General features: G+C 48.7%; 2 protein-coding genes and 2 long non-coding RNA genes across 7 annotated transcripts in view; 3 read left to right on the top strand and 1 right to left on the bottom strand.

Annotated features, from left to right (window-relative positions):
- The first annotated feature begins 8,503 nt into the window (after nucleotides 1-8,503).
- On the top strand, nucleotides 8,504-19,866 carry GATA5 (GATA binding protein 5). Of its 2 annotated transcripts, XM_052683848.1 has the most exons (8): nucleotides 8,535-8,615; nucleotides 8,760-8,808; nucleotides 9,542-10,147; nucleotides 12,111-12,277; nucleotides 16,928-17,053; nucleotides 17,658-17,745; nucleotides 18,379-18,503; nucleotides 19,098-19,866. In XM_052683848.1, the coding sequence occupies exons 3-8, from the start codon at nucleotides 9,628-9,630 to the stop codon at nucleotides 19,245-19,247; spliced, it is 1,176 nt and encodes a 391-aa protein (XP_052539808.1). In that variant the 5' UTR covers nucleotides 8,535-8,615; nucleotides 8,760-8,808; nucleotides 9,542-9,627; the 3' UTR covers nucleotides 19,248-19,866. The 2 variants fall into 2 exon arrangements, with proteins under 2 accessions (XP_052539807.1, XP_052539808.1); XM_052683847.1 differs by having other exon boundaries at nucleotides 8,504-8,808.
- Nucleotides 19,867-22,833: 2,967 nt separating this feature from the next.
- Nucleotides 22,834-31,026, top strand: LOC128080932 (uncharacterized). Of its 2 annotated transcripts, none has more exons than XR_008206927.1 (4): nucleotides 22,834-22,934; nucleotides 23,248-23,413; nucleotides 27,506-27,698; nucleotides 30,518-31,026. It is a non-coding gene; the product is annotated as an uncharacterized LOC128080932 (long non-coding RNA). The 2 variants fall into 2 exon arrangements; XR_008206928.1 differs by lacking the exon at nucleotides 30,518-31,026 and adding an exon at nucleotides 29,077-29,141.
- A 20,273-nt stretch (nucleotides 31,027-51,299) lies between these two features.
- On the bottom strand, nucleotides 51,300-55,183 carry LOC128081116 (uncharacterized). Its single transcript, XR_008207005.1, has 2 exons — nucleotides 54,964-55,183; nucleotides 51,300-53,156 (listed from the first exon to the last, which is right to left on the bottom strand). It is a non-coding gene; the product is annotated as an uncharacterized LOC128081116 (long non-coding RNA).
- Nucleotides 55,184-67,739: 12,556 nt separating this feature from the next.
- RBBP8NL (RBBP8 N-terminal like) overlaps nucleotides 67,740-70,008 on the top strand; it is an 11,960-nt gene continuing 9,691 nt past the window's right edge. The window contains exons 1-5 of one of the 2 annotated variants that reach the window (XM_052684064.1): nucleotides 67,740-67,872; nucleotides 68,772-68,814; nucleotides 69,104-69,199; nucleotides 69,335-69,447; nucleotides 69,742-69,814. In XM_052684064.1, coding sequence (XP_052540024.1) covers nucleotides 67,806-67,872; nucleotides 68,772-68,814; nucleotides 69,104-69,199; nucleotides 69,335-69,447; nucleotides 69,742-69,814 — 392 coding nt within the window. In that variant the 5' untranslated portion in view covers nucleotides 67,740-67,805. Of the gene's footprint in view, nucleotides 67,873-68,485; nucleotides 68,641-68,771; nucleotides 68,815-69,103; nucleotides 69,200-69,334; nucleotides 69,448-69,741; nucleotides 69,815-70,008 lie in introns of those variants that run through there. The other variant, XM_052684062.1, reaches the window with a different exon arrangement.

The raw sequence follows: 70,008 nt of genomic DNA on the forward strand, positions 1-70,008 counted from the left end.
TGCACAAACAGGGGATCTTGAGAGTTCACCCAGCATCTTCGTACACAAGAACTCAGCTGCAGACATGAGTTCTGATATCACAAAGTTTAAAGGGCTGGTAAGATTTAAGACACAGTGGCAAATTTGGTTTTGCAGGACTGGAAATGTGTGATGCTTCGGTCACGTGGAAGTTCAGCACATGAGCAGAAGGGAATCCCTGATGGGGTCCAACCGCGTGCCACAAAACCTGGCATAGAATCACAGAATCATGGAATCACAGAATCATGAAGGATGGAAAAGACCTCTATGATCCCCAAATCCAACCCTACCCCACCATGGCCACTGACCACATCCCTCAGTGCCACATCTACCCTTTCCTTGAAAAAGTCTAACGTTCAGAATTCTGAGGGGACATTTGGGATGACTTGTTGCTCCCTTTCCAGCAGGCTCAGCCTTCAGGGTGAGTGTTGCCTCCATCTGAACATGGAGAGGAGTTACATCCACCTCGGTAACAACGTTGGTTACAAGAAGTGGTGATGGTATGAACACTGTTTTCCTTCTCTGCTTTCCAGCCAATGCTGCTCAGTCCCGAGGTCAGCCCCAGTGCAGGCTGTGTTTATAAGAGAGTGCATTTCCCATTTCCAAGCACTTGCCGTCTCCTCTAATGAATCCTCCTGCTGACGTCTCCAGGATCCATATTCTTAGCCTGTGGGACTTTCAGAGATAATCCTGACTAATGTGTATACATATTCAGAGAGGTTTATTGTAGAGAACTGTACGGTTGGGATAAGGGAAAGGGCATCCTATATCAGTTCACCTCTCCAATTTTATATCCATTAAAGAGCATTTTAAATCACTGCATCTGCTATTATTTCTCCCGGAAGTTCCCAAACCTTTGGTTATTTGCATGAAGACTTCAAATGGTCCAGGAGCTGTGACCCTGAAGACTTTGTAAAAAAAAAAACAGCCAGAGGAGGTCTCTCAGGATTAAATTTTAACTGTTGTTGGGGTCTCAGGTAAATATCTTGCTCTGAAAACACACCTGGACTGTAAATCATTGCAGCATCACTTTTGTCAGCCTTGTCAATAACTGTCCCGGTCTGCAAATTCTGTTTGATCAAACAGCCCTTGGAAACACACGCGTTCAGTGGTGACCTTAGCTTCAACCCACGGTGCCCATTGTATGCAGATCAGCTACAACCCTGGAGAGAGGACCCAGTTCTGGCTGTGGAAAAGGCCCAGCTGACCGGCTGTGGAGCTGGAGGTTTGGAAACACTGGGCAATGGCTAAACTCTGTCTAGAGATTGGCCTGCGTGCAGGCAGATTAGATATATGTACTCATCATTTTCTGTCTACAGGGAACCAAATAAAGTCTTGCCAGGACTTCTGCTTCTGCATATCTCAGCTTGCTTCAAGTCATTCCAGTGGCTCCTCGTAACACATGGCTTTGCTCAGTGTGTTTCTGTGCAATCTCAGGAGTGAGCAGGAGATTGCAAGTGGCCCAGTGCCGAGTACTCCCCCGTGCACTACTATGAACACAGGACCACAGGGTTTCCACTGTGCAAGGAGAAAGCAGTTGGGCAGCACCAGCTATGGCCCAGATTCTGCCTTGACTTTATATTTGCAAGTCTGGAGAGGTAAGAAAAACCTCTATCTTCCTCCTCACCAAGTCCAGAGCATTAAAGCACGGAAGCAGTTGTCCAGATACTGCAAGAGGTGCTTTGCTTCTGCTCTGTCTGTAATGGTCACCTCTTCCTCTCCACACCACCTTCCCAACTAATTGGAGCCATGTTTCCATGCCAAAGTGAATGAAAAATGCAGGCAGTGAGGGCTGAGAGGTTGCTCAGAGGGTGAAAAATGAGGGTAGGGGAGGTCAGGGATGCAGCCAGAGAGGCGGAGAGAAGTGGCAAGGGGATTTGAGGGAGGTGGAGAAGGGTTGCTGGCCAAAACCACAGCAGGTCAGATGTGGTAGAGAAGTTGTGAAAAGAAAGAGCAGCCTGCAAACATAGTGAATGAAGGCAGAAAAAACACTGGATGTGGGGGTATTAAAATTAAGCATGGCAAAGCAATGCAGCGAACATTAAGTTTAGTTCTACTGGATAGGAAAGGCTGAACTGTTCATTCGTCACATCCTTTCAGTGCCTTGCTTATGAGAATCCACTGTGCCATTTCTTCCTCAAGGAAGATTATTTTGAAGCACATAAAATAGACAAAGAGAAAGGTGCAAAAAGAAAATTAGCCCCAAATGCAAACAGTGCTCCAAATTCATCGCTGGGGCATCTTCATTAACTTCAGTGGAAGATTTCTACAGACATGAATTCAGATCTGCATTTATAAGTGCACATCTGTTCTATGCCAGTGTTCTGAGTCAACAACTTCACACCAAAACTGCAGTGGAAAAAAATAAATGCTTCTGCTTACAGATACAACATTAAGTGGACAATGAGCATTAATATTGCAGTTGACTTTGGACTGCAAAGCAACATAAAACTCATAAGCAGAATAAGGAGGAAGCATGCTTTAGGACCCAGGTGCCTTCTGGTCCTTCAGAATCCAATTTGTACAGAATTCTGACTAAAAAAAGACATTTGCATCTCATTTGCCCTGGAAGAGGGCAGCACCTTCTGTACAGCCAGGCTCTCAAGCGGCTGGATTACCCAAAGACTTCATAAATTGTCATTTATTTTTAAAGTTCAAAACTCATTATTTCCATCCACTCTGTACACATCTACAAAGGTATAACACTGGAGATCTGGAGTCAGAGTGGTTCTAAAAGCCCAAGTGGTTTCTTGCACTGAGGTGTAGCTTCCTCCTGGCCTGAAGCTGTGTGCAGAAGCAGACCCACTACCCCCTCCGAAGCCTTCCCTGTGTCCCTGTGAACAAACAAGCTGTGAGCAAAGGACCAGAGATGATCTCCAGATGCTGAAGAGGACCACAGAAGCCATGAGGATGGCAACACCAGCACAGCGCTGCTGCTGGGAGACTCTCTGAGGCTGTGTCTGCTCTGGAAGCTGTGGAAGAGATGTGTCCAAAAAAGAGCCATGCTCAGGAGCCATAGTCTATCCAAAAGCTGTAAACCAAATACTGGGGTGAGTGAGTGCTCTCTTGTTTTCCAAATATGACTTTTAATTTAATACTGAAAAGGTATTCAACCTTTTTCAAGGTTCAAGGCTGTTGGGGCAGTATCTGACTGGTGAGCAAAGCACCATGTCACACAACTCCTTGGTCTCCACTTTTCTCCTGTGTAGACAAAACTACATTCTACTCCTACACAGCCCGAAGTTCCCAAACTCAGTAGCACCTTCTAAAAATCATGGCACTCCCAAACAATAATGAATCTGGATTTGCTGTTTCAGTTTTCTTTTTTAATCCTTGAGATCTCCCTTTTGTCCCATCTCCTTGGCACCCCACAAAGCCAGACACTTTGCTTATGAGGACACTGGTACTTGCATTAAAATCTGAAGTTTCAGGAAAAAACAACTGGCATCATGGGATTTGAGGTGAAAAAGTGAGCTCATATCCCAGAGTGTCCCACTGGGAGAGACCACTCATCTGTGGGAACACGCTAAAAAAATCTCCTGTAGGCGTGGGCACCAGCATCCTATTTCCCAACATTTAGCAGTCAATAGCAGTCCCAATCTCCCTGCACAGCACAGGAAGACCCACTGCAGTCTCTCCCAACCACGCCACACCAACCAGGTTACATCACGACTTTGGTCGCCGAAGCTCCTCGTTCCCTTCCCTCCCCCACCCCAGGAACAATGGCTAACTGTTCTTTTTCCATCTATAAATTTGTCTGAGTTAACAGTTCCCAAGATCTGGCAGCAAGCTGGAGCTGGGAGTGAGCTGAGAGATAGGAGAGTGACAGTCTGAAATGAAACACAGAGCCGCTGGGCCTGCAGCCGTCAGACAGGAGCCTGGCTCCCTCCCTTAAAGATTAGCGAGACTCCTTCGCCGGAGCCCTCCGCATTCCCCAAAATCCTAGCAACAAAGTGCTGTCTCTCAGCCGCCAATGAATCATGTGAATTTAACCTTTCACCTGGCCACAGGGAGGTTAATATACCAAAATAGCCCTTTTTTTTTCCTTCTTCTTTTTTTCCCTTCTTTTTTTTTCCCCCTTTCCCCATTTAGTGCCTGGGAAGTGGGGAGCGCAGTGCAAACCCCACATGGCTGGGTGGGCTCTGGAGTTGGTTTCGTGTTGGAGATTTTGCTCGCTGCTCCTCTGCTAGTTGCCATCACCAGTTTGTTCAGAGAAACTCTTTCCATTTTCACAGTATGAAAAACATCATGCAGTACGGATCCAGGTTGGTTGGATCCTCACCTCCACCACGGTGCTGAGCCCCTGCTGGGAACTATGCTGAATGTCCTTGTGCCATGGGGCTGGGGTAAGGTGGAAGCCCACAGAGACCCCTGCCTCTGATAACCCCGGGATGCTCCATTTGCCCATCTGCAAACAAGGAGGTGGTGTGAGCCCTCTTGGGCCGCTCACAGCAGTGGCTTTGCAGCCCCAGCCCACACCTCTGCCCTCATCAGCTGTGGGATCCCAACACTTTATGTTAAATGAAAATAAGGGAAAATGCATTTTAAATAATTGAGGCCAAAATCACACAAGCAAAGGCCACAAGCTCATGCCTAGGTACTTTAGAGGGCACAAATTGTTGTTTGTGTTTGGTTTGCTTTAAATACCAAAGGAAGTGATTTTTGTGACTGCTGTTGACTTGAGAGTGGCTGGAGGAACAGCTGAGACTGCAGCATCCCCGTGTTCAGGGCTGTTAGAGGACAGCAGCCGACATCAGCTCTGTGGAACTGTTTTTATTTTTCATGCCAGTTAAACTCTTATGGGCTAAGGAACAAAACAGGATTGAAGCTGAGAGTAAGAGGGGGAAAGATTCAAAATACTTTCCCTCTCCACTAATGCCCCTCTACCTGAGAACCACTGCCACATGCATATAGTAGGAGATAAATATTTTTTGGCAGAGCCTACTGTTTGTTTAACCCCTTTGAGCTTCAGCCCTCTGGCCTCCCTCACTCCTACAGGCACAAACCCCCTGTCCCTGCTTGCCTGGCCTGGAGCAGCTCACCCTTTGCCCACAGCCCCTCACTAGCCTTGGAGACAGGATAGGAAGGGGCTCAGGATACAGTGGGCAGGAGGGATGTGGAGCAGGGGATGGGGACCACAGATGCTGATCCAGGGTAGCATAGACCCTACCGGTCCCTTCGCATAGGTCCCTCATTTTCTTAGCTCACCTGAGCCGGGGGAAGCAGCCTCTGGGAAGTTCGTCCTCCCCCTAGAGCCATTCATTTGGCAGATGGGTGCGGAACTAGAAAGCTCAGCGCTGCCCATGGGGGCTGCGGGGGCCAAACACTCGATGGGTTCCCCTTCACAGCAGGGCGGAGGGCCGCGAGCCGCCTCTGAGCCCCGGGGGAGGATGCTGCGGCCCGGGAGAGGCGGGGGGAGGAGGGGAGCGTATTTAATTAATTGCCACCCTCTCGATGGAACGAGAGGGACTCGGAATTCCCCGCTCAGGGTGCGCCTTGCCTCTTGCATGCCAGGAGCAGCAGGACTGGGTACGTTCCTACCCTCCCCTCTCCACTTTCCGTTTCTTTTTTTTTTTTTTTTTTTTTTTCCCTTTTTTCTTCTTTTGTTGTTGGAGGGGGCTAAGGGCCCCCCTCGGGACCTCGCAGCGCGCTCCCGTGCGTCCGCCCCCGCGTAGGGCTCACAAATCAGCCGGAGCGGGATTAGGGCCGAGGGGCCGGGGCGCCGGGCAGTCTGTCCCGGGCCGGGGGAGCCTCACCTGGAGGGGTCAGGCCTCCCCCGGGAGCCGTGCCGAGAAGCACCGGCCCTCCTCGGACCCAGTCTGGACGGGGGGCACCGTCTCTGCCTCTTGCAGAACGCTGGCCTGGAAAAGCAGGGACGGGTCCGACTCAGCCTATCTAACGGCCGCGGTGGCAGAGATCTGTCCTAGGGATGAACTCCGGGTGGGGATGGAGGAGAGGGATTTGGTCTCTCCAGGAGTCCGAGGAACACTTGCCCCGGCGTTTGTGTCTGGGTTTCTTGTGCACGTCTAAACTTCTTTAGGATCTGGGGGATATGCAGAGAGCTCTGGCACTTCATGCTCGGCTCTGCGCCCACGTAGGGTCCCTCTCGAGTCCCACACAGCGCCGGCACCGTGTCCTGCCCGGCATTTGGAGGGGGGGGGAGGGGGGTGAAGGGGCTACCTCGGCGGTGCAGGGAGCGTCAGGGAGACCCCGCCCGTTCCTCATCCCACGTCCCGGCCGAGTGAGGGCTGCGGGCGGCACACCGACACGGCCGCGCCGTCCCCTCCATCTCGGCTGCCCTGAAGCATCATCCGCGGCCGGTTCGAAGGAGGACCTAGGGCCGATTCGTGCACTGAGAGCAACTCGAATTTTTCCAAACCCATCCAAATAGCAAAGAAAGGCAGGCTCATTCCGAGCGCCGGGTGCGGCCCCCTATCCCGTGGTCACCCCGAACTCACCGTCTCCCCATCTTCACTATCGGCTGCGCGACTAACACCCAGGCTGCAGTCACGCGTGGACGGGGTGGCAGCACCCCGGGCTTTGCCCAGCTCGTCCCGCAACACGCAGCCGGTCCAACCGCGGAAAGTTGCGGTAAACTGCTGGGGTTCGTGCTGGAAAGCCCCGGTGCGGGATCACCTGCCCGCAGCCCTGCGTGTCCCCGCGGTTCTGCCCGGGGCGACTGCGGGAGGAGCCACCTCGGAACCCGCCGCTCCGGTTGGCAGCACCGCAGGGCAGAGCTGATGCCACGGCGAGGAAAAATTGGGTTGGAAAAGTGCTAAATCGGAGGGGGCTGAATACACGCACAGGCAACGCGTCTGCGGGCAGGTTTTCGTGAGGCTAGCGAAAATGCCCCCGGATTTCAGCATAGCCTCGTTTCTTTCAGTGTTCCTATTTTTATTTGAACACCACAAGCGATAGGAACGGGCGGTTCGCACGTTTTTTATTATTATTATTATTATTATTTATTTTTGATCTTTTCAAGACTAAATCACCATTAAATGGCGCTTTGTAATTGCGACGCCTGGGAACTCACGCATTCGCGGGCAACGGCCGAGCCCGACGGCTTCACCCGCTCCCAACCACAGAACCGAAACGAACGGAGCTCCGGCGGTGCTTCAGCCGCGGCTGCCGCGGGTTTGGAGCTGTTTTAACGCGTGAGACGTTTCTTCCCGTTGTTATTTTCTTTCTCTAGCGCACCTTTTTAATATACGTATAACAATTATTTTGTTTCGAGGGACGGTAGTAAACGGCCGCTTTCTCCTGAACGTAGCAAGGAAATAAATACAGATCCCCAGCCTGTTGCCTCGCATTATTCGGAGGGAAATAGCTGGCATTCCTGCCCCGGTTTATTTTGGAGCCGAAATTTCCCACCCTTCCCGCAGCGGTGGTCCCCGCGGAGCCGGGCCGCACTCCCCCGACCGCTCGGAGCTCGGCTGCCGGGAGGGCTCGGGGCCGGATCCCGACAGCCGCTCCCGAAAGCAAATCCTAAGAATGACGAAATTATTTCTTCCCTCCAAAGGAAGGGACTGTGCCGGCGGCCGGTGGGGACCGGTCCCGTTGCCCTGTCTCAGAGAAGAGTTAAATCGACCAAATTACCGGGTCAGGAGGACGCGGGGATTTAAGTGCGCCTTCTCCTCCTGCCGCCCCTTCCTGGGGACGAACAGACGGGGAAAATTGGAGAAAAGGCTTCTGCTGTTTCCCGGCCCGCTGCGGGTCCCTGCTGCGCGGTCAGCTGCAAGGGAGGAGGCCGCGCTTCTCCGGGGAACAGCAGAGCCCCGGGAATGAGGCAGAGCAGAGGGAATGGGGACAGCAGGGCCCCGATGGGGCGGCGAGGGGTCGGAGCCGCCCTGAGATCTGGACACGACTGCGAGCATCGCCCCGGCGTCGGGATCACGCGCCGCTGGGGTTGTGCACGGAGAGGTGGGGGCCCTGCTGGTGAGACTCCCGTCCCCAGTATTCTGGGTTTTGTCGCAAACGAGTGCGGGAGCTCTCGCTCGAAGCAGAAAAGCGCTTCGCCACATCCTTTGCAACCCGACAGCCCTGTCGGAAAGGTCTCGGTGTGTTCCCCTCTGGTTCCTGCGAGAAACCAGGATCCGGGGGGGGGCATCGCCTCCCGCTGGGACAGCGGAGAAACCCAGAAAAAATAAAGCCGGGAGCCACCCCCAGCCCGGGGGCGGGCGGACACCTCCATCCCTGCGGCTAGAGGTGGGAGGGGGGGTCAACAGGAAAGGGGGGACGCGGGTCGTCCTCGAGGGCCGCATTCTGCCCCCGTCCTCCCGGCGCCCACGGCCCCGCTCCAGGGGAGAACCGAAGGGCGAGTCCCCCCCGCCGGGAGAGGAGCCGGCGGGACGTATCCCAACCCCCAACACCCCCGCCGGGAGGAGCCCAATCCTCGCCGGGACCGGGGCTACCCCGGCGGCCGTCACGTGGGCCGGGCCGCACCGGGGCCCCCGCCGTAAAGAGCCGGAGCCGCCGCCGCCGCCGCCACTTCCCCGCCGGGCGCAGCCGGGGACGCACCCACGGGAGACGGCGGCGAAGGAAGGGAGGGAGGAACGGGGGAGGGAGCGCCGGCCCCGCACGGCCTGGGCACAGTGGTGGTAGTTTTCATTTTTGTTTGGTGTTGTTTTTTTGTTTTGGTTTGTTTTTTTTTTTCCTATAAACTTTATTCTATTATTATTATTATTATTATTATTATTATTATTCTGATTTTCCTGGGATTTCCCTGCATGGTCTGAGCGCAGCTTCATGCCCACCCGGCCATGCCCGGCTCCGCTCTCGGCCCGCTGCCATGTGAGTACCGATATGGGATGAGGCACCCGGGGGTGGGATGCTCTTCTGGGGAGTGAGGTCCCCCTGTAACTGCGATGGCTCCATCAGCACGGGGAGGCCACGATAGCGTTATTTCTCTTTTCAACAAGAAAACGGCAGCGTTGGCCGCTGGGGGACATCGGGGCCGCCCCTGGGCCGGGGCCGCTGCCCAAAGCTCCCGGCCCCAGCGCCCCGGGGACCCCGGCACAGCCCGCATCTCCCTTCCACCAGCTCTTCCACCAGGCCCCGGTGCCTGATCCAGGCCCGGAGCTCAAAAAAAAAAAAAAAAAAAAAAAAAAAAAAAAAAAAAAAAAAAAGACGGGAAAGGAAATACTTTTGTTAAAAAAAAAAAAATCTGTTTTTTTCGGATCCTTGGAAATGCCCGAGCAGCTGGGACGGGGCCGGGTGGGACGGAGCCGCGGGCGCTGCTGTTCGTTCAGTGGATTTCTTTGGTCGACCCTATGGGACGGAGCGGATCAGAGGAAAGCTTAAAGGAAAGAGAAATCTCTGCATATACATAAAGCGAAAGCTCCTGCTTTAAGGAAAGCGGCGCTTTCACGAGGGGAAGCAAGAAGGGCCTCGGACCGGGGTCCGCGGGGTCTCCTACAGACGGAGCCTGGAGCGGGGCGTGGGTCGGGGGCCGGGGGCCGGGGGCCGGGAGAGGTGCGGGGTGCTCCGGCCTCGCTCAGCCACGACTCTCGGCTCTGCCCCTCAGGTGCCTCTGAGTGAGCGCTTCGGCAACGTCGGGGCGCAGCCGGCCGGGCCCTGAGCAGCCGCCGCCGCCGCCGCCGAGGACGGAACATGTATCAGGGCCTGGCCCTCGCCCCCAACCATGGCCAGTCGGCTTATTCCCACGATTCCGGCAATTTCCTGCACTCGTCGACCGGCTCGCCCGTCTACGTGCCCACCACCCGGGTGCCCTCCGTGCTGCAGACGCTCCCCTACCTGCAAAGCTGCGAGCCGCACCAAAGCCACCTCGGCAACCCTCCGGGCTGGGCTCAGAGCAGCGGCGAAACCACCGCCTTCAACGCCGGCAGTCCGCACCCGCCGTCGGGTTTCTCGTATCCCCACAGCCCCCCGGGCAGCAGCCCCCCGGGGCGCGACGGTGCCTACCAGGGGCCCCTGCTGCTGGGCGGCGGGGGCCGGGAGCAGTACGGCAACGCTTTGGTGCGCTCGGTTAACGGGTCCTACTCCAGCCCCTACCCTGCCTACGTGACCCCTGAGCTACCGCCTTCGTGGACGGCCGGACACTTTGAGAGCAGCGTGCTGCACAGCCTGCAGACAAGGCAGGCGGCCCTGCCCGGCCGCAGGTCAACCTTCGGTAGGTCGCCCTCACCGCCGCCTCTGGGCGTTGAGATTCTCTCGGTTCGAGTCGGAGCATCTCCGTGCGCGGTGCTTTGGTGGGGATGAACCGCGCCGCGGGTTTTGTTTCCCGTCGGGAAGATTTTACCCAGGGATGGAAGGATGGTTCGGGTAGAGGGAACGGCGGGCTGACCCTATACGGAGCGTTCTGTGCGTGCGTGTGTATGTTTGTGTTACACGGAGGGCAAAGAACGCGTTTCAAAGGAGAGGACAGAGGAGCAGAGGCCGTCCAGCACCCCTCACCCCCCCGCGAATATCTCCTCTCCACAATATCGACTTTGTGCCTGTACTTCAATACTTACCCTTGTGTTTAAATTAGCGGGGCAGATTTATAGCTCCCACCCTTTTAAGTAATTTATTGTGGTAAATGAGTTTATATTCGGACAGACTCTCGGTCTCCTCATTCGCCTTCACCCAAACAGGTCCGCAGCTGCATCGCCCCGCGGCCTTTGGAGAGGTTCATGCATTGACCCGTGAGCCCCGCACTGCTCCCCCGCACCCATACCGCAGGCTCTCTTTAAAGCACGACCCAAACAGACGCAATTTTCAGGTCTCGCTGTAGCAATGCTCCCCGGGGTTGTTCCCGCATCCTCGTCCGGCGGCGGCTCGCAAAGCCCTTTCAAAGCCGCTTCAAGACCTCAGCCGCGTTATCATCTTGACTGCGGTGATCCAAATTATCTTATCTTTGCCCCAAGAACAAAGCAAAGCGGGGACGCAGCCCCCTCCCCGCTGGCGTTACCTCCCACCCGGGGATGCTCGGGAGCGCTTCGCTTCCAGGATTTTCTCTTTGTCTCGGAAAATCCGTTGCGTTGTGCGGGGTCGGATCGCCCCGCTCCTACCGAGGGAGGAAATGTCTCCTGCACTTCGAGTTTGCTGCTTTGGGACCCGGAGGAAAGACCGCCGTCCTCTGTGCCGTTTATTTTTGCTCTTGAATAGTGTAAACCGCTCTTAAGTAGCGTAAACTATACATTTTTTTCAGTTAATGAATTATGGCTTGCTTTTTAAATTCTTTTTTAACTTTTTTTTTTCAGTATCTCTTTTTTATTTTCTTATTTCCTTCCCTCCCATCTACACTTTTTTTTTTTTTAATTTTTTTATTTTGATTTTTTGCTTTGCCTTTTTTTTGTTTTTTTTCTTGCAGCCGGATCTTTTTTAAGGCGACCGAAAATGAAGGAGGTGCGGGGGAGAGAGGGGGGAAAGAGTATTTTTCTTTGGAAGAAAACAATTTTCACGTCGAAGGAAACTTTTTCTAAAAGAGAAAGGGGAAAGAAAAAAAAAAAAAAAGAGGAGAAAGTGGGAAAATCCTGCTCTCAAATCGGAGGCTCGCTCCGTTCTCTCCGGGCTGTGGGGTAAACAGCAGTGCTGGAGCCGGGCGGCTCCGGGGGCCATCGGGAGAGGAGAAATGCCCGGAGGAGCCCCAGTGAGGGGATATTTGGGGCCCTTTGTGGCTGCTGAGCATTGCGTGGGGCCGGCAGTGCTGAACCTCCACGCAGACCCCGCACAGCACCGAGCCCCCGGTGAGCACCGCGCAGTGATGGAAGTCGGGAAAAGCGCCCTGTTTAACCCTGGCTTCATCATTACCGTGGTGATAGTTAGGAATATCTTTACAGCCCGAGGAGGGATAACACCGTGCATGGACTCTGTTTGTTCCCATCCTGAAGGCAGCCACAGCCCTTTTGCGATTTTTGGGGTGTGGGTAGATGAAAATCCCCCTTGCCTTAGAGCAAAATATTGAAAGATGAAGTCGTGGGGGGAGAATAAAGGATTTATTTTTTTTCTCATGCTCTGCAGGATGGAGGCCAGCTCCTGGTTATCCCTTGCATGGCAGCAGTGGGGCACGGGGGATTAGAGCCCTGCAGTGCCCCATACACGGGTGGCACGTTGCGATGGGGCCGGCTCCTGACCTCGGCTCTCTCTTCCAGAGTATTTGGAGGAGTTTCCTGGGGATGGTCGGGAGTGTGTGAACTGTGGGGCCATGTCCACACCGCTCTGGAGGAAGGATGGCACCGGGCACTACCTGTGCAACGCCTGCGGGCTCTACCACAAAATGAACGGCATCAACCGGCCGCTCAAACCCCAGAAGAGGCTGGTAAGAAGGGGACACTGCTGGACTGCCTGGGGGTGGCGTGGGGGGCAGGCTTTGGAGGCTGCTGCTGGTGCACGTTCTGTTGGCATCTCTGTGTTAGGGCCTGCTGGATTCTCAGTCTAATTGTGAATAGATAATGTTGATGTCAGCCAGAGTGGTTCAGAAGGAGCAAAGCTGCGAAATTACTGCTCCCAAAAGGTTGGAGCTCAGCACCAAGAAGGGGGAGAGGCGAATGGAGGGGTCCCTGCAGTATGGAAACGTATGGGATTTTATAGGCTGCTCACAACTCTGTTCCCAGCTTGTTCTCAGCGTAGGCTTGTTGCTTTTTTCCTATTACAGTAGTGATGGTGCGCTGGTTTTTCATAAGGACGTGCAGGCAGAGCAGTTGGAAAAGGCAGGGCTGATCCCAGGCAGGTTGCGATGGGAGCGGGATGGGGGAACAGTTACCACACTTGGAACCTCCTAAGGGAAAATTTGGGGTTTGGTAGTTCCTTGTTTGTCGGCAGCGTAAAGCATTAATTCCCCACATCATGGTGTTGGGCTTCCTCCAATTGGGATCCCATGGTGAGAGAGGAAAGGAGCCTCCTTTTTTTGTGTGCGGTCACTTTGGGATGTTTAAATTTGGTGGTAACAGTTTTGGTTTCAGAGCTTGTCATCAGAAGCAGTCATTACAAACAGGATGTTTGTCTGAGCCGTGCTGGGGAACAGCTGGGAGTTCCTTTTGCTGTTGCTCGGGTGTATTCCCGCAGTTATTTTGTGTGTTGCAAAACAAACTGTTAGCAGTAACCCAACAGTGACAAGTTTCTGTGCAAAGAAACGATAAGAAACAAATCTAGGATTGCATAAAATGCTTCATTTCGCTTTTGATCGTGGAAATGTGGTTCTATTTGCAAAACGAAACAAGCAGAGGCTCTCTGGAAGATCACTCCGTAATGACAACTCACCAAAATCAGTGCGTTCCTGCGATACATGTTATGTTATCCGGTAGGATTTGCCCATCTCACCAAAATGTAATTATGTTACATACAAAACCCAGCACCAGGCTCCAGCCTCTGCTGAGCTGCAAATCTCAGAGTAATGCGGGTGATTTCTTTGGAGCAAACACAATCTGTGTATTGAAAGTCGAACTCAAACCCTGCGTTTCAGAGCCTGCCATCAAAACACAACACTGGCTGAATTTCCAGGGCTCTTTGAGCAGCTTTTCCACCCAGGCATTGGGACAGGTCTTGCCATTACCCAATATTTTGTCCATTGCTATTGGCACGGGGCAGTCAGTAGCACTCGTGAGGCTTTTTTTTAGTAACACTGACATAACATTTCAGCAAAGTTTTCTGATTTAAGATTGTTTCGGAGGGACGAGAAGGGAATTATCACAGCATTTCCAGCCGTTTTGTTATGTTGGCTATCAATGCAGTGATAAAGCCCGAGTGAACGAGCTGATACTCTTATCCAGGGGAAACACTTCAGTGAGGCTGAAATACCTGATGGCGTTTTATTGCATGGAAAAGGAAAGAGGCCGTGATTTTGACTTCCCATTCTGACTCGGGAATGACAGACTTCAAAACCGTGGCTGCTCCACCATTTTGCAGTTCCATTTTGCAACAAGGCAGAGGACAGGAGGACCCACTGATGATGGACAAGAGGGTCCTGGGTGTGCTCTGCAAAGCCACCACCCCAGCTGCTCCCTGCTTTCTGGGCTCGGGGTCATATAATTTCACAGCCTCTCTGCAGCACCCATGGGGGACGGCTGCCTGCGGTGAAACGCGCTGCTGGAGGAGCAATGAGGAACAACAAAATATAGGCACAGAGAGGAAAAAGGGTTTCTTTTGCCCTTTACGTTATGACCTTTGTTCTGTAAGCAGGCGCTGTGCTGCGGTTATTCCAACTTGTGTTTTCACAGAGCAAGGCCCCAGCAAGCACAACGTGGCACATAGAGCACACAGTGCAGATGGTGCCTGCAGCTCATGCAGTCATCCTGTCATTTGCAGTCCATTTTTTCTTTTTTTCTGTGATGATGGCAGCAGGGACAGCTGCTTTTCTTCTGTCTGTATCTGGACGCACAGCTTGGTGGCTTTCAGCAGGAAGGATATTTCTGAGAGGAGGAGGGAAGCATCACTTTATTTTAGGCGGGATCTTCCTAGCCAAAGTTTATTGATACGTTTCAAAGATGATACCTCACACTCAGCCCTAAAAGCCAGACCACCTTCACCACACAGGAGCAGCTCCTGGCGCTGGGTGCCTCTGCCCATGAGCATTTCCCAGTGCAGGAGCAGCACTGGCGACAGACCCAGTCTTGTGCCCGGCAGCTCCCACACCATCCTGACTTAGAATCATAGAATCATTAAGGATAGAAAAGAGCGTTAAGATCATCAAGTCCAACCATCAACCCGTGACCACCGTGCCCACTGACCATGTCCCTCAGGGACTTGGAGTCTTCGCTAGTTCCGTGTATCATGTGTGCTGCAGACACTTTCACATTGCCATCAGCTGCCCTCTATCATGCCGTACTTCTGAAAAGCAAGCAAAGCAAAGTCTCCTACAGCTTTGGGCCTCCCTTTGGAGGGACCTGCCCTGCTGGATCCGAATTTTTCAAGCTGTCCAAGCAGCACTTGCGCACAGTTAATGTGATAGGCACCAGCTCATGGTTCCTCGAGCTTATCAGCAGCACTTGGCTGTCAAGCCGGGTCCGTGAAGAGTTTTTGTTTGAGTGTACGGTGCATTTGTATAAATAAACACTGGAGCACAATGTTGAAGTCAACAACTTCCTAGACAAGGTCAGAGTGGTACAAAGGCAGTGGGGTGGAGGCAGGCAGCAATGTGCTTTCTTTTAGGGGAACTGCTGGGAACCAGCAATAATGTATTGTACCGTCGTCCTTCAGAGAGCAAAAGCAGCCTTGACTGTCTTTTTTCTTGCTACACGGGCAAGCTGTGGGGTAGGGACAGATTCTCACAGGGTTTCTGGGTTTTCTGTGTAACTTGTGGCCATGGAGGATGGTGTCTGCTGTGCAGGCGATGCAAACACAGGCAGGCACTGATGCCTCAGCAGATAGCCCAACACCGTGTGACACCAGGACAGTGTGTTCCTCCCTCCCAGGGACCTGCCCAGAAATTTCGGGGCTTTCCAAAGCGCTTTGCATTGGCCTTTGTCCATCCGCAGGTGATGATAGATCTCAGTAGCCCATGCCAGGCTCCAAATTCCCCCTCACTCCTGTGGCAGGAGCTGCACCTCAGGGCCTTGCCCTTATGGGAGCAGTGTGGGGTGCTGAGCACCCTTGGATGGCAGGGGGCCCTCCTGCTTGCAGAGGTGAATGGCACAGCCTTGGTGGCTCTAAGGCTTTAAGAAAGCTCTAAAACAGGTCCAGGATCATGCTGTGACACCATGCCCCATATTACAGACAAAAATAGCTGTTGAGACCTCTTCTGTGCCCAGCTTGTCAGCTCACACCTCAGCGTATTATTATTTTTGCCCAGTTATTTCTTGAAAGGCAAACCATTTTCTGAGCAATACCATTATTTGCAAATAGTTGCTGAGAACACTTTGCAATCACTGATTCAAAGCGTGGGCCCATCACTGGTGTCTCTTGAAACTCAATGCTGATCTCTCTTTGACTGCTAACCTTGTGAAAACATTTCATTTTTATTCCTGCTCACCCCACCTCATTTGTCATATTGATTACTTACGATTGCACGGTATAATGGAAAAATAAACAAACAGGGAATTCTTTATTGCCTGCATTGCCTATCGTGTGCCTTTGAGAGGAATCAGAGTAATTCTTCTCAGGGCTGAGTAATGTATTCACACACCTGAATGCAGAGAGGCCGTGATGTTACTGAGATCACTGGGATACTTACTGTTATTAAAATAGTTCCCATGTGAGGTGCTAAGAGACGTTGAAATGAAACACCTATTAAGCTGACACGTCTGTATATAGAGACCTGTGGATTTTCCAGTGGCTCGGAGTACGGTTGTTAGAAATGATTTTGCTGCTTCTGCCAGAATATTTCCCTTCTTCGTTTGGAAATATTAACGTTGCAGAGCCAGCAATCACAGCACTCACAAAATATGTAATTAGTTAATGTTTGCGTGGTGTTTCTGCAGCCTGTGAGGGAACAGATTATCTGTGAGACATGCAGAAAATAACTCTGCTGGTCCACTCATGGGCCAGTTCAGCTCAGCTCTGCTCAGCTCAGCCAATTGATTCCAGTTGTCTTAAACAAGAGATTAATTGGGGTGTTGCTAACTTTAGTGGTAGTTGTGAGTGCAGAGAAACAGAAGTGGAGTTCACTTAAAGCAACAGCAGTTTTTGGCTGTTTGTGAACTGAAAGCCTGCTAGGTATCTTCCTTCTGTCTCCGTCTGAGATATGTGCACTGTGCTCTGGATCCTGATCACTCCCAGCACTCGTTGGAGGTTTGTGAAATGGACTGGGAGGATTCTGCCAGGATTATTGAGCTTAAGCAAAAAGCGCTTGCAAATTGGAGTGATCTCATTTGAATGCAATTTCTTTCATCTGAATTTTGCTATCTTCACATTGCGTGTTCCGTGTTTTCCAGGAAATCATTGTAGACGGAGATTTTGTTTTTGTATGAGAGGAAACTTCCCCAGTTTGCCTTTTCTATGTGTGCATTCACGCGTTTGTTTGCTTGCTTTCAAGTCCTCATCGAGACGTGCTGGCCTATGTTGCACTAACTGCCACACAACCAACACCACTCTCTGGAGAAGGAACGCCGAAGGGGAGCCCGTCTGCAACGCCTGCGGCTTGTACATGAAGCTCCATGGGGTGAGGGCAGGGGTGTGCTGGGTTATGGGATCCCTCCTGCTGGGTCTGGGACACCGGTCTGCAGGGAACAGAGCCTGAAGAGCCATAGCTCAGTGCTATGAGACCTCTACCGAGGTTACCCAGAATGAGGTGAAGGGGTAAATGGGAGGTACATGGGAGGTACACTGATAATACTCGTTTGCAGAGGATGGAAACTTTTAGTACCATGTCTGTCAGCCAAGAGAAGTCTTCATTCCTCCATGCAGATCTCTTCAAGCTTCTGCCATGGAGGTTCGAGTCTCTTTATCCCATGACTGCTCCCTCCGGGTCGTGTAGGCCCCGGCCATCAGTTTAATTTAGTGGTGCACTCTCATAAGGGTCACCAATAAATCAGGAAAAGGAAAATAGGAAATAAAGGAAAAAATAAATTGTGGGAAAGCCTTAGCTGTTAGCCTTATACATCTTCCAGCCAAGGCCTGTTGCAGAGAAAAATAGCATGTAGTGAAGGACAAGGACTTTAGGTGCATTGCATGAGCTGCAGCGTGTAAATAGGAAAGCAATGCATGTGCGGGAAGGAGCTAAGTAAAACACAATATTAATCATTCCAAACCTTACGAATGTCAAGGTACCAAGACCTCTGGCCATGAAAAAGGAAAGCATCCAGACGAGGAAAAGGAAGCCAAAAAACATTACCAAAGGCAAAACCTCAACAGGTACAGTGCTGCTCCCACCCATCCCAGGGGTTTGGGGCACAGTTCATCTCAGCAGGAAGTTATGCAAAGTAGAAAATCATACTGTGATTTTTCTCGCTGATGATTGCTTTTGCTTTAGGATCTTCATTTAGGCATAGTCCTCGAGTGAGAGGAGGATATGGGGTAGAAAACCTTGTTGGTATCATGGATCCTGGAGGGATTCCTGCTCTGTGAGCACCAGGTTCCAGCCCTACAGTACTGTGTTCAAGCAGATCTGAGCTACAATGGGCAACAGGAAAAAAACTGGGGCTTGGGGTGGTGTGTTTGGGAGTCCAGAAGGGACTGGGACACATTCAGCATCTGCCCTTCTGGGCCATAGAAGGAGTGGCATGACTGGGCTGTGAATGGGTTCTCCTTCCTTCCTCACAAGCATAGAATCATAGAATGGCTTAGGTTGGAGGGGACCTTAAAGGTCTTCTAGTTCCAACCCTTAAGCATTGCTAGTCAAATACGGAGCATTGCCCTGATGGTGGAGAAAGAGAGCAGTGGCGTTGTGCCACGCAGTGCAGAGCTAGCTATTGAAATACAGATCTCCTTAGGAATAAACCTGTGTCTGTCATGTGCCTTCATTGCCCTGTGCTCCTTTTCTTGCAGGATCCACCACTTCGGCCACGAACTCCCCTTCCTCCATTACGAACTCAGACAGCACGGTCACTTTAAAGTCGGAGCCCAGCACAACCTCGCAGTACCCCGGGCCGGGCATTGTGTCGGTGTCCCAGGTAAGGCACAGGAGCTGTGCCCCACGCGCTTCCTTGTGGCTGACCTGGGTGCCCTGATAAGGCCAAGCAATTTGCTCATTGCATTGAGAGGCCACCCAGTGACCCAGTGGGATCAACCCTGGGTGGAAAGCTCTATAGCTCCCAAGAAAAGGCCGTATGTTATCTGTGCTTTAGACCCTAAGGATTTGTTTGGTGGGAGAGGTGTTTCATCTTTCTGGAGGAAAAAGTGGCTCAGAGTTAACCTGCAGATGGGCATTTGGTGCCCTGTCCTGACTTGGTGCAGGGTCTTAGCCCTCTCAAGCTGGACATGCATGCAGGTGAGATTTTTTTGTCCAAAACAGATAAATCAGATCTGTGTTACACTCTTGAAAAATAGACATGTGCCCAGAGATGTCTAAAGCATGCATGTTGCCAATAAATAAGTGCAGACAGGTGCTGGGATGCTTTCTCCATGCTTGCTGGCCTGGTCACCTCTAATTAGCACGATGGATAACATACTGTGCCCATGATCTATCGGAGCCCTGCTACGACATTAGGATAAGCACGATAACGACTTGCTGTCTGACTACACCTTTCCCTTCCCTCTTGGGGCAGGCGCAGAGCCAGTCAGACGAGGCGCTGGCCGGCGGCGAGTTCAAATTTGAGCCGGAGGACTACCCCTTCTCTCCCAGCAGCATGGCCCCGCAGCCAGGGCTGAGCGTGCCGCTGCGGCAGGACTCGTGGTGCGCCCTGGCGCTCGCATAGAACCCCTCGTGCCCGCAGCCTGGCTCACCGCGGGACGGGCTTCTCTTGGAGGATGTGGGAGGAAGACGCCGGCTGGATGGGGTGCCCAGAAAGCTCCTCCCCATCCGAGGAGACCCAGGGTGGCCTCCCTGAGGCTGTCTTTTTTTCCTCCCGGAAAGCTGTCCTCCTTTGAGATGCAACCAGCAAATAAACGCATCCCAGAATCTATGTTTATTCGCAGTGATTTCTCCCTCCTATGACTCCTCTGTGTGCAATTTATTCCACTTTCCAATAAAGACTGTAATAACGTGGCACCGAATAACTTAATTTTATTAAAATGTAAACTGTGTGGCCTCCCTTCTGTTTTATTGGCCACAACAGGGAGAAGAAAAGAGGAAAAAGAAAAGCAACGGTTGTTTTAAACATTTACTGTTTTATATTAAAAACGAACATCTCTATAGAGTGTTAGCTTCTGAAGCATTCAGTGTACCAACACCGAGCTGATGAGTCAGACATGAAATAAACACACCGCTCATCCTTTCCCAGCTCCAAACAAGAATTTTTTTTATTATTATTTTAGGCAAACCACATGACAAGAATGGTTAAAACCACCCAAACAATAAAAGAGTTCCAAAATGCTGTTTTTCTTTTGTATTTCCTTCATGGTTTTCAACTCCAAGAATTAGAAAATCAGAAATGAGTCTTCCAGAAGTTCAGAGGAAGGCTTGAGGAATGGAAAAACAGAGGCTGTGCTGGAGGTACTTGCAGCAGCTTTGGGCATGTTTCAGTGAAGAACTTTCAGCTTTCAGCCCTCTAGGTTAGAGGTTCCTTTTTACCCCTTTTTTTTTTATGGAAAGCCAAGCAGGAATTAATTTCCTGGGGTTGTGCTGCAGCAGAAGATGGCCAGTGATACAAAACCTATGTGCGTTTCCACAAGTTGGCACCGGCGCGTGCCTGCAGTGCTGCTGGGGACACTGGGATCACTTCACTCCTCTGGGTTCCTTTATGAGCGATTATTTGGGATTACATCAGAGCAACCATGGGCTCAGAGTGGGTTTTGGGGCTGGAATCCAAGCGGGGCAATGAGAAGATACAGGGCTTGGAGCTGCAACACGGAGGTGGGCAATGGGGAGAGATGCTTTGCTAGGGGTGCTGGGGTGAGGATGGGACTGTGCTGCATGGAGATGGGTGGGAAATGAAGGGGGAGTGAGGTCATGAAGTTATGTCTAAGGCCTTCTTTATTTGTTATTGCTAAATAAAACCTCCAGCCTGCCTGGACAGCTATTTATGGCCAGGAAACTGTCAAGCAATAGCTCCTTAATATAGAAATTGACCTGTCTAGGGCTTCCTGGAGCAACTCTTCCTCTTGTCAGGAGAGATGGATCGCTTGACTTTTATTATAAACAACAGCTAAAGATGATCAGGGAGAGTGAAATCTGGCATCATGTCGTGACTCATCTGAGATGGAGGAGAGCAGATGCTCTGGGCACTGAGGAGATTGCTCCTTCTGACACCTCCGTATTTCAGCAGTGAGCCCACAGCCAGTCCCTCAATGTGAGAGCATGGGGGGAGTTTCAGCCCATTCTTTTAGCAAAGCCCATTGATGAGAGCTATCTTTGGAGGTTTTCTTCTTGCACCTCCAGAGTTTCATTAGTATCTTCGTAGAGTCATAGAGCCATTGAAGTTGGAAAAGACCACTAAGATCCCCAAGCGCAACCCCAGCCCACTCCACCATGCCCTCTGACCATGTTCCTCAGTGCCACATCTGCACGGTTCTTGAACACCCCTAGAGACCAGAGCACCAACCTCTTCCCTGGGTTCACTGCTACCTTTCCTACCTCTGCAGTGAGAGCTTTGGGCATGTTTCACTCTGAATGTAACCCTCGGGGTTTTCAATGCAGAGCTGAGTCTCTACAAGGTGTGTGACACTAGTCCCAAATCCAGCTCAAACAGTACGCATGAGAGTTGGGAAGATAGTGACATCCTTGTTCATTGCAAGGGAATTGGAACAGATGACCTTTAATGGTCCCTTCCAACTCAATCGATGCTACAGTTCTATGTCCCAGGCTCAAGGGAATGTAGGGTCCCAGCTTGACATGCTGGGACACAGGAAGGAGGAGCCCCGGGTGCAGCATGAGCAATGCTCCTGGGCACCCTCCCAGATCCCACATTCGCCAGCAGCACAATGCAAGCTGCAACAGAATGATTTCTGCGGGCGAAGGCAAGGGGTCCTCAGTTTCTCATCTATGTGACCCTGAGGGGCAGAGTTATTTTAAAGGCAAACAAGAAGACCCAAACAATGCCAAGATGTTGACACCAGTGGCTCCAGCGGTTTTATTTATTGCCTGTTGGTAACCGTTGGCGGGCCGTTGGGATACTCTGGGGCCTGGTGGCTGACAAAATGGGGCAGGGTGACAAGAAGTGAAACAATTGGGATGTATGTAATTTTTCCTTCCTGCACTCACTGGACGGCATCATCCATGAGGCCGGTTTCATGTTTCTCCACGGTCTCTTCCAAAATCTTTTGCTCTCATCCCTCAGGCAGGAGCAGTTTTCTGCCCCTAACAGAAAGTCAGCCCTGCCTGTACAGCCCCGTGGGACAGAAAGAACAAAAAACACATGGGAAACTTGGGGTCTTCTCAGCTCACGCTGTGTGCCCAGACCTGCTCCCACTACCCTGCTCAGCCTCTCTAGGAGTTTGAACATTCAGGATGAGCAGACTGGCCCCAAAACCAAGGGCTGAGAGAACAGGACCTGCAGCTGACCTGGTGGTGTTGGGATACCCATGGGACCCCCTGCAAGGAAGCTGCCCTCTTCTCCCCACCAGGCTGCCACTGCCACGTGTTGTGACCCACCTCATCCCTGCCCACAAAGCTCCAAACAAGGCTGATTAGTAGATTAGTCTGGAGATTGACTTTTATTTCTCCTCCACGAACCTTTCTCCCTCCTGCTGGTGCTCACTCATTCGCAGGCACGTGTGTATTTGCTCTTCTACAGGTTTGGTGGCTTGTGGACAATAATTATCTTTACTGTTGTTGTACAGCTGCCTCGGAGCTATCAATTGCTTTTGTTCAAAGGTCACCTGCCCAGATGATTTTACAACCTGACTACAATGATCTGTTCCATTTTGCACTTTATACCAATGCCACAGTGATTTTTACCAAGTCAGCAAGTGAGTAATGAAGCACTTGAGCCTATGAACACTCCATTCCTGTTTATGATCATATTAATAGCACAATAAAATCAGCACTCACCCAAGCAGTTGCTTTCAAGAAAAAAAAATATTTTTTTATTTCTGCATGGAGAATTGAAAGTTGTGGTTTAATTTCTAAGGGGAACCCCAAAGCTGTGGACTCTCTGATAAAGCACCACTTCTGTATTGAAGAGAAACATCACTTTTTGGGCAAAGAAGTTTTCAGCACAACTTGTGTGGTTCTGTCTGAATAACAAACACTGCTCAGCTGCAGGGAGGTGAGCTCTGGCTGCTCCTCTGCACAACCTGAAGGGCACACCTGAGCCCAGGTGCAGACGTGCACCCATCCATGATTAGGCTGATCTACACCAGCTGAGGTGTGAGCCCATTAAGGTTATAAGGATGAAGGCACACCTTTTCCCTTTGTGCTGTTGATATTTGGCTGTTTTGTGGTGAGCTGTGTGACTCCAAGAGTGTTTTCCTGGGAAGAAGGTGGAAGCAAGGCTGTGAGCCAGGTACAGCAATGCCTATTGGTGTTGAAGGGGGTTTGGTGTCCTGTGGGTGTTGAGTGCTCTGGGAGCTCTTTGTGGCACAGGGAGATGAATTACTGATGCTTCTCAGTCTTTCTCCCTGTTTTTCTCCCATTCTTTTTATTGCAAAGTTGTGGTGTATAACTCAGGAAAACAGCCTGTGTTGCTCTCCTGGTCCATGTGCTGCAGTAATCAACTATCTGTGCTTCTTACATCTATTGCAGTTAACACAGAGCTGAATATTCAATCTCACTATTGTATGCACAATCAAACAGCTCTTCTCCTTTCATCCCCTCAGGTGGTCCTTCTCAGATACGGCTTTGTGGCTGGGGGTGCCAGGAGGCGGTGTTCCCAAAAACCTCTCTTTTTCAGTATGAATTTACACCGAATAACCCAAAAGCCACTTAATGAGGAACAGTGACATCTTCAAAGTGCTTCCAGGAAGCTCCTCTAGGGGAAACTTGGTGAGAAGCACCACATACCAGAAAGGCTTTTGTTACAGGGAGCATATCCCCATAGCCTGATGTCCTCATACATTGCTGTTTTTTCCAAAACCTCAGCTTTCCAGTAGTAAAACTTCTATCCAACAGTACCACCAGAGTTAATGTGCCATGGAAGTGAACTGTGTTGAGAAGAAAGGAGGGGACCAGTGGTCAACTGTTTCTATGGTCAAAACTGGAGGGAAAAAAAAAAAAAGGCCCAAGCAGCTCAACCCCCAGTGCCCTAATGATGCTGGGAATATAGGCATTAACCAGCCATTTTCCTGCTCTTGCAGGCTGTCTTTACTATTATTGGGAAATGCATTGTTATTGGAATTCAAAGAAACTTTTACTGTGAACAGTTCCACTGCATCATTAAATGTGGCTGAGAGAAGACTGACTACTGTGTTTGATAGTATCAGGGCTTGAACTGCCTTCAGGGCCATCTCCTTTGCTGGCATTGAATCTTTGTCCCACCTCCATCTCTTACCTTGTTATCAGGTTGCTGTTTGCATTTCCTGGTAACTCTGATCCCCCATTCCACCTCTGCTTGCATTTTCCTTAATGTGGGACTGCCTAGAGTCTGAACGAGAGGTGGGCACAGATGGATGCAGTATGGGGCCCTAATGTTGCTATTACTTCAGGTGTTGGTATTATCCTTCCCATCTGTTCACTCTTTGCTTGTAATAAAGGAGAATAGCTCTGACTTGTGGAATGAATGGAAATGATGGGCATTTAGCTGCAGGAGCCTACAGTTAACATCTGGCTGCAGTGCAGCGCTCAGGCTCCTCTTAGTGCTATGGCCCCTGTGAGCAGGGCAGGGAATTGTGTTGGGGAAACCATCCCTGTGTGCTGGAGCAGGACTAAGGGGAGCGGCGAGGTGAAGCTGGCTGTGTTAATCATTTACTTTGAGAGCAATGGAGGCTAGAGTAGAAGTTCTGTGTATATAAAGATCTGCAGGGATAAATGCGAAGCAGGGAAGCTGCTGCTCAAAGGGCACAGTGAAGTGGCCTTTTGGGGAGGGAGTTTACTCAGATTCACCTTTGTTTGCTCTGTGGGAGTGCTCTGTCACCACTATGGGATGGTATGGACTGGGACTGCTGGGTGACTGCCAGTTCTGAGCCTGACCTTGACAGCTTTGACCCAATTAATGATCAGCATTAAGCATGAGTGGAAAGATAATGAGGGTGATGGCTAATGGTGGGTGTTTGGGGATAATAATAGTGTTTATGCGCCCTTCTCTCTCTGTATAAATTCACCAGGAGGGTCAAGATATTCTTTTCTGTGTTTTATGTTGTTTAAAACATACTGTGTCCTCAGAAAAATACATACATACATCATTATGATATCTGTATTGTTACATAAAATACATCTGATAAGGCAGGAGCTTCAGGTCCACTTGGGATTCACTTGGTATTCAGGTATAGCTGAACACATTGGCATTGCCTTCTACTGTTACAAGGGAAAAATACAGGCTGCCACTCCTCCATCAGCAAGTCAGTGTCAGCCAATAGCAACTGACATTTCACCACTTTCATTTGGGGTTACTGGTGCTCCAAAGTTAGGGCTTTCTGCAGGAGCAAATCCTTCCTGTGTGCTAAGATGCAGAATCCCATGATAAAAAGAGAAGAGGAAACTGTTCTTGAATCTATTTCTCTTGGTGCATCCCAAAGATTGCTCCAAATCCAGTCCTGTGTCCACGTGACAGGTTTGGTGAGCTAAGCCTCACTTGCCAGCTTCGCTCTGTGCTCTACATTCAGAGAAAAGGTACCTTTGGTGTTAAAGACAGCTCTGCAGCATAGAAAAGTCATATGATATATTGGAGAAAGATGAGGTCCCAGGAAAGCTGCTCCCTAATTCTCCATCCCTGCAGAAACTTGGTCTCATCAGTATTCCTGTGGTGGGTTTTGCTCCATTGCTCCACGCCCAGGAGTGATTGACATTGTCTTGAGCTTTGCTTTTAAATCATGTGGCTATGCCTCATATTAAAATATGATTAGAAAGAATTTATCAACTTGAAATATTAATAATGGATAACTCATTTCCAAGCAGCAAGCTGTAATAGCAGGATGCTGCCTTGGACGGGCTCTGCTCTGAGGCTACTGACTTTGACATTGCTCTTGCCCTTATCTTTAGATGCAAATGCAGCTCTTGTCCCCAGCTTGTTTTCTTTCTCTGGACACCTTTTTTTTTTCTTTTTTTTTTGGAGTTGGTGTCTCTCCAGCAGGGTGAATGGCCATGAGCTCAGGGAGAGAAGAGCTGCCTCTGTTCCATCACCTTGAGGTCCTGTGGTTGGGAAAGCGCAAGCAGCACTTGGGTGCTGACGGAGGCAGTGCTTGACGTGTTTTGCCTCCTTCCATGGAGGCTTTACTGCATCTGGATCATAAAGGGGAAAGCATTGCGTTTCTGGTTTTGGGCATGGCACCCAGGAAGGCTGGAGGCATCCCTAACTGCTTTGAGATGTCCTCAGCACCTCCAGGTTTTGGAAAGTTTCCTTGCTTGCCTGGAGTGTTCTATCTTGATTTTTCTTTTTGAAGTGAGTAGTTGCTTTAAAATGAAGAGACTTCCTGGTTTTTCCCTTTCTGGTTTGCTTTTCCCTTCTGGCTTGGTTTGTGCATCACCAATCATTTGTAGTGTCAATAGGCCTTGTAACATAACCACAAAATCAGTTACATCTGGAGTGTGCTGAGCGAGGTCACTGGGGACAGAGTTTCTTTTTTAAAGGCAGCCTGAATAAATGGCAATCGAGCCCTACTGCATTTCAGGAGGCAAAAGCCAAAACCATAATAGCATTTGTGTTTTCCAATTAAAATAACTGTTCGTCTACTCTTGCACTGAAATTCAGTTTTTATTTTTTTTATTATTTTTTTTTTTCAGAGGAAAACAAGCTGGGGATTGACCCATGCTTTGTAGGAAATTGGTTTGGAATTTGCTTATCTCTTCATCAGAAACCAAATCTAAACAAAACCAGAATCTGATTTGAGGCTTATAAGCTTTTTAGCGGAGTATGTGAATGCTTGAATTTCCCACTGGATCCAGTAGTGGATTTATAATTTTTTTAATAAAAAAGCCATACCTGATAATTCCATAGTGCTGCTTAACCAGGAAACCTGGGGACTTCCTTGGGAGGTTTCTCGGAAGACTGACACGCTTTTATATCAACCACCAATGCCTGTTTTTGAGGTGTACAATGGACTGTAGAAAACACCATGAACATTTAGGTTATTTTTCTATGCTGGGTCAGGCTGCCTAAATGTGTTGATTCATTAAGCATGCTGCGTTCCTGCTAATTGCCAGCTTGGGTTTAGGCTTCGGGCAGTTCTGAGCATGTCCTCGAAGCGGAGCCTTATCTCGAAGCTTCCTGAGTCTGTGGAATTGAATGAAAGTCTCACCAGGAAAAGTGGTTTGTTTTGCTTTTGGTTTGTTTTGTAAGAAAGCAGAGAGTTTCCCTTCCCAGCCAAGTCTGAGTGACCACAGAAGCTCACACGTTTCAGCGCTTCAATCTTTCAGGCTCTCCAGACTCCTGAAGTTCTAAATTAAAAATAAATAGAAATAAAAAGATTCCAGCCAGACACTTTCAGTCCTCCATTGAGATCAGGTGTTAATTCAGATGTGATTTGAATAGAGGCTGTGAATGCACAGCCCTTCTCCCAGATCACATTCTTCCCTTCCCTAGGGAAACTTTGTCCAAAATGAGGCACAACGTCAGCATTAAAAATATTTTTTAAAATATAATTTTTAATATTTAAAAAATCAACCATCTGGGCAGATCTGGCAGTGGGATGGTTTCATCACACACAGCTGTAAGATAGTTTGGCTATTTGGTATACCTGGAACCAGGTTCAAAAGTCCCATTTGGGGATTTCTTGCAGAGGAAAAGGTCAAATGATAAACATTTTGGGATGAAGTCATCAGCATTGCAGCTGGAAGTTTCTGTGTTAGGACTTAGGGTTTCATTGTCATATACATAGTGCTGCTGAGTATAAATGCAGAATGACCCAGAAATCCAAAGAAAATAAGGCTGTTTGGCAAGTCTGTGCTATGAAACTGGTAAAATGTTTAATTTCTGACTTCCAGGCTTGGTTCCCTGAGCCTGTGGTGATCTGGATGCTTTTTGGTATAATCCTGATGTGGATGGTCATCTGTCATGTGTGTGTTTTGCTGGTGATGGAGCTGAGCTGCAGTGAGGCAACAGGACATGCCAAAGATTGAATGAGAGGTCAGTGGCAGCAGTGGCCCCAGCTCTTGGTCTCTGGATTTTGTCATGGAGGTAAAGCTTGGCTTGTGTTTCAGAATTGCAACTGGCTGGTGGGGTTGGCCAGCAGGCACAGAATCATAGAACAGAATAGCTCAGGGTGGAAAAGATCTTAAGGATCATTGAGTCCGACTGGAAGGGACATCAGCACGGGGTAGTCATGCTGATAGAAACCAATCTGCAAACCTGCCCTGCCCCTTCTGTGCTCCCAAAGCAATGGGAACTTCACTTGCTACATAAGGGCCTGGAGGGTACTGATATCAGGATGGTGGTGCCCAATATCTAAAACCTAATCTACATACACATCTGCCTCCATGGGATATTTCTTTTTTTGCACGTAAAACTATTCCCTAACAAGTGGGAATCCAATCCTCTGTACAGTAGTCTTTCTCTCTAAAAGAAGTAATTTAACGAAGGTCCTCCATCTCAGTACAGGATTTAGTTGGGGAGGAAAATAAACTAAATTTGGAAAACAATTAGTAACAATGTTGCCTTAATTTAACAACAGCTTTTATTAGATTGCACTTGTCCAGTGAGATTAATGGGCATTTTCCTTTGAAACTCTGGGAGTCTTTCCTAGACACTGGGAATAAGTAGGCTCCTTCAAATGTTCTGCTTCCTACAGGATTTACTGGTGAAAGATTTAATACAATTCAGCACAAACATTTTAACCTTTCCATCTAAAACGCTGAATTCAACCGTTTCCTGAATGTGTATAATTTAAAGGCTTGTGTTTTCCTGTGTCATGCTCTCTGAAGCATTTTATGTCGCCTTGCTCCTATTGACTCTTTTAAGAAAACACTGCGTAAGTATACAGTCACTTTCAGATAACTCAGATGTTTACTTTATGAATGAAGGAGGAAATTGAATACTCAAATAAAGTTATGCATCTAAGTGCCAGAAGCTAACTGCCCTCTTAAATTTGCTTGTCTTCTTGAAAGAGCCTTTAAATACAATTTATGGTGTAAAGAGCTTTTCCGCACTCAGCGCTGAGGAGGAGCTCCACTGACACAGTTATAAATGGATGCTCTCAGCAGGGATCTCCCATACAGGGATGCTTATAGGGCAGGGACTAATGCTCCTTTAGGAACATGTGTGCATCCTATTGATCTGGTATGGGGCTCATGTCAGGGTGCCTGCAGAATTTGGCTACAGCTCTCCTGCAGGCATGTGGCTTGTTCATAAGCTCATCACTTGGCACAGGATTCTTCAGGTCCATGTCTGAGCACAACCTTTTGACAGGTATTGTTTTATTTATGGAAAGAGAAAAGATCGTGGAGTCCCTTTGGGTCTGTCATGTTGCAAGGATTTGGTTGCAAGGTGAGCAAATAGGGCTTACTTTCGTATTCAGTGAGACTCAATGAAGGCTTCTGTCCTTTGGCTCCATGTTCAGGTACCAAAACTCACTCCTGGCTGGAGGAGAGTGGCTATGAAAAGCCTACTGCTGCTTTCTGATGTCTGTGTTCAGAAGCAGGGTCTTGGGCCAGGTTCTATGTTAGCCAATGACCTTTGAGCCAAGGACTATGGTTATCTGCAGCCTGGGTGGAGGATGGAGGCATTACCCATGGAGGAGTTATGCCCAATCCACTCTGATTTGTTCAACTTTGCTGGATTCTCATAAATTCTTATTGGCCTTGGAATATTTGATTTTATTTTTTTTCTTGGAGATCCAGCTTCTAGTTTTGTTATTGTCTAAACCTGTGCTTCAAAAAGGAATCAGTTGTCTCCATGGCTAAGAGCTTGGATCATGCTTGCCCAGCAACATGAGATGGAGCACCAGGTGACTGCACTGCTGGCTCAGTGTCTTGGATAAAGGCTATGGGTTTGGAGGGGTGAATCCAGCCATGAATCCAGATGTACTAAAGCAGGATGAGCTCTGAGGTGTGCCTGCAGGGAGAGTTACTGGGCTTGCTGCTCCTTGTTCTGCACCCAAAGAGGAGAGCAGTGAGAGTGCCCTGTTCTCCCAGAGACACTACTTTGTGCCATGTGGAAGCTGGGATTGGCAGAATAAACTGCAAATAATGGTTATTACAGGATATATGGAAGTACTGAACTAAAAATATGAGGTCCCTGAAAACTCAAGCAGGCGTGAGAGCAGAAACCCAGATGTGAGTGTGCCGGAAGAGAGGAATGGAACTGAAGAGTGGATGCGTGGAAGAAGAGGTGGCCTTCCTGTTATAAGGAAGACTTTAGGGTATTGAGGAGCCCCAGAGAGCCTCTTCTGAGCACTTTCCACAAGGCAGAGGACAGAGGAGGAGTCCTGGACTCCTCTCAAAATCCCAAATACCTGTGTTGGAGCAGAGGTGTGCTTGGGCCACACAGCAGGTAGAGGCAGCCCTGTGAGCCAGGCAGAGGTCACCCCCAAGGTCCCATCTGTCCCCCGGCACTGCCAGTGGGATCCCTATCGCACGCTAATATTGGATTATGATCGCGAGCCTCCACAATGTCACACTGATAACAACAAGGTTTTTCCCCAGTACGAGCCTGTTTCATTTTGACACGTAGGTATGTCAAGTGAAGGGAATATTTTCCCTTCTGCATCAGACTCCAACTTCACTGAGGTCAGTCACAGGAGCGTGTGTGCAAATGTCAAGGCTGGCAAGGATTGCGGGTGAGGGTAGAGGGCATTTGTGAGGCTGTGGGGAAGGGAAGGTGGTCCTCAGTGTGAGTCAGATAGTGGTGAAGGCAAGGCTGGTATTGAGACCTGCCTGGCTCTGTATTTCAGAAGTTACTGCGAGGGCAGCTAAAGCCCAAAGAGTTCCCAGCTTTCCTAGCTTTAGCTACGCAACGCTCCTGGACCAGTCTGGAAGAACAACCTCCCTCTACATTCTTAGGTTCTTCTGACATGACGAAGAGTTTGACATTAGAGGATGTCATGTCTCCATTTACTGTGTCCATCAGTGGCCAACGTGAAGAGTTCCAAAGGCAGAACTGAACCAAGAGGTCATGGTGAAAGCAGTTCGCTTAGTTGGATGGATGAGAAGGCTCTGCCACAATTCTGTACAAGAGCTTCCATCAGAAATTGATGTTGTCTGACCAGAAGTATCCTAGGGACTGGGACTCTGCTTCCACTTGAATGTTACCTGTGTGCATCCAAATCAAGTCTCCTCTGAGGAAGGAGAAAAGTGGCAGTCAACTGAAGGAGAAAACACAGTGATAAGAAAAAAGCAGCTTTGTGTTGGGACCTCTGCTATCCAGAGCTGGTTCCCATGCAAACATTATAATTACCTTCTTGCTTCCTCTGAGCCCAAGGGTACCTGGGGGAGAACACAGTGAAGACAGTGGGATCCTGAGGAAGTGCAGCAGCATCCCTTGGGCTCTAATTCATGCACTGAAATGCACAAATGCAATCACAACTTGTTTTTCAGCAGGAAATGACCAAGCAACACCTTTCCAAGCCTCCGCAAGATCTATGTATATATGTATGTGTGTGTATGTATACACACATACATATATATGGTATATGTATATCCAAGTCAAGTCAGTACTGCCCACTGAAATGTCAGTGGACGATAGTAACTAAAAATAGGCAAAACCAGGAATTTGTCTGTAATATTTTTAAAATGGGAGGATGGCAAAGCTATATATGTAATCTCAGAATCTGTAAGGGTTGGGGGGAAAAAAAATGGGCCTAGTTTTTTTCAATGAGGAGAAGAAAGCGCTGTCACTTAGCAATGTATGGGCTTGATGCAGGCATCGTTCCAGTGCCCTCCTAGGGTGCTGCATGTTCTGGGGCCACTGTGTAATAGGAGCAAATGCTGTATTATAATGGCACTGACTGCAAGTGGGGATTTTAGACCTTCTCCAGTTTGTTGTTTCACTTAGAAGTGGATGGTGTGGAGGATAAAGCTGTGATCAGCGTCACATAGGAAATATCTCGGGCACCAGCTGCTGCTTGGCTTTCTGGTTCACGGCATCACGCAAGTCCTGCCTTTGCCTTCAGCCCTCCAGTTTATGCCTGGCTGGTCTGGAAGCCTCTCCTCAGGCTGCTCCTTAGAGGGCGAAGGAGACTTGAGGCTGCTGCTCCCTCTGCTGACTCTGCCGTGAGTGCTGTGCGCCCGGCAGGACGAGGGCAGCGGCCCCGGTACCGACGCTGCTGCTTCGGTCGGCGCTCCGAAGGGTGGTTTGCATTACAGCAGCAGGGAGATAAAAAGCAAATAGGAGGTTGAGCGTTTCTTCTTTCTTTATGCGTTTCTGTGACAAAGCATGATTTTTATCCAATAATGTAATAATTTTTAAAAAAACTCAGTGAGGATCCATTCTTGCACCAATGCAAACTTTGCCTTTGAATTTAACAGGAACATGCTGCAATCTGCAACTAGAGCCCTTTGCTTTTTCTCCTGTAGATCTCCTTAATCCTTTAGCAACTATGTGCGTTTTCCAAAGAGGTTTTCTATATATCCCAGGGGAACAAAATCACAATGGGAAAGAAGTTCTCCTTATAAACTGTGACCGACTGCAGTCTCCCTCCAGCCCTGCTGGTAACGCCCTGTGGATATTTGCTTCTCAGAGATTAGAGGAACAAAGCGAGAAGAGAGCAGCGTTCCATTATGGTAGAGTATATAATATTGTGATTATTAATCATACCCCTCCAAATAATTAATCATTTTTGGTGTGTTATTTGAAGACAAACAGGGCCTTTAGTTCATTATCGCTTATACATACATAGAACTGGAGTCACATCGGTGCTGTCAGACGTGGTTAATCCCTGCCTGGGTTTTGTACATGTCTGGGTATCTGAATCATGTACATGGCAAATGATCTACTAATATGTTTGCTCCACCAGTTTGTTCATATAGAGCCAAATATATGAAAGCATTCAAGCTCCGGAAAGGGCAGATATGGTCCTAATGGAGTTGACAAAGGCATCTAATGTTAAGGTTGTGGAAAAAAAAGGGCTTGCTGATGAAATTCTGCTTTATTATTTGACATGGAGGGACACGGTTAGTGGGTGTGGTGGGGGTGGGTCGGTGATTGGGTTTGGTGATCTTAGTGGTCTTTTCCAGACTTAATGATTCCATGATTTACATTTTATACTGCTTGATGATTTGAACTGGAAGGCTTGAAAGGCAATCAGGAAAACTTTGAGCTCTATAAAAATAGATTCTGGAGGTAGAAACATTAATTTAAACTAAAGCAGAAGGAAGGAATGATGGCTGAGGTTCAGTGTCTCGTGGTAGCCAAGAATGGGAGGCAGGTGATGAGCTGCAGCTCAGCTGGTTCACAGATCACAGCAGCCACTTGGCTGCCCAGGTACCATCTCATGTTGTCATCCTGCCTGTGTGCCCCACCAGCACAGCTGTCCTCATTCTTCCTCCCAGCACAGCGCTTTGTCAGGCTGAAAACTTGGGCCATGAATTTTAAGACATCCTTACAAGAACAGAGTCTGTTTTCAGGCTCAGCACTTGGAAGACTTTGCGTGAAGACCGTAACATTTTGATTACAAGTGATATAAAATGCCGTTTGCTTTATTTCCTAATTAATGACAGTACATAAGGCAACAGTAAACTCAATTGCTTCCAACAGCTTTTTATATTCACTCGGAGGCATTTTCAAAAATATGACTCGTGTACCCAGCAAAATCTTTCCTTGACCAGATGTAGAAGGAAAGCACTTTTATTGACTCCATGATAATATCGCTAAAGAGGAAACAAGCTATAAAAATAAAAATTAAAAAAAAAAAAAGACATAATTTGAGAGTTGCTGAAAGATAGAGAAACAAATACAGGAGAGATAAGAAGGCTTTTTACTGATAGTGTGTCCTGTGTAAATAATGCAGACACTGAAAAAGTCCCTTTGCAACGAGACTCATTAGAAACACGTACGCTGGCCCTGAGCAATTACTTTGATTGTTCCCCAGCTGCTTCTCACAACAAATGTCCGCAGACCCACCAAGGTTGCAACCATATTGCTGGCTGCGTGTCCTTGCAGATATATGGCCATACTGAAACCAGATAAGTGCAAGTTTGTTGCTTTACAGGCCAGTTTCGGGAGGAGTGCTAGCCTGGGGCAGTAGGTTAAACAAGCACCTACAAACAGGTAGAAAATGAAGCATCCACTTCCATTGGGAATGAGTATGACCCAAGTGTATGCTGACACGCAATTGCTGAGCATGTAGATGTCATCTTGGATTTGAGTTGGTGAAGTGTGGGCGCTCTTGAATTGTAATGAAATCTTGTAGGCCGTGCCTTTCTGGCCTTCAAAGCCCTTCACTAAGAAGCTATAATTAGAAAACAAAACCACATTGGAAGAAACGAACATGGGAAGTTGCAGCCTTTGGCACCATGATAGAAGTATAATGACGGTAAGCTAAAAGCCAATCGGAGCAAAAAATACATATGCTGAGGACATAATTGACTTTGTATTTGTAATGTGAAAGTAAAGAGGTGAGTAAATGATACCAGGCAAGCAGAAAGACTAAAGCTAACTTAAAGTGATAAAATTTCATGGTAGCATGGAGAAAGATGAGCAGTGGGAGTTAAGATGTAACAAGGCAGTCAAAAACATCTGTATGTAAATGCTTCTGAGTTACAGAAACGCTCCTTTCCTTTCTCCTGGTATCTCAAAATTCCTTTATTCTCTACACGTTTTCCAGAGAGGTTGGGCAGAGTCACCCAAAGCCCTCCTCTGGAGAAGCAGAGCAGTTGTTGCTTCTGCGGACAACATGGTGACTATACTGCTGTGGAAATTAAAAGAGAGACACCTTTGGAAAGGCTGGAAAAAAGGATTCCCAGATAAGGCATAAAAAAACATCTTGAGAAAATGAAAGGGAAAGCAAAGAGGCTGCTAACATTTTCTCAAATCCCCTTTCTTTGCAACAACATAATCCTCACAAATGAATCAGAGCATGTATTTGCTCAAAAGAGTTAATCTTTATTAACAGCCCCAGAATGCCCTTCAGCTCATGTACAACCTGGTTCAAAGGTTTTCAAGAAAAACAACATACCATAAACCAAAGGGCAGCACTAATTGGAAGCAATGTAATGTCTTTGAAAACAGTAATAGCCTCCTGTGGGTTAATAAGCGGAAATTAAATTTCGTGTATGTTAGCATAACCCATCACAAAGTACCAGGTGAAGCAAGGGGCACAGGCAGTAAGGATGGGGTTTGGAGTGCACACAGTCACTATCTTAGAGTAACCCCCGTTCCTTGGACTAAGTTGGGATTTCCAAAGGATTTGTCTTCAGCCTGGTTGAAGGAAATATTTTGCACAACGTGGCCCCCATTTCTGCTTTGGTGGTGAGATGAGAGTGGAAAATCTTTGAAGAGGAAGAACGTGAATTTTTTAGCCCTTAAAAGCAATCTTGGTGTCACTCTACCTTTGTCCTGCCACGTGGAACCCAAGCAGTGGTGCAGCATTGCTGTGACTTTGACTTGCACCTGCAGTTTGATGTTGTCTAGCTCTAGTGCTCAGAGCTCAGTGGTGACCTTCAGGGCTTGCCTTCTGTGCTGGGTATACAAGTGAAGGACTAGTCCCACAAATGGGTAGTTTCAATGTTAAAATGTCATGAAATAGAGTACATAGAAATGCATGCTGGGAATGAGTTGGCTAATGATGGCATTGCCTGAAATGGCGACGGCTAATATTTGGACTGCAGGGTGTGTTGTCTCTTATAAGGAAATGGCTTAATCTTGGAAAGGAGGCAGAAATACAAGGTCAGATCCTCACTCCTCTGCCCTCATTTCCTCTTCTGGCTGTGCTGGCTGCTCAGAATCTGCTGAGGAATCAAGAATTGAGCGTCTTTGAGGCTGGTGTCTGAGATGTCTCCCAGTGGGAAATGTTACAGTGCAAACCCAACCCAGGGCACTGACAGCTGTCAGGACTGTGGGCAGGGATGCTGGAAAACCTCTCGTCAGTGATGTCTTGCGGGTAGCATGGTTTCTCTGCCCAATGTAAAGGTCAGTCAAACTCACCACAGGTGATTACAGTGTTTGGTTGGAAGTACGACTACTCACCGTCTGCATGACTGGGAGTTTGGTTTTGAATATGTGGCCTCAGATATTTATTGTGTCTTCAGTAGCACTCCCTGTACCTGGAGGTTCCTTCGTAATAAGGCAGAGAAACATGCTGTTATTTGCCTTATTTCCAGCTGTTGGTGATTAAGACAAAGGATGAGAAAACCTGAAAGCCCACATATGCTTGGGCAAGAGAAAAGCACCTCATGCACAGCATGGGTTGTGGAAGGATGGAGATGGCCCTGGAGGAGGAATGACTCTTTGTGGCCACAAACCATGAGAAAGCCCTTCCCCAGCTCTCCTCACAGCAAGCTGCTGGTTCTCGGGTTCTATTTTATTTCTGCCTGTCCCTGTGTTTGTGAGACTTCTTGTCTGTAGGCCTCTCCCCCCATGAAACCATCAATCACCAGTGCTGACAGAGGTTCCTGCTGCCCGAAGCGGCCAGGAAGACTTGTTGGAGCCAGAACCCCAGGGGTCAAGTCCAGGTTGTCGTGTCTGAGTGAGGGCTGCTCAGGATATGCGTGGCCTAACGTCGTGTTTGGAAGGCAGCAAAGGACCGAGAGGGAGGAGGAGGAAGGATAGGATGTAATCTTTCATCCTGCAAGTGAGCTTTCAGAATGGGAATATTTCTTTTTGCCTAGGTTTTGAAACAAATGCTGCTGGGGGTATGGCTCCAGGCAGCTGGAGGAAGGGAGTCCCTAGCCCAGGAAAAATGTAGTCACCAACTCTCCCCTGAGAATCTGCTCAATATGCTGGCTATGGGAGAAATGCCAGGGACATCACCCTGAACTCAATGGTGCTTCTCACATGGAAGAAGAAACAGAAGATCTAAAGGCCCTGTGACTACTAGGGTCAGTGGTGGCCGTATGCATGGCCAAACGGTGCAGGCTGAAAGCCCTCCTTCCTGTGCCAATCCTGCCCACTAAATGTCATGTCTGCCCAAGGAAGCTGGTTATGTGCACTGGGAGCATTGCTTCAGCGCTGAGCCCCCAGCACACAGCTGTTCTCATGAGGCTACCCATGAAGAGTTGATCTCAGTGATCCATGTAGGTCATTTCCAGCTCAGGATATTCTATGATTCCATCCAGCAGGGACAGCAATGTTCCACAGCCCACTTCAGAACTCCTGCTTTATATCAAACCCCATAAAGTGATCTTGTTCACTGAACGCAGCAAGACAGCGGTCCCGTGGCTGGGCGCCCACTGAGCATCCCTCAGCTAGGTGCTGAGATGCCATCCAGAGCAGTGATGAGTGAAGTTCTAGTCACACCCCATCAGAAGGATGCTCTGCCCCAGCCACACATGGATCTCACCCAGCAGCCATGGCAGAGCCCGAGCCAACTCTCAAAGAGCAGTGAGCACTCGGTCACACTTGCATTGTTTCAACACATTTACATAATTAGTTTATCAAGAAATGTGTTTGGCCTCGTCTGATACTCAGGAAATGCTGTCTGTCATTTGCAGGCATCCTGCGGGGCCCCGGGGAGCTGACAGACCCTGGCTCCTTCCTATCTCTCTTTAACTCCATTTGCTGGGACCATTTCCCATTATTTTCTTTCCATGTAGCACTCCCTCTCCATTTTGGGATTAAAGTAATAGATAACAATATTATGCCTAAAAGAAGGCTGTGACGGGTAGGGGAACAACATGAGTAAGGTCTGGGAAGAGCATCTGGAAAAATGTTAAATGAATAAAAGTGCAGGAACTTGAAATGTTTTTACACCCTTCCAGCCAGATTCTCTGCAGATTGGATCCACTTCATAGAAGTGCCGATAAATGAAAAATTACTAATTATGAATAAAACATTCCTGCCACCAGAAGTTTCTGTTTGCTGGAAAAGTTCCTCTCTAACAAAGCGAGTTTGAATGAGGATGGGCCTGTTCCCACATCTCTGATGAGGACAGACTGCTTACAGGGGTCAGGGTTCAAGTCAGGCAGCCTGGGGCTCAGCTCCCTTCATGCCTAGGGCTCAAAGAGCTGGGGGCAGCCCTGTAATGCTCACACAACAGCCAGCTCACTGCCTGGCATTGCTGCCATGAGAGCAACGGCCTCTCCTGGGCAAGGCTAGGGTGGGGCATAGGGTGACTTCCACCCCAGATCTCAACTAGGTGGGCTTGTTGCAGATTTGCTTATTTTGAAATTGAAAGATTTAAGATGGAGCTTAATTCCTGCGAGTAGCAGAAATATGTAGCATTATGACATTTTTGCTCTCATTAGTCACCCACCTTTCAGTAAAAATAGCTGAACTGGGAAAAAACTCCATTCTGTTTAATGCCTGGATTAGTAACACAGGAGACTTTGATTTCAGAGTCCTGTCAACCATTCCATAATCAATAATGTTTCAATCTCCCTACAGGCTGCAGAACCAAGGCAAGGCAGGAGAGAGCTCTGCACAAACATATATCTTCAGCACACCTCCTCCAGAACTCCTCTGAGTACTTCTCGTGATCCCGAATGAGTTTTCCTATCTACTACTGCACTACTGTTTGGAGCTCAGGTGTGTGGCTGAATCACTTCAGCTGAACAGCAGCGAATATTTGGGTGTGCTGTCAGCCCAACACCAGTGCTCAGTGTCTGATTTCTGTGAAAGCAGTGCAAAACATCTAAGTGAGTAGAAACGTTTAAGAGAGTATATGTGATCTATTAGAGCCTGCAGCAAAGGGGGTAAAGCTGAGTTCAAGTAGGTCTGACTGGTGATTTAGGATCACAGAATCTTTGGAGTTGGAAGGGACCATTAAAGGCCATCTGTTCCAACTCCCCTACAATGAACAGGGACATCTACAGCTCAGTCAGTGTGCTCAGAGCACCATCTAGCCTCAATGATGTTGAAGGATGTCACCGAAGGATGTTGCCATCATCATACATCTGCCCATCAGGAGTGGGCTGAAGTAAAATACATGTTCCGAAATGTTCTTATAAAATCTTGGTTATACTGATGGAAAGACAGTGTAGGAACTTGTGTGCCATGACAGCTCTGCCTTCAGTATGTTGAACACCCATGCTCATCAGGAACACGTCATTTTGCTACCCTACTTCCATCGGTGATGTAGAACGGTGGCCTTTCCCCTCTGACCTCAACCAGCCACAGCACTCTGAGGCTCATCCAGCTGGAAAGCGCTGTCTTTCCCTCTGCTGAAGATTGATATCATTCCATTCTTCCCTGCTGGGACTAGGGCTCCCGTTATCACGGGGGAGGTAACGTGGGATGGGGCGAGGGCAGGCAGTGCTGAGTGAGCTTTGCCAGGTATCCCACTGGCTCTGCCAAAGTGCTCAGGGCTTTCCTCCAAATACTTCCACCACAGGAGAAATGTGTCTTCTGCTGCCAAGGGTCTGGGAATGCCACTTAACTTGGAGAAAGCATGCACTGCAGCATGACAGCCACTTCACCAGTCAGTACGGGAACGCTTTGTGAAAGCAAAACAGTATGTGCTCCATGCCAGAACTGTCCTCACTAGCAATGGAACACATCAGATGTCTGGTGGGTCCAGGGAGCCTTTCTCAGTAAGAACACGAGGAAATGGGAGCCATGAGTTACACTGTAGAGTCTTCTACAGTTTAAGGCATGTTGGCTAAATATAGGTCACATTCCTGTAGCTCTTCTTACGATAAATGCTGTACAAGCTATATCCAAATCTACTTTCTTTCTTCATAAAGAGCTCCTCCTAGATCCAAAGATATCTGACCCACTCACATCCTGGATCTTTTTGTTTGTCTTTCAGCAAATGAATAAAGATGGGTGTCTTTTTTTCCCTCAGATGTCACTTAAAATGACACCATTTTTTTGACCTAGTATCATAGAATCATCGAATCATCGAATGGCCTGGGTTAAAAAGGACCTCAAAGATCATCCGGTTTCAACCCCCCTGCTGTGTGCAGGGTCTCCAAGCACTAGACCAGGCTGCCCAGGGCCACATCCAGCCTGGACTCTTCAGTCCTGAAGATCTCCATGGTGTGCATGTGTTGGTGATTTACTGGGTGCTCTTGGACCCCTGTCCTACAGCAATGGCTGCTGAGGTCTGAGGTGGTTGGTAACATCTCTTGTACCTTTTGCATTACCATGCACTGGGACAATACAGATGTACAGCCACATCTTGAGCTGTGTTTGAAGGAGTGCCTTCTCTTACTGAGGTCCGTGCCTGTGTGTGTGGTGTCCTCAAGGATCCCTGCTGGCCAAACATCACACAAATGGGGCGTGAGTCACTTGCCAGCAGTAGCTCTTCATATTGTGCAATACTGGGTGCTGAATGAATGAATGAATAAATGAATGAATGCTGAATGAATAATCCTTCCCCTCAGAAAGGGTTCTAAGCTTTGTTAGGTGGCACAGGAGTTAAGAACAGAGGAACCTTGTCCTCAAGCTGACCCCAAGGCTGTGAGTAAGTGCTTAATTAAGTATGTAGCTAAGTGAAAGAAGTGGCAGCATGGATGTGACACATATATGACTCAGAAATGCAAAGTTCTCACTTATCCCTTCCTATACTCTCTCCAAATGGCTTAGGGAGAGCATCTGGGTAGCAGTACTTGCTAGAGTACTCAGAAACACAGAAAGATATATAAAGCTCATTGCCAGGGACAATGAAGGACAGTTAATTAAAACTCTTTGGAGAACCTCATAATCCATTCTGAGATAAAGCCCCTCTCTGCTACCACTGCTGTGACAGAGGAGCTGTTGTTGCTAACTGTATTCCAACTTTCCTGAGGCTGTCATACTGCCAAACGCTGCCATGATCTGAGTCTTTGTTCATAGATAAAGATGTGAACTCCCAGCTCTTGTCATAGATAACAGCACAAAGCATTGCAATGACAAAGCAAAGACGTAAAGCTCAGCTTCAAACACGCAGCCATTTATTATTGTCCTCAGTGCAGCTGCTGAGCAGCATTGAGGGTTGTTTCTAAGTGGGAAAGCTGAGCTGTGAGGATTTGTCCAAATGTTCCCTGGTTTCTGATGGCATTTTGCCCCTCTGCATTGCTGGATATTGCCTCTGTATCTGCCATCACCCACAGTGGGGCTCCTGAGGGTTGGGCTTTGGTTAACAGGAATATCATGCTCCAAAGCCTGATGGAATTGGTGGGAAGGTCATACTGCTTTTTTCACTTGGGTTTTTGTTAGGAAATGAGCGCTGGAGTTCTTTGTGCACTTCAAAAACACAGCAGTTCTCTGCCACAACCCCATGGGATCCTTATGGTCACAGGTAACTGTGAGCAGTGCATATATGTCACCAGCTGACAAAGCCAGCCTCCAAGCTGCTCCCCTGAAAGTCACGAGTTGAGACCTTATTTTCTTGTCAGAGAGGTCTGACCCATCTCTCAGTGGAAACCTGTAATGCTGGCTCACTTACTTCACCAAAGCAAAATTCTCCAAAACCTATTACCTGCTTTTACAAAAACAAACAGCTTGCTCTGAAATAAGTTCTTCAGTGAAGACACATCCAGCCTTCCATTTACAATGGCAATGAGGATAATAGTAAATTTTCTTCAGACCTCTGCACAGTGTTAGCTACCACCTCTGAAGGTGGTATCATGTCCTTAAGTGAAGCTGTACCAATTCTGTCAGGTTTGGTACAAGGAACAATTTCTTCTTAGAAAGAGCAGTGATGCAGTGCACAGCTGCCCAGGGAGGTGGTGGGGTCACCATTCCTGCAGGTGTTCAGGAATCATGGAGACGTAGCATTGAGGGATGTGGTCAGAGGACACAGTGGGGTGGGCTGGGGTTGAGCTTGGAGATCTCAAAGTTCTTCTCCAGCCTTGAGGACTCTGCAATCGTACGTTCTGATGTGGGAGACCTTTGGAGCTACGGATGGTGGGTCCTTATTGCTAGAAAAGTTCTTTGTACCTGCGTGCCTACTAGGAAGCACCCACCAACAGCTTCTCCTCCTGCCACACTGTGAGCGACCTTCCTGCTGGCATGGAGGTTGGCACACCGCGCTCTGCAGCAGCCTCGGTGCGGGAGGTTGGTGGGGCCGCACCGGACTCCCATTGTTCCCCGCCCGTGAGACAAAGGGTTAAGTAAATGTTTGGAGAAGATAAGGTGCCCTGTTGACAAGCAGCAGGCTCCAGCGGTCTCGGCAGGATCTCTCGCGGCGGTGATAAATGGGGAAGTTTTCAAAGTGGAATCAGCAGACGCCACGGAGAGGGCGGTTTCTGATGCCGTGATTGGCAGCGAGGAAGGAATCTGAAGGTGTTTAATGATCCCACACTCTGCTACAGTTTTTTTAAAGGCTCTGTGTCTAGCCAGGGGAAAATCCTCTATCAGTCACAGCGGCTTGCACGCCTGGGTCTTTTTTGTTGTTGCTGGGCTTTTTTTTCCACTAAAACATGGGAAACACTGAATGGGATCCTGATAAAGCTCCTCTGGGATTCTTCATCCTCTCACATTGGCTTTGTCCCTTTTAATTTTCTCTTTGAAGTGTCTTGCATATGTTAGGTGAACTGTTTTCTTTGGATAGCTTTAGGCAGGAGCTGCGTTTGTGGGGAAATAGCATGCTAAACAAACAAGGTTTTTCCCTACGTAGCTGTATTATTCCAATTACTACCATCTCCCTGCTATAGCAAATACACAACCAAATGACATGAAAGGGTAAAGCCCTTGGAAGGAGTTGAACCCCTGTGATGACATTATTGTGCATGCAGGAGGCTAGAAAAGAGTTTTCTCCTCCTTTAAATAGACCCCATAAGCTGTTCATTGAGCCAAACTCCAGTGACTTCTTTTTCCCAGAACTCTGCCATATTTTCTCTCCTAATCTCTGGCCAAAAGCTGTCCCGGGTATGAGGAAGAGCTGCAGTGGGAAATAGGCAACAGTAGTTGGGTCAAGAAAGGAGCTTTGCTGTGTGTTGTATCCCCTTGCTCTCTGCAGAGTGAGGACCAGGTACTGGATGATACCTGGTCTGATTCACACCAGAAGGAGAGGGCAGGGTGGGCAGGTTGCTGGATAAGGGGCATTCAGGCACAAGGCATGGGCCAGTTCTTGGTGCCACACTCATCCTGGAAGGTCTTGGATGAATGAATGGATGCATGGGAACAAGTCCAGTTTGGAAAGAAACCTGTCCAGTGGTGCTGCTGTCAAGCTGGAGGAAGCGGCTCTGATGAGCAAAGATGAAAGGGGCAGGGTATAGCCCAGACAAGGGACAAATGAGTTGGGACATGAAAAGCAGTGAAAATATCTGAAGAATGTAAACACCAAGGTGGAAGAGGAATTATTTAGCAGGTTATGAGCTCAACACTGGGTGCGAGGTGATGAGACAACAGGAAAACTTGCACTTGCTAACAGGAAAGCCATGCTGACTGCTAGGGATGAAACTCAAAAGGAAATAAATGGTTTTTAGAGGAGCAGTTCTAGAAAGAGGCTTGTGGGCAACCAGCCCTCATTGCAGAAAGTTGCAAAACTGTCCCTGTGATACTGGGCACATTTGGGTGTTATGCCTCCAACCACGAGCCGAGTTGGTCACGACAAGAACAAACAGCATTTAGTGGTTGTAAGAAGGAATGTGCAATGCCCAAAGGAATTTTGATTGAGATTTTATAACTTCAAGAAATCTTTTGCAGATAAATCAGGAGGGGCTTTAATAAACAGTTTGAGAGATTAGTACAGAAACAAATCCCAGTTAAGTCTCAGCGGAGATGCTGGTAATGGAAGCCCACTGCAGCAAAAGGACGTCAGGGGTATTACAGGCACTAAACAGAAGGCTTTCCAAAAATATAAACAATCTGGGGAGGGGGCAGATTGGGAAACCTGTAAAAATAAGCAGAACCACATTAAAAGGCCAAACAGAGGAGCAAAATCAAATATTGAAATATTGAGGGAGCTTCCAGCCATGGTATTGGCCAGCTCTGTTCTGAGGTTACCCCCAGGGGTGTGCATGGATGTGGGGACATGGGGACATTGCTCATGCCACCACAGGATCCCAGCAAGGAGTGACAGCGTGCAGCCAAAGCAATCAGCATCCTCCTCCAGAGATTAGGCATGAGATAAGGGGGAAAATATCCCTTTAATGAGTATCCTAAATGCATCAGACACTAAGCAGATGCCTTCCACCAAAGAAGACATCTTCCTAATTTCTGAAGTAATAAAAGAAAAACTGCAGATTGAAGACTAAAGCCCTCAAGATCTGCAGAGGAGGGATCCAAGAATAGCCAGAGGATCTGGCAGAGAGGATGTGCAGGTAATTTACATGGGACAAAACCTGGACCAGCAACAACTCACTGCAAATAAACTACAAAAAGAGGAGAGATCACTGCAGTGATCTCACCCACTGGGACAAAAATCTATCCCATTTCCATTATGGAAATCACACATCAGTCAGTATCATTCTTAAGAACAGAAGAGGATGATGCCGAGATCTTTCATTTGCAAAACGATGTATCCAAAATGAGCATGTCTCCAGCTCCAGGTCACATCTTCTTTGGGGCATCTTTGGATGAGCTGGAGAACCCAGCCAGGGTGGTGTAAGGAGTCAGGTACTGATACTGATGGCACAAAGAGTTGCCATGGATGATGCTGACGGGTTGATGGTTGGACAAAATGATCTTAGTGGTCGTTTCCAACCTAATATCCGCACTATTCTACATCCATCCAGACAGCAGCCTCAAAAGCAATGAGTGATGTCCTGTCCTTGGGTGGTATGATCCCTGCTGAGGGGAAACTGAGGCACAGCAGAAGATTACTGCAGAGCTGAAACCTTGAGGAGGTTGTGCCTCTGCCCTGCTTTCCTCCTGCTCTCCACCAATGGCACAGTGACAGCCCCCATAGGTGCTCATCAGGGGACTATTTTTAATCACCTATCCACCAGCTTTTGCAGTGTCCCATTCACACTTGCTCTGTGGAAAAGGATGTTAGAGCAGATTAACAGCTGGTTCCTGCCTGCTCCGACAGCTCTGACAATGCGTCCCTCCTTCTCAAGGTGACAGGAACATGCAGCTGCCTAATGGGTACAGAAGTGTCTATTCTTTCCCAGTGACATTTATTGTGAAATATCTGAGTGGGACTGAGAGACATGCAAGGCTTTCCCTCCCTTATCAGGCGACCCTGGTCAGTGTCCTGCTGTCAAGGACTGAAGTAATTTATGTCAGAGCCGCGAGTGTTTACTTATCTGCCCCAGCGCCCGCCTGGGTTCGGAGCAGCCAGACTGGCTCCGTGGGGCTCACCAGCCTCTTCCTGCCACTGGGAAAATCCCGGTGGGAGCAGCAGCAGAAAATGCTCCTGCGGCACAGAGGGGAAAGATGTGATGCTGGCACAAGGGGTAGAGCTGGAATCCTGCAGCACAAGGGACACAACCCAGCCCCAGCAGCAGCACATGGCATCTGCACAGATGGCACTGGGAAAAGTGTGAATTTAGAGAGGGGTTTGCAAAGCAAAGTAAAGCAGTGCCTTCTCTATACGTTTTCCCTGGATATCACAGCTGACAGCCTGCAGAAAGCATGAATTCCAAAACCTTCCAGTTCTACCAAGCATCACTGTGATCCCAGCCATCCTCCCTGCACAGCCATCACTCCCCATCCCAACCATGGAGACTACTCTCAACCCATTGGGCATCACAGCCTTCAGGCAGGGCAGAGAGGAGCCAGAACCTGATTGCTCTGCTCCCGGGGGTTCTTTCTTGTCCTCCCAACACACAGAGGGATTTTGGATCACCACAGCTTCCTTGCCAATGCTCACCAGCTCTTGCTATTGGGAAACCTTTAGCTGGTTGGGACATCATCAACAATAGATTAAAGGAGACAGACCATCTCTTGTTAAATGAGCTGTTATTCTTAAGTTTGCTCCTTCATATCTTTTTTTCCAATCCAGGGCACTCATCAGAAAAAAAGAAAAAAAAAGTGTTCCAGTGATGTTTATTGCTGCTGACTTATGTTGTGTGCTGGCCATTGCCCCCAGGCATGATGCTGGATGATGCTAGGTGGATGGAAGAGCCTGGGAGGCAGCAAACAGCTTCACAAAGCACTTTTGCATTTGCAAAATCTGTGTCTAGTGGAGAGGGAGCCTGATGGCTGCTCATCTGTTTTTTTCCCAAATGCTGGGAGATTTCTGAAGTGCAGGCTGATCAACCAATGTGTGACGCCTCATATTTCTCCATCACAGCCCCAAGCACGGCAGACAGCAACACACAGCCCCAATGCTCAGCCCTCTGCTCTCTGACAGAGGTTCCTATGCAAAAGTACAAAAGCGTTGCTTGAAAAAATAAGATATTTATTATGCCTTTGATGTTCCATAAGAACGGTTGTGGCTTCTGCTTAGTCTCCAACATCCGATTGACAATTGTTTATTAGTTTTAAAATAGCTGAAATTCATGTCAAACATTCCGCATGTTAGAAAAATGTTTATGAAGTGTTATCATCGTTTATTTAACTGCGAATGTTTAGGAAACCAGCATAAAATATAATGGACCACACAGGGCTCCAAGCAGTCTGACGGTGGCAGCCTTGTTTCAAGAGCACCACCATCCCCAGCATCATGCAGGGTTCGGTTCGTACAGTGCTCTCCAGGTACTGACAGGAGTTTGTGAGATAAGGGAGCAGGATTTGGGATTGTTTCCTTTTGTTTCAAGGATGTTCCTTCTAAAAAGTTCACCAGAGCAGCGCTCACCATTGCTGCTTGTGGACAATTAGGACCAAGGAGGGAAGGATGGCTCCTTGGCTGATGCGCAACCTGAGTGCCCTGAAGGATCATTCAGATGTGAGGCATTAATATTCATTCATCATGAATATTTACCCTACACACGCATAACGTACTCTGCATTAATATTTATAGTGTCCAAGACACTGTGTATTTGTCCTAAAATTTTGGAGGGAAAAAAAATATCTTTGTGATGGCAACAGGTTTGGATGAAGTTTCAATCCTTGTTTCTCCAGAGCTATAATGTCAAGTCTAAGGGCACGCTGGCAGCCAGCTGTTTGGTGAAACTCCTTGCGTGATCCTTTGCACTCAGCTGGAGCTGGAGGAGAGCAATCTATCTGCAAGGGCGAGGTGCACACCTTGACCCATCAAGCAGCTCCCGTCCTTTTAGGATCATAGAATATCGTGTGTTGGATGGGATCCGTTAGGGCCATTGAGTCCATCTCCTTCAGATCACACCACTCTGCACAGATTACTGCAAGCAGAAGAAGCAGTGCTTTGTCTCAACTGAAGACAAATATATGGTGGAACAGTCTCGATGGGTGATCAGCACCAGCAGCTTCTTGAGATCTATGGATGCACGTGGAAGAATAGATTTTGGGATTCAGCACCAACAGCTCCTGTTTTGGGGAGTTTTCCCTTAATACCTGCAGTGTTAGCAGCAGGACAAGGGAAGGAAATACCTGGTTATCCTTCCCAGCAAATGAGAGAAGTGGAACAGTAGGAAAGAATGTTTTAGTCATTGAGTTAAAACGCTTTTTTCCACTCATTACTAGAAATGATCTCATCTGTTTCATTACTATTCTTGTGCCCAGGTCTTTATTCTGTGCCTGGAAGCCACCAGCTCTGCAGAGATGCACTGACATTTTGAGCTCTTCCTGGGACATTCCTCGGGAGTTTCCCTCCAGACACAAGCCATAGGCTTACCCAACAGAGGTAATATGAGGCAATCCATAGAAGCAAAGCTGCAGTGAGCTAGAGTGATCCTAGAGAGGATCCCACCAAGTGCGGTTTTGCTGGAGACAGCCTCCTGCTGGATGTGATTCCGTGCAGGATGTTGCAATAGTCGCTCCTAGCCTGGAACCAGAGAGGACCAACCCACACTCCAACTCAACCCCCAGATTAATTGCCTTTTTCTCTAACCCATGGCTGACAGCAAAGCATTGCTTCATTGATTTTATTTTTGTCTGTTGGCACACACGTGGGTTTGTTTTCAGCAGCTTTGCTTTCCTGTTGTTTTACAAGGAGACATTGGGTCGTGTCCGTAGCTCTGACCTCTGGGGCCTGACTCAGTTCCCACTAAAACAAGTCTCCCACTGATGTCCGTGGGGGCACTGCATGGTGCAAGGGTCCTCACGGGGCAGAGCCACAGCTGGCTGCACCAATGTGCCCAGCACTGCACTTCTGTGCTCCTTCTGTTCCCATCACCTTCAGCTGAATGCTTTTCCCCCTCCAATCATAAAATTTCCTCTTAATATTTTAAACTTATTTCTCATAAAACCCCCTACTACGAAAATTTCTTTTAAAGAAATACACCATTAATGTATCTTTATGACGTGCAGCTGATGCTCACAGCATGGGCTATGACTTTTTTATGTTCCTTACTTGCTCTTGAGACATTTTATTTTGACATCATATCCTTATATGCTAAATTAAAACAAATTTTTATTATCTACTATATGCCAGCAGACAATGGTCTTAAGCTGTTGTACAGCTCCATGTCCATCCTGGGGCACCTTCCCGTCTTCCTGCCCGCTCCCTCCCTCCACCTCTCCAAAAACCCATGGAGCGAGTTATCCCCCCTGACAGCAATTTACAGTCCCCATTAACGGTCATATAAATTCCAGTGGATCAAGGGAGCTTCGAGTCTATGATATTCAGACACAGCTAATAGCTCTGGGATAATTGCCATCTCGTGTTTCTCTGCTCCGAGCCCGACTGTTTATATCTCAAGACAAGCGAGCAGTAAAACAAGTTTCCACGTTCCTCCAGTCACCCAAGGAGCCGCTGGCTCCAATAGCAGGCAGAGGGCTGGAGGTGGCAGTCATTTCCTATAGTTAATGCTCGCTGCTTCTGCTCAGCTCCCCGCTCCCAGAGGGAAGAGGGGTCAGCCCTGAGCCCTTCTGCATGCAGGCGTACGGGGAAAAAGCAGCCAGCTTGGTGTTATCGCTGTTAGAAACGTGACTGTAGAAGGGTGGCACTGGTCTGTTAAATAATGTGTGGTCTGTAATTTTGGAATCAGTCGTTTGGAAGCTTGATTAATAGGGGTATTTGCTAGAAATCCTTGTTGGCTTTGAATGCTTGGTTAATAGGAATATTTACTGTGAAAGCTGTGCTGATAAATAGACATTTAGTTTAATGGTGGAAGGAGCAAATGGCATGCTGTGGGCAACAGGAAGAGCCATCCCCTTCTTGCCCAGGCCCCTGGCAGGGGTTGTTCATTGTCCCACAATGCAGGACTGCAGCCAGCGTCACCCCTGGGGCTGTGCTGGCAGTCCACAGGCAGTCTGGGAGATGCCATGTTTAGGTTCTACAGTGAGGAAACATTCACCAGGTGTGATCTAAATCTCTTCATGAAAACAGTCCAGGTGTAGGGAAGTGCCAGATTGTCACATGCACTTTCTCTTCGAGTGATGCCAACCAAAAATTCTTCAATCGTCGAATCAATAAGGTTGAAAAAGAGCCCTAAGATCATCAAGTCCAATCTCAGCCCACCTCACTGTATCCAGTGACCACGTCCCTTAGTGCCACACCTCCATGGCTGGAACAGCTCCAGGGATGGTGACTCCACCACCTTCCTGGGCAGCTGTGGCACTGCATCCATAACGCCCCATCTGACCCTCCTCTGGTGCAAAATGACACCACCATGTCTCATCCTAACACTGTCACCTGGGAGCAGAGGCCAACCCCCACCTCATTCCAACCTCCTTGCAGGGAGTTGTAGGGAGTGATAATGTCTCCCCTGAGCCTTTATCCTCATTTTCTTTAAGTGCTACAAAACTCAACATCTCTGTGACTTAAAACCTGTATGTTTGTGTTATTTCACTCGGAATTCCAAGGGGAAAGGATCTTACTTTATTGGAAAGTAAGGTGAGGGTGAGGACTCCCCATGTCCTGATTGCCCCATGGTGCTGGGGCAGTCGGGACAGCACTGCTCCTCCTGCTGCATCCCCCCCACTCCTGCTGTGATTCACTGAGCCCTAATGCCTTCACTCACACTCTTGTTTGCTTGCTCACTTGAAAGCCAAGAAAACCTTTCTTTTTTCATAGGAAATTAAGAGTAATCCTCTTCATTATGCACATTTCCAATAAATTACTGGTGAGTTTGCGCCTTTCATGTCAGCAAGGTCTGTCAGAGGTGTTTGCTCGCAATTGATTGACCCCACCCCAACCTGGGGGGATCCGATCACGGCACATTATGCCTGACAGGGTTATCAGATGACCTTCTGAAAAACTGCAAAGGACCTTCCATCTTTTGCAAGACGGGCAGATAAAGACTGGGGAGCTGCTGTGGTGCAAGAGCTGAAAAATGCAGCAGGGATGCGGCTCTGCAGGCAGCCCCAGCTCTTTGCATCACGCTGGCAGCCACTCCCCTATAAATCTGTGGGGTTGGCAGGAGATGCTGGCTCTCTGAAGTGAAATGCCAAGCATCACTCCAGAAGAACTTCATTTGTACAGAGCCCTCTGGAACATGGAGCCAGCCAGCCAGGCGTTCCCTGAGCACCTCACTGTTTTGTTGGAGGGGCAAAGGGCTGTTGGGGGAACCCAATTAAAAACTCCACTGTGTAAATGCCAGGGCAGTACCAATGGGATCCTGACTCTGCAGCCTGCATTTGCACCTTGCTTTTATGGGTCAGAGCGTGTTTCAGTGGGGCATGTGCCAAACCCACTGGTAGTGGGTGGGAGTTCTACCCAACATCCCTGCTGGCCCTGGCTGCCTGCTGATTCACTTGGCAGCTTTCTTCTTCCCAAAATATTTCTTTTGAATCTCTATAAAGGTGACCAAGTGCTCCTTCAATATATGTATTTTTTTGTCTGCTACATATCCAGAAACTGTCATCAAGGCTGAAATTCTCTTTACAAGAACTTTTGATGCTTACTGAGAACTGGGACTCTGGGAGTGGTGTGGCGGACCAGGAAGCATTTACAGCATCTACTCACCATGGCCAAACTCTGCCACTTTCCACCAGCTCTGCAAAAACACACACTGGCATTAACCTTGAAAACTTCAGGAATGAAAACAGAAAGGAAGATATGCAGGATTTGCTGATGGGCTGAGAGAAGCTCAGCCACAGTGAAGTGACATCACTGCTCTTACTTTTCCACTTCTTTTTGTTTTATTTTTTTTTTTTAGCATTCAAATCAGCACTGTGTTGTTGGGAATGTGCAGATGGGCACTTCCCAGCAAGTAATCTGGTTTTACCACAGTGATGTTGGTGAAGATGCAATGCTACCAGCACAGCCGGGAGGAGGTCACCAATGCATCCCCATTGCCAATCCCAATGACATCCCCACCCCCATCCCCATCCCCATCCCCATCCCTATCTCCATCCCCATCCCCATCCCCATCCCCATCCCCATTCCCATCCCCATCCCCATCCCCATCCCTATCCCCATCCCCATCCCCATCCCCATCCCCATCCCCATCCCATCTCCATCCCCATCTCCTTCACTATCTCCATCCCCATAGCCATCACCATACCCATCACCATCGCCATCCCAACCCCTGCCCCCAGCCACCACTGGCACAAAAGGGAGAAGCAGCAAAGCTGTGGATGCAGAATGAATTCAGGTTTTAACTTTTTTGATTTTGCAGTAAACCTAAGTTCAGTAAATTGATTTTTGTAGTAATAAAAGCTGAACACTCATAACCCCCAAGCGATAAACTTTTTACTGCTATTTAGAATTTATATTTTATTTCCAGTCTTTTCCTTGGATGTGCCCTGAGGGGGAGCACTTTATGTGCAGCTCTAGAAATGAACTGAGTGCAAATATTTTTATTTTCCGCTAAGCATCAAAATTTTGATGCATTCTCAAGAGACCAAATGCACTTCTTAAAAGTACAGGGCAGCCAGCAGAGCGACTTGGCTGCTTGCTTACTTATTCATTTATTTATTTATTTTTCTGAAGGAAAAGCACTGTTGGTACAAAGTCTGGGCACTGGGCATGGGACGAATAGGCTGAATAACGAAAGCACCAAATTCTGATCTTGGCCATCTCTTTGATTGATGTTTAGGTAGAATTAATCATTCTATGATTCTAATTTATTACTACTGTTATTTTTCCTGAGTTTATGATTCCCTGTAATGCATTGGCGCAGAGGAGAACCTATTGAAGTTCCTCTAGAAGAATTGTTCATGTCCCTCCTGTTCAACTCTTGCTCGAGGGGTGGGGAAGTCCCAGCATGCTGAAGCTTGAATGACAGCATGGTGATGGATGAGAAGACCATTGCAGGTGCATTTTGGAGATTTTTGAAATGTCTGAACTGTAACTCTTCTCTCCTTGCAAGTCCTGGGCAGCCAGATTCACCTGGCTTTTTATGCAAAGGGATAAAAGAAGCAATACATATAAATGGTATTAATGCTCCCTAAAACATCCTGGAAATATTCCTTCTGTAAAATCTGTTTGACAAGTACAGATGACATCTCATAAGGTGACCCAGATGATTCAGCACTTGGCTACACATGAGTAATGTGGCCATCCCCATCTCTGCAGCAGTAACCTCTTTACACCGTGTATTTTCATCCAGGAGATGTACAGGCTTCCTGCACATAGAAAAGAAGGCTGGAGGAGCCGAGTGCTGTATTTCAGCTTTCTTTACTGCTACAATATCACAGAAAACTTGGAGGAGTAACAGCAGCTGGAGCTGGAAGCCCCCAACATCCCTGCCTGAGAGTCAATGGAGGCTCAGTACAAGGGGCTGCTGAGTAAATACTGAGAATGGGGAAATATTTGAGCATTGGCCTCCCCATACTCTTCTCTTGCTTGCACTGTCAGACATGCCCTATTTAAGTTCTGTTTCCATTTTTATTTTATATTAATCATAGAATCATTAAAGTTGGAAAAAACTTCTGTCATGCACCAGCACAACGTGGGTAGGATGAGCCCTGGAGAAATTTCCTATTGCTTGGCACCAGCTCTGAAATCATCCCATCAATGAAGCCATTGCTTAATGAATCAGAATGTTAATTATCACTCACATCAATTCAATAGCCCTGCCTGGATTATGGCTGCCCCCCTCTACTACTCTGAATTCCTCCCCCTCATCATCATCACATCTTCTGGCCCTCTGCTTCATTAGTTTTTATCTGATGATTGAATACCACCGTTAGCCAAAAATTATCAGTGCTAGCGTGCATGCACAGCACACTGCAAGAGAGCATTGTAAAACACGAGATAATTCATGCTACAAAGCTGTCACAAACTAAAGAAATATCTCCCTTGTTACCCTGAGACTGAATGAATGAAGCCTCAGCACCACTGCTGTACAACACTCAGCTCCTGTGGAGAGAAAAGCATAATATCCAGGCACAATGGAAGAAAAAGCAGATTCTTTGTGATTAACATGGGCAATTTGACTGGAAGAATTATAGAATATCCCAAGTTGGAGGATACCCAAAAGGATCATCAATTCCAGCTCCTGGCTCCACACAGACACACAAAAATCAGACCATCTGTCTGGGAAGAGGAGCATCACCCCATGGAACTGACGTGCTGGAGAATGTTTTCTTCTTGCCGCATTTTCAGATGAGTTACAGTGAGTTTGTGTTTCATAAGCCACATCAGGAGCAGGTTCCCACAGTGGAGCCATGTCCAGCCCTGCCAGGCAGGAGGGGAAGATGCTTTCAGTTCCTTTGCCTTTCTTCATGACATCCCACCTTGAATGCATCTTAAGGCATCTCTTTGCTCTGTAACCCAGGTAGAATGACACATTAATTTCTAATTAATTAAACTTTGTGGTGGCCTTCAGCACTCTTAATGTTTTTTTGTAAGAGTATCCACTGTCACTCCGTGATGGGCATCTCCATCAAGCCAGAGCATACCATATGGAAATAACCTAAGGATGAACAGAGCCCCGTCCCCAAAATCTGTGCCCAAAAGCAGATCACTCTGAGCCTTGTTTTGCACACAGAAATGGTAGGGGTGATATTTTAACATGTTTTCTTCTCAGGAGCTGGTGGTCCCAACAAGCATGGGTAGTCACTCTGGACATGTGCCCTAAGGCAACTCTGCCTGCCCATCACCTCTCACTCAACATGTTTCCAACAGTTTGCATTTGGAGCACCTGGCATCAGTCACCATGCAGAGAAGTGTTTGACACTGGAGCCTCTGGGTGGGCTCAGACATGGTCATTAGGAAAGATTGCAGAAATGATTACGCCGTTTATTTACTGTTGGTGAATGGCATTGGCCAAACTGGAGCACTGATCTGTCACCCTGCATGCTGGGTTCCTGCTGAGCACCACTGGGCAAGTGCAGAACTGGGATTCCAGTGGACTTTTGGAGAAGGATTGGGCTTCTCGGTCTGCCCATGGAGCTGCTGCACCCATTGCATTTCTCTGGCTGCTCAGCCCAGATGCTAAGCAGAAAGGAATATGTTCAGTGTCCCAGTCACTGACAGCTCGACATATACACAGCCTAGATAGCTTGCAAACTAGATAAAGGAGTGACAACATCTCCTTGAGAGAAAACACAGGATTTCTCCCTCTGCGATGCTTCATCTCTGCTGTCTCCTGATTTCGATCTCCTGGGGCACACCACTCACAGCTGCCTTCCCGCTGCCCTGGGGTTTGCAGAGCCTCTTGGAGCAGTGTGGAGCCGCCCTCCTGCACACTATTTGCTTATCAAGGTTCCCGATGGGCAGTGTGGGGTGAGGGAAGACTTTGGTTCCCTGCTGTCATTGCTGGAGTTGTCGGTTAGCAGTGCCACCCCCTGCCCCTTTCTCTGAGCAGCTTATTGCACTGCACAGCTCAAAGAGGTTGCAAATGCCTTTTCTGTGGCTTAGGAACAGGGAGAGAGGAAAATGCTTCTGGATCTGAACCAACTATTCAGACTCTTGCTTTCTGGCATCCAAAGAAATCCCAAGGGTTTGTTTTGCAAAGGAGAAAGTGCTGGACATTGAGAAGAGGTTACCTGTAACATATAGAGGTTAAATACAGAGAAAGGTGAACACAAGGTTTAGGGCACCTTAAGAATAATGGTAATTATTTAAGAATGAGAGCACTGAAGGATACATCAGACCAGATTTGGGATGGATTTGCACTGCCCCTGTGCTGCCGTTGATTCCTACTTCCAGCCCACTAGTGCTGCCATGTGGCAGTCAGGGCAACCAGAAACCTCTGGCTTTCTTCAAAATGTTTTTCAGTGGCCACAAACTGGGGTCTGTGCAGCCCCTAAGGGACAACCCTGCCTGTGCCCAGCTGCTGAATGCATGAAGAGATTGGTGGATGGGTACCAAATGCTGCACCAATTGCCAAGACCAATCAATGCGGTTTAAGGGTTACATGTGGGCATCCTCAGTCCTAAAACAGCTGTTTGGGGTTGATGCTCACAAGGCTTAAAGTTTCCAAAGGTGTTGATGTGATGCTTTGTCTCAATGCGCCATTACCCCATCAAGCAGTGTGCCGCCTTCCTGATCAGGCATCAAGCAGAGAGCAGGAAAATTAATCAGAAAATGCATCACCACCCTCCCCATGAAGCCAAACCACGTACGCACTGTGAGGCTGTTGGATTCCTGCAGTCTTCCCATGGAAAATGTCTTCACCTCCTGCTGCAGTTGGGCAGTATCTCCAGAGGTGCACGGTGGGAGCTGCTCGTGTTTGGCTGGAGCACTGGGAAGGATTTCAATTCAAGATTTTGCTCTGATTTGCATCACTGCCCATGTCCTAGTGGAGTGGAGCTGCCACGAGCAAACAACCCACAGCAGGGAGAAGATCATTGAGAAAGGAAAGGGCTCTGCTGTAGGCAGCTCTAGGTTAATAAGTGAACTATTCATCTGATAGGGACACGGGAGAAGTTTGCAGGTATTCGGCCCCGCTACAATTCAGCAATACCACTTCTCTTTATCTCTCACCCAAGTAACACAAACATTTATGGAATTACGTTTTAAGGCTTTTAAAGGTGTATTTAGAACGTGTTTTCTTTGAAGCGTTATCTTTGCAAGCTCTCATGTGCTGATAAAGGCCGTGTTTGGCTGCCTCTCGAGGAGCATTTGTAAGCTGTTGGCTCAGGGAGGTTTCTCCTCGGGGGCTGCAGGACAGCAGTTGTGGCAGTGCTGTGGGTGACAGCCTCAGGGACAGAGCATAGAACAGATGGGAAATAAAGCCCTCATTCTCAGCTTGAAAGTTGCCATCTCCTCCCTGGGAGAAGGGAAGGAGCGCAGCGAAGCGAATGACCTCACTGCAGGATGGTTCCACTTAGCATCGTCAGCCCTCCTCCTGGCCCTGCCCAGCGATGAAGACGTCGTCCCACAGCTCATCACTCACGGCAGCGCATACCCGCGCCTCGTCCCGCAGTCGGGGATTTGACCCGGAGCTCCTCGAAATCAATGGAAAGGCTCCAGTGGATTTCTACGGAGCTTGGAACTGAGCGAATGTTGGCAAACTCCACCAAAGCTAATGGGAACTTTGCTGGCAGCGCAGGCTGACGGGTCAGGAGGAGGGAGAAAATTAATTCGTCAAGGGGAAGATTCATCTTCCAAGTTTCCAAGGAGTTTTCAAGGAGTTTCTTAAAGGAGCACTCACCACCACGCTTTCCTGCAAGGAGAGCAGCTCCAGATTGGCAGTGATGCTATTGCAAATATCTCGGGGGGTGTGTAGTCTCCCCCCACTCCCTTTGCCTTGTTTCTGTCCTTCTTCAGCTCAGCTCCTCACCTCCACCCTTGCCTGGAGCCAAAATCTCCGTGCTGGAGCTTAGCCCCTCTCGGCCTCCCCTGTGCTGTTGCTTTCATTCATTTTCTTCTCCCAAAATCGCCAGGCACAACTTGTCTGAACGTATGCCGAACCTGATAAGCCTTTGGCAGCCTCAAGAATAGATTGCTTTCATAAAAATGAAAACCATTTCGTGAGAAGTGGGGGTGGGAGTGGGAAGGGGGAAGCAAAAGCAAATGCGAAAATAATGTGCAGGCGAGGGCCCATGCAATCACCTGGCAGGAAGAGGCATTCACAAATCAAAGCATAAATCACAGCACTGCGAGCAGCCGGGCCAGGCAGGCGGTGAAGCCCTGCACCTCCAGGCTCTGTTTGCACACTCAGTTCTGCATGGAGCACAGAATGGGCACATCTTTCACCAGCGTGCAGAAGGGAACTTGTTGAAAGACTCACAAAGGAGAAAGGATCCCTAGGACTAAGATTCAAGAGTGTGTGGCTGCAGCAGTTTTACAGTTATTGGGGCAGGGCAGGGAGATTTGGGGGATTCAGAAAGTCGGAGTTTTGCATCAGCCATTGGTGGGCTCAGCAGAAGTATTGGCCCAAAGAAATCACATCCCCACTTGGAGAGCAAAACTTCACGGAGTTCCCTGAAAATAGAGGAGATGCTTGTGAGGAAGGGACATAAATCACGGCTCTGTACAGCTTGAGCCATTGCACAATGGCACACACTGCAGTTCTATCGCGCCAAGCTGTGCAGATTAGCAATGTGGCCTGAGGGCAAATCTGACATGTCCAAAGACATTGGCCCTAGCAGGAGAACACAATGCTGCCAGCACCAGCTTAGTCCAGCTTAGCAATTTGTATGTGCAAGCACAGTGCTTGCTTAGTTGAGTCCTTTTCTTCATCTTCTGGGTTCAGAGGCTACAGGAATATCCAGTGTCTCTCTTTGCACTCTCTGGTGACAGGCACAGGGTTGGCACCCCCTGGCTCCTGGTTTCTCATTATGGAGAAGAGAAGATGGAAACAATGAGAAAAAAAAAGCTTGTGGTGCTTCCAGGCTCCATCTGATGGGTGTCACAGAATCACAGAATCACAGAATCACTCGGGTTGGAAGGGACCTCAAGGATCATGTAGTTCCAACCCCCCTGCCCAGCAGGGCCACCAAACGTACACATTCAGATCAGGTTGCCCAGGACCCCGTCCGGGTATCCGGGGCATCCACAACCTCCCTGGGCAGCCCGTTCCAGGGCCTAACCACTCTCCTTGTGAAGAACTTCCCCCTAACATCCAACCTAAGTTGGGAGTCCATCTGGAAGAGGAGAGCAGTGGAACATCTCTCTTTGCAAGGGTCTGTGCCACAACTGAACTTCAAAATAAGCTTTTTTGTCTTTAAGAAAGATAGTACCAGTGGATTAATTACATGGGAATAAATGGCATAGCTGTGTTTTGTGGGTAAAGTGTTGAAATCTACCAAACACTAAAGAGCTGTCATCCCTCCCCAGCTCCAGAGAGCGGGAGCCATTCTAATGACAAGTTTTGTTAACGAAGCAGTCGTGAAAAATATTTACTACCAGAGTTCCTTCCATTGACATTTGCATCTTCTGTAATTTGCCAAACTCTCTGTGCAGCTGGAGTTGTTTTCATGGGACCATAATTTACAAGAAGGATTTTTCCTCACTTCTCAGTATCTGCTTAAAAAAAAAAAAAAAAAACAACCAAAAGCATCTTTGGTTCTTAGATTCACACTTAATTTTTTATTTTGTTTTGGCCAGAGGAGGAGGGAGCGACAAAGGGAAATGGATGTCATAGGAGACAGAGCAGAAATGGAGGAGCATGAGATAGGAGGATGCTCAGTGCAGTGAGTCATGGCGGCTCACAGGAGAGCCAAGAAGTGTCAGAGCACAGCAGTGCACTCCCCACTTCAGCCAAGCAGGAGCCAGCTGAGAATGGACGCAGTTCCACTCTCCCCAGGGGCGAAAATAAAGATGGATTTGGGGCAGGATCAGCATTTGGATCCAAGAGGAAATGGTTAAAACCATCAGATGTTATTGGTCTCCTCCTTGATAGTGAGAGTCAGGCACGGGGACCATGATGCCACTGTGCCCTGCAAACCACCCCACAGTTGTTGTTTTTTTTCTTAGAGCACCAAATATTCATATGTTGGGCTATTGGGAAAATCTGAGGAACAGTGACAGCAGCAGGTGAATGTAGGTGGGATCGTGAAAACTTACAATGTGTTTCCTGACTCGACACATTGTGCCAAAACTGGGCACGGACAGATGCATTTCCATCATCGTTTTGTGCTTCATTGAGAACAGCTGCCACCCACTTTCCCACCGTCTTTGTACTTCCCTGCACGTTTGCAGCACCTTGGAAGGCAAATGCTGCTCTCCCTGTGTGTTTGCAACCCAGATGTTGCAGGTTCAAGGAGGTGAAAGAAAACTGAGCCAACATGGGAAGGACTCATCTGCTTCTCCTTCCAACCCAGAGAAAAGCCACACCTAAAGGGCAAAGCAGCACCGATGTGAGGAGGTTGGAGGCACGGGTGCAGCTCTCCAGCCCAGAAAGAAGAAGGAAAGGAGGATTTTTAGCAGGAAATTTGCCCTTCTATTTCATTTTGGACAATATATATAGCCATCGTGAGGAGCAAAGGATAAAAATGGACTGTCAGCTGCTGGATGCAGCCCCGCTGATGGAAGGACCTTGCACCCCACAGCTGTGCCAGCCCACCAGGCTCTGGTTTGTAGTGCCACAGGTGAGCTCCATCATCTTGAATTCCCATCTCTCAAACTGCCATCTCCTCCATCCACACGTTGAGATCTGATAGTGCCCACTGCAAAGAGCCAGGAGTTCTGCACCCCTCGTTTGTCAGCTGTCTCTGCTCACTCCAAGTCTCTGTAGCCACACCTCAAGCACTTGGGTTGTTGGATCCATACCAGGAAAGAGAGCACCAGTATCCCCACATAGGACACCTCTGCAGAAATGGCCTTTCGCAAGCCTGGCAAGCTCCTTGCTGGTGTGAGGTTTTCAGGTCTGAGGAGTGATGCCCTTTGCTGTGAGTCTGAATGTTTTACTGTTCCAAAAGAGGAAAGTTCATCCCTCTCCCTGTTAAGCATTGTGCTCTGGGTTGCTTACTATGACAGGGACCTCACAAGCTTTTGAAAACAGTGAGAGGACTTGGAGAAGCAAAGTTACACTCTCCAGGAGCAGAAGACAAAAGCAAAACTGGCATAAAACCAGAATTTACTCCATCTGTGTCATCGCTGTAATTGGAGCAGCCATCCTTCTCCCATCCAGCCTGGTTTTGTATCTCTAAGTAACGGAAATAAGAGGTGATGAGACCAGGGGAGCCTCCTGCTGCTGCAGATGTGCAGGACAGGGTAACATTCGTGCCTCGAGAGCCCAAACTCCGCACGCAGCTCCGCGGGGCTCCACGCACAGCTGTCGGCCGCAGAGGACGCTTTGCAAAGCCGGCAGCAGCCCCTGGCGGAGGCTGCGTGCTACGCGTGCCCTGGAGGCTCCACTGAAGGGAGGGGACGTTGCAATCGTCTCGAGCAGAAAACCAGCTCGCTTTGCTGTGTTGCTGTCTTTTTGTCGCAAGGGAAATCTGCCAAAGCCAGGCGCCGGGGTTTAGGCTCGTCCCCATTCGAAGTCCCGAGCAAAGGGGATGTTTGTCTTTTGGCCACTGATGGAACAAGTCAGAGTCCTGAATAGTAAATGGGAAGATTTTCACTGCAGGTGAATATATCCTGCACTTGCCTCTCTTTGTATGGCTTGGACAGCTGCATTCACCACACTGGATGCACCAGGAAAGCTGTGCAGGTGAAGCACAGTTCCAGTTCCAGTCATCTATCTCAGTCCTGATCTGCTGTCTCCAGGTTGCATGAGTGCTTTCGTGTTACTTCTCTTAAAAGACTTCTGGGTTTTTCCTAGAAAAAGTGCATGACTTTTTTTTTCTTAACTGGTCACTTCTAAAGAAATTTAATTCCTGTCCAGATTTTGCACTTTCCAGCTGGGAAGCGCAGCAATCTTTGGCTTAATCATGATTTCTTCAAGCAGTCTGCATGATCTCCAATAGACATCTACAAGACAAGGAGGAGAGTATTTCAAAACGCATCACCTCCTGCATCCCAGGAATGCCCCTCACCCATCAGCCCAGCCCATCCACCTGTGGCACCAGACCCTCTTGCTCCCCTTCCCAAAGCTGCCAACAGTGGAGCTGCTGAGCCACTGGAGCAGGCATACAGAGGTGCCCCCAAGGCCAGTGCCACTTGTCCCACTGCCACTGCACACTGCTGTTTGTCTGTCTGTCCCAACATCGATCCCTTGTCCATGTGCTTGTCATTAATTCCATCACCGCAAACGTCATCTTGGGATATTGGGCTGCATCTAGAAATCAATCTCTAATTGCTAATCCTTTGTAGAGCAAACAGCCCAAGAGGAAAGAGAGGAGAAGAAAGGATGCAAATAATTCCTTTTGCCCATTGGCTTGTGCAAAGCACCCCCACAGCCCCACACCACATCCCTCTTGCAGAGGAACTAGTCAGGAATTCCATGCACTAACTGCCACCACCAAACTGTCCCTACAGGTCGGCCAAGGACCGCGGCTTGCTGAGCAGCTGCTTGTTTACCTGCCACCCATTTCCATGGCGTGGGAGTGCAGCCACATTCCTGTGAGCCCCAGCTGCTCCCCGCCTCTCCGACCCATCCGCGTGCCACCAGGGAAGTGCAGAGCTGATGTTTGACAGGAAACGCTGCCAAGGATGCTCAGCGCCAGGCTGAGCCTGCTGAACCAGCCAGCTCAGCAACAGGGTGTAAACCATGGTGGGGATGGGGCTGCGGGTGGCTGCATGCGACCTTACACCACCGTGGGGTCTGACCTGCTTTTGGAACTGAGCTTTGAGGGTGCACAGGGGGGCTGTCCAATGGGAAACTCAGCCAAGAGGCTCAGCTCGGTGCATCCAGTCCCCCTCCCTACCTAAATGCAAATGCATCTCTTGTGTTCTGCACATTTGTGGCTTCAGCAGAGAGGGAGAAGGCTGCTCCTGCCCAGCTGTGGTGGGAAGCACATGGCAGCCAGTATTTTTCCGGAGGATGATGTACTTCAAAGGCTCAGGGACATGTCTCCACTGCCTGGGGCTGCACCGGCCCACGGCTGGGTGGAAGCTGCTGTGTCAGCAGCCAAAGCAGGGAGATGAGCCATGCTGAGCAAGGGATGCCAGCTGGGGTCAGCCCCACAGTCCCCACCCAAACTTTGCTCCCCAGAGCATCCCCCACTGCACAGTGCCCCAGGAACCCACCCATGACAGCAGCATTTCTTCCACCTCCCACCTGCAAGCTCCCATATGTGTCATTTGGAGAACATTGCCTCTCCTTTGCCAAGTGTTTTGGGTTTGCTGCATGGCCCTCTTGCATGCCCTGTGCTGTGCATTGCACACCATCCCAAGCCCAAACACAGCCCCTTGTCTGAGCTGCACCACCAAGAAGTGCGCCTCTGTAGAGGCAGCATCCCCTTGAATGGACCTAAGAAATGCATCAGAATTTAACAGGATGCTGATGTCACTTCAATTTTTTTTCTTTTTTTTTCTTTTTTTTTTCTTTTTTGTTTGTTTTGTTTTTTTTGCTCTTCCCCTCTGAAGGAGCCACACGTTATGTAAAAAGAAAAAATTCCCACCTTAATGGTGGCTGAATTATTTAAATGGGTCTGTTTGTTAATGTGATTGACTTCAACCAACAGCACAGGTCGAGCTGTAATTATGGGAAAACAATCAAATCTCTATCTTGGGTTCAAACCATACTGGTCCTGCCACTTTTTTCTATTACAGCAGAACCTGTTCAGCAGCTTCAGCTGAGCTGTGCCTCCTTTCTGCTGCTGGGGCAAAGAAAAGCAAACCAGTAGAGCAGGTCAGACTGCAAAGAAAAAATTATGGCTTATTGTCTGTGCAAGTTCACCCACACTGCTCACTTCTGTCTCCCGTGTCCCAGATGACTGCGCTCAGATCACAGCTTAACTGAGCCTGAGGAGCCCAAGGAGAAACACAGACCCTCCATGTGAGTATTGTACCCATGCTGATTTTTATCTGTCCCTTAGCACCTGGCACAGGGAGCTGGGAGGGAGCTGGGAAATGGCCCCAGAACCGCACATCAGTGCTTTGGGCAGTGCTGTCACTCAATACCGGCAGCCCATGGGCAGTGTCCCAGGTTTGCTTGCTCTGCTGTCACCTTTCTGAGCTCATGGAGGCTACTGGGGCTTTTCCAGCAGCCAGGGAGCCTCAGGCGTGTTGCAAAACACCTCTGCTTCTTTGGGGAGCAGGGAGCCGGACTCCTGGGGACCTGTAACAAAACTCTGCTCTGGCGTTGTCCATCTGAACAGGAAAGGCAATGAGGCGTCACTGGGATTGGAAATGCAAAGAAATGGCATTCAGCTGTCGTTCAGGCTGAGTGCGATAGCTGCACAAGGATCAGAGAAGGCTGTGGGCGTTGGGGTGTGTATGTCGGGAGTCCGGTCACGTTTACATCTAAAGAACAGGGACTGAAGGCAGGGAGCATCAAAGCTCTCAGTGAGCAAATACCCAGGGCTGAGGCAGAGCCCTGTCCTCAGTCGCACCGGGATGTGCTGTGGGAGCACGAGGCAATCAGCAGTGCCCGTCCCAGGCAGGAGACACTGCTGCCCCCGTGTCAGCACCTGGCTCTTGCAGTTTCACCCCCAGTTCTGTACAGCATCTCATGCACTCAGAAGTCAATAGCTCCCAAAATCAGATTCGCTTCCTATCCCAATTTTCTTACCCTAAATCAATGGTATTTCTATTGCTGGGAATACAGAGCTGCCCCTATGCTTTTGTGCCCTCTCTTCTCTCCCCTACCTTACATCCAGATTGAGGGAAGAGATAGGGATATCAGAGGGTGGAGGGGGAGCAAGGTGCTGTATCCATTGCCTGCTGCTCATTCCCTCTGCTACATTGGTCCCGTGATGGGGAATGCCCTGGGGGTAATGCCCTGATGGGTAATGCTTTCTTAAGGCACTGAAAGCACACATCCTTCTGAGTGCTTTGGTGAGGGACACCAGTTCTCAGTATTGCTTCAAAACTCAGCCTGGGCAAAGTGTCCCCATCAGCAATGTGTCACCAAGTATTTGGGAAAAGCAGAGATGCCTCAACCCATAAAAATGCCTGGCTGAGGCTGTCCTGCTTCTAGTCGGCATTGTGTGGGGCTGAGTGGTGAGTAGGGACCTGGCCATAATACCAGAGCTGCGCTGCGAGTCAGAGATTTGTGCCATCATTGCCTTGGAATGACCACGTGGTGTACAAAGGGGAATCCAAAGCACAAATTATTCCAAGGCTGTGAATGTGATTCATGTAGAGCAGACCCCTACAAATGGCCTCTTGCAGCCCTCTTTGTCCCAGGTCAGGCAGCCAATTCCCCATCAGAACATCCCCACCAGTTTCTGAGTTTCTGAAATATTCCCACTTGAGAATCTCCTTTTGGGCATCTCCAGCTGCAGGGGGTCCCAGAGCATCCTCGTAGGGCATCTGCCTTGGGGAACCCCATCAGCAGGGGCTCCTTGGGCAACCTATTGGGGCATGCCTATTCTCAGGGTTCCCAGAGCCAGACCCAGAACATGAGGCCCCACAAGCTCCTGAGGGCAGCAGCCCCTCATCTCCACCAGCACCTGTTTGCAGGTGTTTTCCTTTTATAAATAGCATTGAGGAGAAAAGTGGATTCAGTTAAGAACTTCATTACCCGCATCATGTCCAGCAGAAGGAAATTTACCCTTTTCTTTCACATTGAACTGACTCAGAATGTTCGTGCACACAGGTGCAGAGGTGCCAGTTTATGTGACTGTGGTTAGGATGGATTTTCATGCCCGAGGTGCTCCGGGTGCCATGCACTACATCCATTCATCTATCCCCAGCCCTTCCCAGGGCTGCTCCCACCTGCTGTGCACAGATGGGGGCTTTGGGCAGGGAGAGGCTGTGAAAGCATTGGACTTTCGGGTGCTATGGGTGCACCTCTGCTCCCGACAGAGCCTTGAGCTATTCCCTGAGCCTCACCACTTCTCAATTAAAACACCTGAAAAACGCAATAATGCTTTATTACCCGTTTCCCAGAGCATTTTGAGGTGTTAATTAAGCGATGTTTATAGAAGCAGTGGTTATCCCGAGATGCACAGGCAGATAAGGGACTCCTTTAAACCATCTTTTGAATCCTTGCTCAGGCTTCCCGAGCTGCCCATGCCTCTGCCCAAATCCCACCATGCTCCAGGCAACACCATGGCACAGCAGGGCCTGAGCGTGTGTCCAGGTGGGGGATTTGGGGAAATAATAATATAATGGGGGAAAATCCCCAGCACTTTGGTGATTGCCACAGGTGTTAGGGAAAGAAGAAGCATCCCCCAATGGGCCAAGGGCCCTACAGATTTTCCGTGACTGATGAGGCAGTTTTTGTGAGTATAAATTAATTTATTTGTAAAATTAGACTGGAACATAGAGGGTGGCCAAGAAAAAATAGCCTGGCTAATGATGGAAGTTCTGCCCAGCAGTCTCACAGCAAAAAGTGTATTGCATAAACCCGGTACTGCTGATGAGGAAATACCTGATTGTAAATCCATTAAGCTGAGCTGATCTGATATTGTCAGAACTTCAGAGTCTTGAATTTATTTATTTTTGAATGACTTAAGCTCGTTTAGCCAAAGAGCTGCTTCATTCTTCTGAAACAGGCAGTGCTGCTCAAGCCCATCACTTCCCAAACCCCATAGCAGGGGATGAGAAATCATCCCCCCAGCCATGGGTATGGAGAGCAAGCATCAGCCTTGGCTCTCTTTCCAAAGCAGCCAGATATGGGGGCTGGCCCCAGCACTGGGCTCTGCAAACAGAGGGCACCCATGGCTCTGAGATACGCGTGGTCCCATGCCAGCAGCGCACCGAGGAGCTGCTCCTGGCCCTGCAGCATCCAGCACCATGTTGTGTAAATTATGGTGACAGTTCTGAGAAGGGCTCAAGGCTGCAAGTGAAAACCCTGTCACAGGGATTCTGTGGTCTAATCTTCAGTGATAAATCTTTCTCAATAAATGCTCCCGAGTGGGTCGGAGGAGTGAGTGGATGTGGATTCCCACCTGAGCTGGTCCATGCAGTGTAAGAAGGAGGAAAATTGAACTCCTCAAGAACTTGGGGGATCCGTGGGGCTGATCTGCATGGCAAGAGGCCAAATCCTGGGTACAGAGGAGAGGGGAACAATGCTCATACTGTGTCTCACAGTAACTGTGGTTGCACACAGAGCAGAGACCAAAACTCTCCTCCAGGTTTGCTGCAATGGCAGTCCCATTTGCAGGCCCCTTTTGCAGACAGGGATGGATGCTAGCATCTCAAAAAAAGCAGCAAAAATCTCCATAGCTTTTTTCATCCAAAGCCTCAAAATCAAATCCCCAGCAGGCATATCCACTGCTGACTCAGGAGCACTGAGAAAAAGACCAAAACAGAGTCCCAGCCCTGCTGGAGTTGTGTGAGGGGAGCAAGGCTGCTGCCTACACCCCAGCCAAAATTACAGCCCGGATCCTGACCCACCAGGCTCTGCCCACAGCACTGACTCACAGCAGCTGCCTGCTGCCTGCAGCCTGCACTGTTTTTGGGGCTTGGAGCCTGCTCCCCCCACATCCCAACCCAGATATCTCCTTCCTGGCACATCCCAGCCTCAGCCCTGAGTGCCATAGATGGGGATGATGACAGTGAGACAGGGCAGTGTGAGTAGGGGCCGATCCAGTGCTCGAAGGCCAGAATGGAGCCCACACCATGACACCTGCTCAGCTTCCAGGTGCAAAGCCATCCCACCCCTCAACACTTCAAAGTCTTCCCACCGGCACCCTACTAGGCAGCGGTGAACCTCCCCATCTCCCCCTCACTCAGCAACTCCAAGAGGCTGCCAGCTGCACAGATGGTGTCCTTGTTAACATCATTTCATCGGGTTTTTGTCGGAGATGAGCTGGGTATTATTTCACCTGGCTCATTGTTAAGCGGTGGTTTTTGAGGTTGAGCAGAAGAGATCAGCTCCCAATCCCATTTCACGGTGGCTGATCCCCAGCAGCCTGTTGGCTGTGCGAGCTGCAACAAGCTGTGTGTGCTCGGGACACTGCTAGCACAGGCTGCTTTCTGCCCACAGAAGGGGCAGCAGTGTTTTTTCTTACATTTTTATGCTCAAAAGGCAAGGGGAGCTGCTCAGATGTTCATGTTCTAAGAGCGTGGTTTTGCAGCTGAGTTTCTGATCTGTATTTTAGTCTCCGTCACGCTGAGCTGAGCGTGGTGAGAGCACACAAGCCCAGCCTGCTGCTTGTGCTCACTGGCGCGTGCCTAATTTCTTTTTAAAATCAGACCCTTTAGGGGAAAGTTTCTCCTTCCAGCTCTTCATGCCCACATCTTGCATATGCAGGCGATGCAGGCACACCTCTGCTCTGCATGCAGATAAAGGCACGCAGGTGCCGGCAGGGATGGGGAGCGTGCAGCAGCTGCAGAACTCTTCCCATGCTGCCATGGGGTTTCTGGGTTCTCCCTGTTGTGTGGGGTTTGCTGGCCCAGGGCACACAAATCAGACACCCAAAGCAAGTGGGGGACCCTCTGCAATGCCCCAAGTGACATCTGTATACGTGCTGTTCAACAGCACTGCCTGGCCCAGGAGGGATCACAGCTGTCTGGGAGACCACTGTCATATCCTGATACTGCCCAAGGTTTTGGCTAAGCATCCCCATTTTGGAATGAGAAAGTTTAGATCAATGTCAGCATCCCTGCTGGCAACATCAGAGCTCGTGATCATTGGGGTTAGGGCAGATTTTATAACCTGCCACTTGATTTTCAGATTGATGGCTACCTGGTGCCTTTGGGGTTGGACTGAATGATCTCCAGAGATCCCTTCCAACCCCTACAATCTTGTCATTCACAGCTTACTGAACTGGGGGTACCACGGCTTACTAACGCTGACCCTAACCCCACAGCATCAATGGGGAAACCAAGGCAGAGGCAGGGGGAGCAGAGACCCGAGCCCTCCCCATGGTTCTGAGGGGCCACGGATCTCACTCAGCCTTCTCCTCTCCAAGCGTCTGGAAAACAGGAACAGGACTAATGGTTCTGGTTTTGGTGTCTCCCCAGGTGCGAGGAGGCAGCAGGGCAGCCAGGGCGATGGCAGCTGGGCAGTCGAGCGGTGCGTATCAGGCAAGCATTTGTAGAGCTATCAGGCTCCAGCCCTACAGCTTCAAAGACTTTTCTCCCAGCAGCATGGGACACGAGTCCTGCTCCCCACATAGAGCCCCACAGTCCCCAAAAGTATCTGTTGTGGTGTTCCCACTATTCAAGCCATCACTATTCTGTCTGCGCTTCCAGCTCTGGACTGATTCAGGGTGCACTGTTGTGAAAACCCCAGTGAACACACTGCTCTTGTTGCATGTGTGGGTGAGCAAATTATTTTACTTCCTACATTTGGGAAGGTATTTCTTTGTCCTCTTTCTAAGGCTTAGCAAAACACCATATCATAAAATTGTAGAACCATTCAAGTTGGAAAAGACCACTAAGATCATGTAGTCCAACCAAATATCCACAAGATAGATTTTTTATTGGACATTTTTTTTCTGTTCTAGGCTAAAATCTGAGTAATCTGAAACAAAAGGACATCCTTGTGTGTGACCCAGGAGCACAGCACAGCCCTGAACATGACCACAGAGAGCTTTGCAGAATTCTTGAACAAGCTCAAGGAAATCCATGAAAAAGAAGTTCAAGGTAAGGAGACGTGATAAGTCTTCTTAACAGCTGGACGAAGTCCATTCCTTTTTGGTGCTGCCTTCATCTGCTTGGTTTCAAATAACCCTCTGATGGTGTGTTTCCTCCATCTTATTGGGATACAGCTTGGATACTGAGGGAAAGAGGGAATGGGAAAGACACAGTGGTCTACAAGGAAGAAGCAATTCAATGCCGTGTTGTGGAAAACCTTAGATAGTTAATTCCTCTTGGGAATTTCCTAGTCATACATCATTAAAGTAAGAACCGTTCAGTTAAGGAAGCAAATGCCAAATCCAATTGCTTTCCTATTAAAAACAATTCCCAGTGTCAGCATTATGAACAAAGCAACAGTGCTTTTGGAAGATTCTGGCTTATGAATTCATTTTAGTCTTTGTGATTTCGGGCCACGGGAGAGTTAGAGGAAACTGTTGAGCAATCTAAACCACATGTTTACATCTATTTTGCATAAAATGGATTTGACAAAACGTAACATCTGCAGATCCATCAATGAAAGTATTCTTGTTGAGCTGTAAATATTCTCCGAGACGCTTTGCAGCCCCCAGAGCTATAAAATACTGCCCTCCTGGGAAATGTCTGCTGTAGCTAAAAGAACCAGAAACAAAACTGTAACAGACTTTTGGGGGAGGAGGGGAAATGCAAATCCATTAAACAGTGGAAATGCAAAACCTGCTCCCATGCTGTACAGCTTTGCCAGTTGTGTCAAACTGCGGTGTCGTTTGGTGCAGGATGCGTGCTGGTCTTTCTCAGGTATGTGGTTTGCAAAGCATAGAAGTTCCTTTCAGGCAGAAGTCAGGTGACTGCCTTTTGTTTCTGAGGTCCTGTGGGATTTGCAATTAGCACCCATCTCTCCATCTCTCCATTTCTGTTCCTTGTTCCAGGTCTGCAAACAAAGCTAACGGAGCTGACGACAGAGAAGTGCCGGTGAGCAGTGCCTGCGGTGTCGATGTCCCAGCAGGAGGAGGGGATGGGTTTTAAGACTTCCAGGCACTTCTGTGCATCACAGAGGTGCCTACAGCCTTAAGCCGCTGTTTCCCTGTTTTAGAGAGCATCCTTCACCTATTTGGCAGTGCCAAATTTAAGCACCAGCAGTGCAAGCAGTACAGTGGGCTCAGAGCAGAAACCCTTCCCACAGTCTAGGCACTGAGAATGAAGCCATAGGTATTTGGAGAAGCCCAGTAACTCTCTTTTCCTGACTCTTTTCTTGCATTAGCGATGCCCAGAGAATTGAAGAGTTGTTTGCTAAAAACCACCAACTAAGGGAACAACAGAAGGTCCTCAAAGAAAATGTAAAAGTGCTGGAGAACAGGTAGGATTTCATGGTCAGCTGTTTGGTGTCACATCTCCGGGTAATGGTGAGGAGTGCAATATACTGCACAGGCACGGTCCCATTTCCCCATATGAATGCATGGTAACAAGCTCCCAACCATGGGTTTTCATCCAGGCTGCGAGCAGGTCTCTGTGACAGATGCATGGTCACCCAGGAGCTGGCAAAAAAGAAGCAGAATGAATATGAGAATTCCCATTTCCAGAGCCTCCAGCACATCTTCATTCTCAGTAGGTACCAAGGTCTGCTGTGAGCTCAGATTTGGCTTATTGGGGCTGTTCTGATACCTGCAGAGAGCCACTCAGTGGCTGAACAAGGAGGAGGAGTTGGTGATGGGGAGGAGGGAGGGAGGGAGTGAAGGAAGCATGGAGGTGCTAAGGAATCACGTCTGACAGCTACACATGAAGACTGGAGCTGGGGTTTCAGCCCTCTGTATCTCCAGAAAAAGGAGAGATAAGAGGTCAAGCACCATCCTGCTCCATTCAGCACCCAAAGGCTGTGGCTCTCCTGGTGTCTCTTTGTAGCCAATGAGATGAGCCGCCTGAAGGAGGAGAACAAAACTCTCAAGGAAGAACTGAAGAGGCTCCAGAGTCCAGAGTAAGTGCTCTCTGAATGTCATCCATGGCACAGGGTGCTGGTGTGGCTTTCCTACCACTGAGCAGGGCTACATCTGGACCTTTGTGTCCGCAGGGATAGTTTCCTATAGGCATTAAGACAGCAAAACACTTTTAAAGGTCCAAGTCCTCATTGTGCTTTGCTCATTCCCCTCTTCTCATGCACCCAATAGCTGA

Source organism: Tympanuchus pallidicinctus, unplaced genomic scaffold, assembly GCF_026119805.1.
Source record: "Tympanuchus pallidicinctus isolate F22 unplaced genomic scaffold, pur_lepc_1.0 scaffold20, whole genome shotgun sequence".
Taxonomy (NCBI): Eukaryota; Metazoa; Chordata; class Aves; order Galliformes; family Phasianidae; genus Tympanuchus; species Tympanuchus pallidicinctus.

Excerpts from the sequence above, each read along its gene's own strand:
- GATA5 (XM_052683847.1), top strand. The coding sequence starts at position 9,628 with ATGTATCAGGGCCTGGCCCTCGCCCCCAACCATGGCCAGTCGGCTTAT. Across the intron at positions 17,746-18,378 it reads CAAAGGCAAAACCTCAACAG|GATCCACCACTTCGGCCACG; the intron begins GTACAGTGCTGC and ends CTTTTCTTGCAG. Across the intron at positions 18,504-19,097 it reads GCATTGTGTCGGTGTCCCAG|GCGCAGAGCCAGTCAGACGA; the intron begins GTAAGGCACAGG and ends CTCTTGGGGCAG.